The sequence below is a fragment of the Orbicella franksi genome, chromosome 3, assembly GCF_964199315.1.
Source record: "Orbicella franksi chromosome 3, jaOrbFran1.1, whole genome shotgun sequence".
Lineage (NCBI taxonomy): Eukaryota > Metazoa > Cnidaria > Anthozoa > Scleractinia > Merulinidae > Orbicella > Orbicella franksi.
Genome location: NC_138147.1, coordinates 18,528,935 through 18,601,023, shown reverse-complemented (window position 1 = coordinate 18,601,023; position 72,089 = coordinate 18,528,935). Strand labels below are relative to the sequence as shown.

The window sequence follows — 72,089 nt, the reverse complement described above, 5'->3', positions numbered from 1 at the left end:
TGTCAAAAGATATAATAAATATATTTTGATGAAATCGATTTGCGAAAATCGATTTGTTAATTATCGTCATGCCATCTCACCGCTATCACACCCGGTGTAACGCTGCTGAGCAAATCAAGCCATACATGGGGATGGTAAGTCAAAAACTATATGTTGTTTTAAAATCTGAGAAGAAAACCTTCTACTTGACAATACCATTTTGTTTTAATGAGAACACGAAACGCCTTGCAGCACACGAAATAGAACTTAGATGGAACAAATTTAATATTCACAAATTTCCGCTTCAGTAAACAAATACGCACGTACTCATACACAAGTTAGCACTCCTTTTCAGCGTAAAAAATATTACTTTCGATAAAATTGCCCACACAAGATAAAGAATGACTACAAATCATTTAAATGGGGGAAAGAGTCGCATTCAGGCTAAACTTTCAACTGTTGTTTAGGTTATCTCTTATATTCATGAAGACAACTTTAAGTTCAAAGGTCATAAACTTCAAGCGAGTGCCGTAAATATTTTCGGTCGTCTAAATTCGCAGTTTCAGTTGCCCCAAAATTTTATTTCACAGAACGATAGAGGAAGCCTTATTCTTTCTATAGAATACCATCTTTACAGCGGAATCCATGTACCAGGTAGGGAGTTTTGCCGTTGAAATTTGCCAAAATCAAGCTTTCTGATAATGCTGTTTAGGAGGGTAAATTTGAAAATGTTTTCAAAATTCAGGTTTGAATCTTTTCTAATTCTAATAACGGTACTTTGTAAAGGAGGGGTCACTGAATTGTGTAATATCGAAATAGTTTTGATATTTGTTTTAGTTTACTTACACAAGTCACAAATACGAAGCACATTTTTCAGTGGTTCAAGGGCTTCTCCAAGGGTGAAAATCAAAAAATCGCTTTACTTGAAAAATATAAATCCAAACAAACTAAAACTTGTATTTTCTTAAGTAGTTTCCAGACGGCTTTCTTGTGAAAAAGTTTGAGGGAATTCGATTTTTGCATTTTGCACACCTATCCGTAGTATTTACAGGAAGTCACTCTTAAGGGCATTAATACAAAATCAGCCCTCGCTGAAAACCATCCTCAGAAATCTAGTCTGCACTACAGGCGGATTAACGGGCTCTAGCGCGATACAAGAGCGCGCGCGAGGCGCGAGAACGAGCGCGAAGCGTGAGGCGAGAAAAAGCGCTCGTGTATCGCGCTAGAGCCCGCTTTTGCTTCGCGGACATTAATTTTCTTGACCAAAAAAAGAAAAATCGACCAAGTAGCCCCGCGAAGGTATGAAGTAACCTTAAGAACATCTTACGAACGTTTTCAGCCTCAAATCGCAAAAAAAAAAATATAAGAACGTTCATCCTCAGCTTTAAATTAGACGTTCTGATAAAAGCAAGTAGTCGTTAGTGAAAGAAAAGCAAGATACTAGCACTGTAGAGTACATTTAACACACCTGGCAGCTAAATGAAGGGGTGTCCACTGGTGTTCACTTGTGCCAATGTTAATGTGTGCTCCATGTTCCAACAGCAAGGGCACGATTCTGTGTAAGTTGTATCGAGCTGCGACATGAATAAGTGCGAAGCCATGTCTGTCGGTCTTATTGACATCTTGCATTTTCATGTTGCTGAGTTCTTCTTCGACGAATTCCAATTTGTCTTCGCGGATTGCTTCCAGTAGCTTCAGAGTATGAGTCGACACGGGGGTTACTATTTCGCTCGTTTCCTGAGAATAGACAAAAGTAGGAGGAGGTTTTGTTTCGGGCTCGAAATCGACCCGTAAAGCCTGTAACTCGCATTCCCCAGGTTCTTTTTGGTTCTTCTTAAACCTAAGGGGATTCCAACTTGAATTGCGTCCTTTTGGCTCCCGATGCGCTGTGTTTTCGTGCGACATTATGCTATCTTGCTTCACTTTTTTTGTGCGTGACAACAACAGTTCTAGCACAATATGTAAACGTGGATGATTTGCATAGATTAACACAGGTATCGTATGATCGACCAAGCGATCACATCAAATGTCTGTTATTGGCCCATTCAGTTCGATGAACGACAGGTTAGGGCGCTAATCTAACAGCCGATCTTGTTTTGTTTGTTTGTTTGTTTGTTTGTTTGTTTTCGTCTTACTGTTTGGAAATTATTCGTGTATTCAAGACCACAAGGCAATGTTCAAGCCACTAAAAGAGAATTATTTATCACAATCTAATTAGCTTTGTGGTCGATTCAGTTAGGCATACTTTATTTCGTGGACTGGACTGGACTGGATTGGACTGGACTTGTAAACCGCGGACTAGTAAGACGTGGACTTGTGAAGCGGGGACTTGTAAAACGAGGACTAGTAAAAAAACTTGTGATAAACTTGACTCGTACTAGAATAATTGTCTTTATTTGAACGATCATCTCTCATCCAAAGAGCTTCAAATACTAATCAACTGTATACTTCTAGCGTACTTAGAGCCACCAAGTAACATGACATCCATTCCAAGCAAACAATTGCAAATCTTGTATTCTATTAAATAAATGATAATTAATTTAGGCCAAACTTCGGAATAAATTTTCATTTGTAATTATCGCGCGAAGAGGGCGGCTTGTTTCAAGCTACCATCTCTCGCTAAAAGGCTAACACCTCCATCTCAATAGTAGGCAGGAGGCACAAGGTACATGGACTGTAACAGTGGAGTCTTGGACCTGGACTGTTGGACTATATTTTTGGACACTTTTTGGACCTTTTTTTGACCTTTTTCTGATTATATTACAAGATTCCTCCGCAACCAGGATCGGGAGATGGTATTGAGAACCTCAGTTTCATCTTCGAGACCCCGAGAATAATATATTAAGCTACCCGCTTTCCGACTATTTTTGTTATGACTTGATATTGATTTGGCTGGCTTAACCTGAATTGCAGTCAACGGTTAACAAGTTGTGGAGCTCCGAGTGTTAGATTGAGTCTACTTTGTTCCATCCTACATTCTTAGAGGTGGATTGTGTGTTTATTTAATTTGTTTGTATGTGTTTCTTCGCTAAATATTAGTAAGTTTTAGTTCAGTGGGAAGTTTGTTTGTAGTGTTCACACTATTGAACCTCAAGCGAAGAAATTTTTCTTTTGTATTTAACTCAAAACAATCAAGAACAAACATATGTATAATGGATGTTACTAATATCTTCAATATTAACTTTCAGTAGTTTATTGTGAATCTTAGATTTTAGATTTGGAATTTATTGTTTATTTGTGTTACAATCATGCCAGCTACTTTACAAATAATTTCTTTGAGCATAAGGGGAAATAGCAAAACATTGCACTTGGTGTCGCGGAAAGAAGGCAGATGTGAATTTTTTTTTTTTTACAAATAAAGCAACAGAGATACAATGGAAACATGAACGGTGAGGAAAAATGATCTTTTTACTGGTACTCCAAATTCATTTGGGACCACAATACCGATAAATAATATGAAGAACGCTGAGTTTTGTTTCGCCGAGACCCTCAAAGTTCCCCCGAGACGAAGCCGAGAGGAACATTGAGGTCGAAGGGAAACAAAACTCACTGTTTCCCGAGGAGCCAGTCATTAAGAATGGCTGACTGTTAGGATCGAGAACCGCCGGTCAACGACCCATTTGGCAAATCGCTCATATTTTGCCCAAAGATACCCTTACGTGACCTAATTCTAAAAATCATATTTCAAGGTTCCAGCGAATTTTTATTTTTCAGAAATTCGCGAAAATTTGAAAGCGCGGTCAAAGTGCGGTTTTTCGTGTAATAAAATGACCGAAATAAGGTGCGAGGACGAAGCGCTGGTAAAGTCTTAAAATAAATTCAATTGACTTCAAACTTCACAGAAATGTGGAACAACCACTCTAATTTATTCCTCGTTTTAAACTAATCTCAGAGATGTTGATATAGTGGTTTTCCGAACCATTTTAAAAACACCTATGAAGCGTGTGAAAAATAACGGCAAAATATAGGTCATGTTTAACAGCATAAAAATGCATCTGGTACCTCACTTTCCGATTATTTTACTTTACAGCCTAGAAATATCATTATTAAACATATATCATGCCAAGTTTCATGCTCGAACTCGCAGTATTTCCCTTTGAGAAAAACGAAAATCTATGTCAATGTGTTGGGCGCAAATAACACAATAATTATACACGAACAAGAGACAAATCAGTTTCAACGGCGAAAGTAAAAGGCCATCATTCATTAAAATCCCGTCAATTCACTGCTATCAGTAGAAACATAATGTCCACTACATAGAAACTGTTTTTAGACGTTTTCGAAACATTGCGCGTTAACTTTGTTTAATTTCCTGTCCGCCGTCATGTCTAGTCTGTCATCGCGTGTATTTCATTAATGTAAACAACACTCTGAATGGTTTTCACGACAAACGCAAGAGATTTCCTGTAACCTTAATGTTTTCGGTTCACCAAAACGCTTTAAGTTCGTTAAGACACAATAATGGGTCAACTTGGAATGCTGTTTAGCATTAAGGACGTTAAAGGACTGTAAATTAATCGAGTTGAAATATCTTGAAGCAAATCAAAATCGCGCCCTTATTCTAATTTGGCAAACAGCCGACCTCCGTTCAAGTTCAAGAAGTCGAGAGGTTAATTCGGCAATGTATTACCGGTACAACAACAAAATCAAACCGCGGTCATCAAAAGTGTAAGTTTAAAAGTGTAGTGGCAAGTCCCAAATAAATTTCGCCTATATAAAATGGAAACAAGAAGTGAAACGTTCTGACCCGAAACAAATAAACAAAATATTAATACGACTACTTTAATCCGAAAATGTTACAGAAAACATACCTAAAAGCCGTCGATTCCCCTCAACACCACTCCACATTGCCTTAAAGAGCCCAAGCTTTCTGCTGTAAGAATCAGGGGCCTCAGGAATCTGTTTTTATCATATTGGCAACCATGCTGCGTGGCTGATATTCGAGACTCAGTAAAAGTTGTCACACAACCGTACGAGCAGCCCAGTCACGCTTTCACTGCTCTTGCGCAAATGTTCAACATTTCGCAATTTACCTAAACCGATTACAGGTTTAAAGTAGTGACAGTAGATTGAAATGCGCTTCTTAAAGCTGACCTATCCAGGAGCAATTATTTCTTGTTCTTGAATGGCTCTTAGTTGTAGCTACAGTCGGGAAGGGGGAGGGGGTACTCCTGGAAATTTCGGATATCTGTATGCCGTGGAAGATTAAGTGGTCTCCAGCTCTTAACGCCAACACTGACACACCAGATGATTCTCGAAGTATCACAGGGATCACTAAGCTAAATAATTTCGAGTTTAGCTCCGCTGAGTCAATTACCTGTTGGCGCGCATATTGCATTGACCGTGGACAGGTGGAAAAACAGTTAAACGGGAAAAGCCTGGTGCACATTGTAATTTAGCGTTGTCCAACACGCAATCGGTCAGGTTGTAATGCTAATTGTATTTGACAGAATCTCAAGTTTTCTTTGCACACATACTGGGGTGACATACTCCTAGATGGGCGTGGCCGGGAGTCATGAGTCAAGTCCGTCAACTCGCAAAGCTTACTACGGTTATCAGTTGAGTAAGGCGGGACGAAAGTTTGGTCACCAAGTTTTAACGTAAAATCGTGTTGTTGTCACGGGCAACTTACCTCGTTTCCGTTGGTAACAATATCAACAGCCGTTGGTCGGCTGTCGCGTCGCCTACAATTTCGCGCGCTTTGCTGTCAATTGACGTCAAAGGCCGACAAGTTGCCAATGGATACGGAGCCAGTTGCTCGTGACAACAACACGATTTTTACGTTAAAACTTGGTGACTAAACTTTCGTCCGCCTTACTCAACTGATAATCGTAGTAACAGAAGAGTGATAGTGAACCACTGATGGAAGGACTGCAGATTGTCCCTACGCTTTACCCTGATAGGCCTCTGTTTTATTCTAATGAACTGATGCTGTGACAATAATACTATTTAGCTTTACGAACATGCTAATTGTCAAGGGTTTCTTTTGCAGTTTAGTCAGACATCGCTCTTTCTTTATTTCTGCTGGAAACATCGTTCTCTAAAGGAGACTTCAGGTCATTTTCTAAAAAGGCACGAACACTGCGACCCCAACATCGTTGCCATTATCAACGGGTGTGACCGAGAAAGCGTCTGGTGATGCTTCCAAGGATAGTAACCATGCATGGCAGGGGTGTATTAATGTCTTCAAGGCAGCTGCATTCGTGTCTTTCATAGCCCGTCCACTTTAGAGAGGCACTTGTCTCTGGAGAAATATACTCAGACACTGGAGAGACATTCCCTTATGGACTTAGCCAAAATGTGCTACAAACCCTGCTTGGAGCAAACGTTGGCGCGTTACTCAAAGCCACAATACGTCACCAAGAAGCCCTTGTTGTTTCAAAAGAGGGTTGGGCTCTCAGGGCAGTCAGTGACCAGCAGCACTCGTATCTTATGGCAAAATTCCGCACTGGTCAAACGACAGGCCGAAAGCTTGACGCCGAAATGGTGGCGCGGGAAATGCGCAGAGCCCAGGATCCTTATAATGTTCGTCTTTTTCAGGTCCTAGTTTTTCGGGGCGGGGAGGATCGTTAAATTTTTGTAGAGAGGGAGAGAGAGTAGAGGAGGAAGACCCTTTAGAGGAAAAACTCATGACCGAATCGTCTCAACCTCCTTCCTAGGGTCTCTCACCTTACCGCACCCTGGAGCGTACTCCAGTCGGGCGGAAAGATGAGAGACTCTAGGAACGAGGTTTGAATCACCCTTTTGATTTGAGTCACCCTTTCCAAATTCGCTGCAACGATTAATTTACCTTTATCGACTTAAAATTAGATGATCTAATGCATTTTGTTTCCGACACTGCGCGTAGACGCAGCGCAACAGTGCCTTAACAAACTAATCACTCTAGAACATCTGAAAACATAGATCTCCCAAACAGCTTACTTCCCTGAAAATAGTTTTTCACAAAGAACTACTTATTTATGATTTTTTTTATACTGCAAAAGAAACCCTTCACCATTAGCATGTTCATAAAGCTAAATGGCATCATTGTCACAGCATCAGTTCATTAGAATAAAACAGAGGCCTATCAGGGTAAAGCGTAGGGACAATCTGCAGTCCTTCTATCAGTGGTTCACTATCACTCTTCTGTTAAGCTTTGCGAGTTGACTGATTTGACTCATGGCTCCCGGCCACGCCCATCTAGGAGTATGTCACCCCAGTATGTGTGCAAAGAAAACTTGAGATTCTGTCAAATACAATTAGCATTACAACCTGACCGATTGCGTGTTGGACAACGCTAAATTACAATGTGCACCAGGCTTTTCCCGTTTAACTGTTTTTCCACCTGTCCACGGTCAATGCAATATGCGCGCCAACAGGTAATTGACTCAGCGGAGCTAAACTCGAAATTATTTAGCTTAGTGATCCCTGTGATACTTCGAGAATCATCTGGTGTGTCAGTGTTGGCGTTAAGAGCTGGAGACCACTTAATCTTCCACGGCATACAGATATCCGAAATTTCCAGGAGTACCCCCTCCCCCTTCCCGACTGTAGCTACAACTAAGAGCCATTCAAGAACAAGAAATAATTGCTCCTGGATAGGTCAGCTTTAAGAAGCGCATTTCAATCTACTGTCACTACTTTAAACCTGTAATCGGTTTAGGTAAATTGCGAAATGTTGAACATTTGCGCAAGAGCAGTGAAAGCGTGACTGGGCTGCTCGTACGGTTGTGTGACAACTTTTACTGAGTCTCGAATATCAGCCACGCAGCATGGTTGCCAATATGATAAAAACAGATTCCTGAGGCCCCTGATTCTTACAGCAGAAAGCTTGGGCTCTTTAAGGCAATGTGGAGTGGTGTTGAGGGGAATCGACGGCTTTTAGGTATGTTTTCTGTAACATTTTCGGATTAAAGTAGTCGTATTAATATTTTGTTTATTTGTTTCGGGTCAGAACGTTTCACTTCTTGTTTCCATTTTATATAGGCGAAATTTATTTGGGACTTGCCACTACACTTTTAAACTTACACTTTTGATGACCGCGGTTTGATTTTGTTGTTGTACCGGTAATACATTGCCGAATTAACCTCTCGACTTCTTGAACTTGAACGGAGGTCGGCTGTTTGCCAAATTAGAATAAGGGCGCGATTTTGATTTGCTTCAAGATATTTCAACTCGATTAATTTACAGTCCTTTAACGTCCTTAATGCTAAACAGCATTCCAAGTTGACCCATTATTGTGTCTTAACGAACTTAAAGCGTTTTGGTGAACCGAAAACATTAAGGTTACAGGAAATCTCTTGCGTTTGTCGTGAAAACCATTCAGAGTGTTGTTTACATTAATGAAATACACGCGATGACAGACTAGACATGACGGCGGACAGGAAATTAAACAAAGTTAACGCGCAATGTTTCGAAAACGTCTAAAAACAGTTTCTATGTAGTGGACATTATGTTTCTACTGATAGCAGTGAATTGACGAGATTTTAATGAATGATGGCCTTTTACTTTCGCCGTTGAAACTGATTTGTCTCTTGTTCGTGTATAATTATTGTGTTATTTGCGCCCAACACATTGACATAGATTTTCGTTTTTCTCAAAGGGAAATACTGCGAGTTCGAGCATGAAACTTGGCATGATATATGTTTAATAATGATATTTCTAGGCTGTAAAGTAAAATAATCGGAAAGTGAGGTACCAGATGCATTTTTATGCTGTTAAACATGACCTATATTTTGCCGTTATTTTTCACACGCGTCATAGGTGTTTTTAAAATGGTTCGGAAAACCACTATATCAACATCTCTGAGATTAGTTTAAAACGAGGAATAAATTAGAGTGGTTGTTCCACATTTCTGTGAAGTTTGAAGTCAATTGAATTTATTTTAAGACTTTACCAGCGCTTCGTCCTCGCACCTTATTTCGGTCATTTTATTACACGAAAAACCGCACTTTGACCGCGCTTTCAAATTTTCGCGAATTTCTGAAAAATAAAAATTCGCTGGAACCTTGAAATATGATTTTTAGAATTAGGTCACGTAAGGGTATCTTTGGGCAAAATATGAGCGATTTGCCAAATGGGTCGTTGACCGGCGGTTCTCGATCCTAACAGTCAGCCATTCTTAAGTGTTTTGTTATACCTCCCAACTCAAAAATAGAAAAAATAAAACAACGGCGAAAAATCGTTTGCATGACGCAAATTTGCCGCGGTTTCAAGGAGCACGACCTGATCACGTGTGAGTCGAAAGCTCAAGTTGTTGTTTCCCTAGGGAGTTCGTGAGTTTTGTTCGCTCTAGGGAGTGAGTTTTGACCAACGGCACGTGACACGTACGTTCTCCCGCAATCGGAAAAAGTATACAAATAAGAAGGATTATTTTGAAAAAATGGATATTTAGCCCTGGCCAGAGATCAAATCAATATGTAGATAGAGTAAATACGTAAGTAAAGGGAAACAAAACTCACTGTTTCCCGAGGAGCCAGTCATTAAGTGTTTTGTTATACCTCCCAACTCAAAAATAGAAAAAATAAAACAACGGCGAAAAATCGTTTGCATGACGCAAATTTGCCGCGGTTTCAAGGAGCACGACCTGATCACGTGGGAGTCGAAAGCTCAAGTTGTTGTTTCCCTAGGGAGTTAGTGAGCTTTGTTCGCTCTAGGGAGTGAGTTTTGACCAACGGCACGTGACACGTACGTTCTCCTGCAATCGGAAAAAGTATACAAATAAGAAGGATTATTTTGAAAAAATGGATATTTAGCCCTGGCCAGAGATCAAATCAATATGTAGATAGAGTAAATACGTAAGTAAACAAAGAAATAATTTAGATTGATTCGCTCTTTGTAAGGGACAGGTCATTATTTATCGCCTGGGGGGGGGGGGGGGCGGAGGATTTTGGGGGATCACATGGCTTTCTGAGAAACGGAAGGGGGGTTCAGGCGTAATTGACAGGCACAAAGAGGGGGGGGGGGGGACCAGAATAAAAAAAATGGAATTTCTGGTGGCGGTGGGATCTCCATGAATATTTAGCATACAAAATCATGTCAAATGATCGCCTCCTTTTTACGAAAATATGCTATTTAATTATATAATAAAATAATCAGTTGTTGTGCATGTAGTATCAGTGACAATGGATTGAAACTGTTTAATTTTTAATATTTCAAATATCAAAGTTCCATGTTTCAAATTCTTTTATAGAGAATCGTATAGAGTCAATGGAAAAGAGTCAATAGAAAAGTTCATTGAACGCGGCCGAACGACGCGGAATTATTAAAAACAACAACAGCAACAAGAAAAAATATACATATATCGTAAAATGTGTGTGACCTCTCTTGAGGTAAGTTTTTCTAGAAGCATATATGCCGTATGCTGTAATCTCTTCTCCTTCGTTTTTTGCTTTGTTTTTTTGTTTTTTTACCTTTCTTTTGTTTTCTTTTTTTCTTTGCGATTGCTTATCTCTTCCGAAGCGAGAAGGAAACTTCCTCTTCAGGTTTATATGAGTAGTCGTCAGCATATTGGAGGCTTTCTGGAGTTCTTCGTACAGCACCTTCACTCGCTCTTGAGCTTCTTGAAAATATTTAAGCTCGTCGCTTGCAAACGTCTTCGGGGTATGGTCTTCGTGAAAGAGCCCCTTTCGCTTGCTGTCAATAAATGATGATAGGTCAGCCGCGGAATTAAAGGCTTCATTTACTGTGACCAAGCAGGACTCGCACTTCGCTACATCATCAAGGCTTTTACAGCCATCCGATCCTGCCATAAACGTTTTGATGTTTTGACAGACTCCCCACTTCTCATTTCTCAGCAGGTTGTTTCCTTTATCTGACAGGGCTTGTATCTTTGTATTCAACTGCCAACGCATTTGTTGTTGGTCAAGCAGATACTGCTTGAAACCGGCTTGTTTACTAGCAAAGGAAGATTCATAAATCTGTTTAACAACGCTGTTATAAAACTTCAGCCATTCTGTATGTGAGCAGTGGGAAGAAGATATTTTTCCCTCGGCTCCTTTTCTGGTGATGCTGTGTTCCTCGGGACTTGTAACTGCCCAGAGCGTCCAAATGGCAAAATCGCCTGCTTGCGCTTCTTAGGAGCACTGGCGGACGTTACACCTATCAATCACATTAGAAATGTTTGCCGTAAGCATGAAAAGCACTGTCGTGGTATGAAGTATTGCGTTACGATGCACCACGTTGCGTTACGTTTAAATAGTTCATGGCTATTTATTTAGGGACCTTCAAAATGACCAGCTAATAAATTATGACTTTATAATACCTTCACTGCTCGAATCTCTTTGCTTTGATTCAGCATGTATCTGAACGAAGAAACGTCTGAGACGGCGAATTTGTATCTTGTTTAGTCCAATGTCTTGCTCAAGAGTTTCGTGATCAACGTCCAGAAAATGCCCCAACATTTGCAACACCTATTTGTTTGAAATTGTCTGTGAAATTGTCCAAGACAGCTATTTTTAAAAGGTAGTCATTTCCCTATGCATTGAGAAGGCTAACAAGACGAATTCTGTGCCCACGTTTGATAGTATCGGCTTGCATGTTAAAGTTTAAAATATGACACAACAATCAAGTTAATATATCACAACAATAAAGCATGAATATACATAAAATAGAGCGCTGAGAAGACTTCGGACGTTGGAAAGCAAAGGATGGAAGGTATGGCAGAAAAGCTTAGCAATCCGGAGGACAAAGGTGATCGCTATGTACAGCATTCGAACTTAAGTATTAAAGGTACCCGAAGACGATGCAATAACGAGAAGCACAGTGAGCGAAGGGCGAGGACTGAGCGTCTTGTATCAGCCATCGACAACGATCAGGTAAATCAAAGAAAATCATTTAGAAAAATATAAACTATTGAATGTTGTCTGACACTTGATGTTGCTAATGCATCATTATCTAGGAAACAAGTGTCATTTTCTTCGCAGTTTGAATATGAAATTATGAGTGAAAACAGTATAATATACATTTTGATCAACATCAAAAGGTCGAAATGTCGGACATTAATTCGCGGCCGTTGTTTAGGCTCGTCACGCAACGCTCCCATAGGAGACTAGATATTGGAAGAATGCAAATACTGGCATTTTAATCACTTCAATTAGGGTCTTTGCTTCCGATTGACCTCGTTATCATTTGCAGCTTAGGGGTATAAATACTTTTACTATTTGTAACAATATTTACATTGAAATTTACTGAAAGCGACAGCGTGACACTACCAAAAATGAAACCAGCGGGTTGTTGTTTACTTCTTGACCCCGTTGTTTGATAACGCTATCCACCTATAAATCACCATCACCATCGTATCTGGGTAAATCGTTGACATCCATTTTTCAATCCCATAGCTTCAATATAAAAAGGTGTTCGTGATGTTGTATAAAGTTATTTGTAAATTTCTTGATTTAAGACGGAGTCCCCTTAACATTTTTCAGGGGGAAAAGGAGATGGTGATCGTTATATCTCAACAAAGTTGCACTCTAGAGCAAAATAGAGTTATTATGGAAGAAGAATTATCGAGAGTAATTTCAGAGGAAAGAAGGCACAAGTTTCAAGGTCTGCTCTATGTCTTAGATCAACTCTTACTTCCGGTGCAAGATGCCAATGCTAAAACACGAATTAAGTCTTCGATGCCCTTTCAAGAAGCATTGGAGTACTTCCTCGCGTTTCAACCTCATCACTCTGGGGCACCGACAAAATATCAGAGAGATGTCTTTCGCGAGCAGGAGGGAGAGGTCAACTTCGCTTGCGTAGCCATGCGATTGCGCGCCCGATGATCTTGGCCATTATGACGTCACTCGTAAGCCGGCCCGTGAAGTTTCAATGGCCGCTAAAATAATGACACCAGAAAAGTTTTTCATCCGATGATTGCTCAAAGAATTTGAAGGAAAGCGATCAACAGACCACAGGAATAAGATAACCTGTTAATATTTTGTCCAAAAGTACTTTGGTTTTCAAAAACTAGATGTCAAAAGGATCAAAAACACGCAAAATTTCAAGATCGCTTAATTGAAAAGGTGATTTAAAAGTGAAACTTTGTGCTCGTTTCATGGGCGATATCTGGAGAACCCAACAATGAACAACACAAACACAAAAATATGATCTTGATATGGTTTAAAACGTTTGAATGGTGATGAAAACGAATCATTTAAACTATGCATAAAAATGATCAGTGGGTTTAAATCCATTATTTTGTAGACGATAGCATGGAGGACCTGCTGATCAATAATCGAAAACCTCGAAATATGAGAAAGTATTCGATGGAAAATGCTCCCTTACAAAGAAATTTAAGCTATCAAGTCATATGCTGAGTTGGAAAGTAAATAGTGCACCAAAGAATTATTTTTCTGCCCCAAATTATCGGCAAAACCGTCGAAGATAACATTTTCTTCTGCGAGGCCAACCAACTGACGCAAGTTTCCGAGCAGACGTGTGGATATTTTAGATGGTAAAATGATACAAAATCATTGTATGGGAGACCTAGATGAAACAGATGATATTCAGAATAACATGGACGAGACCTTAACGGAAAGGTGCTTCATTTCATGTGAAAATGTTCGTCAAATATGAGATCGGAGCAGGATCTCTTTCCTCAGGCGTCCGCATGCAATGCAAAGCTGTTTCTTGTCTCGCAGCTTCTTCTGAACTTCTGGCAAGAAAGGCATCCTAAACTGTTGCTTTGGGTTCTAACTTTTTTTGTTAATTTCTCAGTGAGTTCACTTAAACCTGTATAGACTGTAAAAGAAAACTGTGTAGCATGTTACATGGAAAGAACTAAAAAATAGAGAATCTGGTTCCAAGCAGCAAGTGAATTGAAGAGGAGAGAAAATATGAACTGGGACACTTCTTATGCTAAGCCATTGGCAATAAGAGTTAACTTATCCAGGGGAAACCTGTTGAGCCAAAATGACTTATCGCCAAAACAAAGAGTTCAGTACACTAAGGAAGGTTGGGACAAAGGTGATCTCTTATTGTAACCAAACCCCTTGTTTTCTTATAGTATCTGTCTTGAAACACCGTGAAAGCTTTACTGCCTGTAAGTTTGAAATGATAATCAATTCTTTTCTTTATACTTTATGCTTTTAATTTTCATCACAGTAAATCGTATGTAAATAAAGATAGCTTCAACAGTTATTTTATATTAAGTTTAAACTGACCTACAAAGAAATATTGTAGAGAAGAGTGTCACAGAGGTTGTACTTTTAAACATGAATCCCAAGCCTGATTTCCCCCCAGCTCCATCCATCCCAGGTTCCCTGTTGCTTTTTGCATTGATGACTTTATTTTTGGCTTCAAGAGAATGCATCATGCAAGTGATAAGCATACATTTTCCACAAATAACAAAAAAAAAAAAAAACCACACAAGATTGGGTTTTAAATGTTTAATTGACAGTACATTGACAATAAATAGATAGCTTTATACGGTCAGAAAACGGGCCTGCTTGGATGGTCTTGCAAAGGTAGTGGAGGATGGTAACCTACGATCAAATAAAACTCCCCTTAATATTCACCAGTTGAAAATTGAAGTAAATGTTGACGTGACCTCCCTTCCCTCTTTGGTTTTTATTTCGCCCCTAACTCTTTTCAACACAAAATGTAAACTAAAAGATAGATTTCCTAATGAGATCTAGCACCAAGAACTCAATATGTATTTACCATTAAAAAAACGAATTCTCACAATTAAATGATCCAACCCCATCCACCTTTTAAGTCACGTCCAAGCAGATACAATGCGGTAATATACATGGAGCTAATATCATAATTTATAAAACATTATATAGCTCATTTCCAGTATCAATGTATTGAATTGACGTCTTCAGATTTTCCCATAAAGAATTTTTTTCAGCACCCTCACCTGCACAAAGGACAAATAAAATTTCTGAAGCATGTCAAACAAACTACAACAAACACTCTACATAAAGCATTTTTGGATCCTGACATAAACAAAAGTTACAATATTGTTTTGGAATTAAAATAAATCAAACTTCAAATTCCTAAATTGTTGATCCAGTTGTGCCAATTTTGTAAACATCATAAGATCAGCAACAGGAACTCAAGGTGACCAGTGTTTGGAACTCAAGTTTTGTTATATAAGCATACATGAACGTCTGCATCCACTTGTAATTTTAGAAAAGATGACTTTGGATATACTTAAAAACCTATGCTAACAATCTCTTATTGTATATATCGCTGACTTAAGTTCAAACGTTTGTTTTTTTGTAAATACCCCTAGTATTTAGTTTTTAGTTACTTAGCGTTTAGTTAATTACAAACGACCCCACAAGCTCATGTAGCTTTAATACTCATCGTTTTAAAATAAAGGTTATCTATCTATCTATCTATCTATCTATCTATTACAGCCGACAGTGAGGCCCCTTATTTGGTCATAGGTAACAAAGAAAGCCCTCCCCCCAGTGACCCTAGATGAGTTAACTTTCACACCATTTTGTTGAGAAAGCGAAACACAAGTCACCCTTAGCAACATAACCAGGGTAACCCTGGTAGGCCTGATAACCTGTTTTTGTCAAAATACTGACCTACCTGGGACAACTCATGGTATGAAGAAATCAAAATTAACTCACAAAACCCCACAGTGATCAAATGACTGAAAGGAAGCCAAAGGAAGAAGGACAACTGGGCATTAGAATATGAAAAAAGGCTTAAGTAATCCTGGAGGGACAACTTCATTTCATATAAACACTTGATAAAGTTGCCTCAGAAGGGTCTGATAGTGTTGTCTCCAGTACCCAAGACCATATAAATGGGGCCTTGTACTCTCTCCTCCGTAGAGGCTCCCTAAGGGAAATTGAATATACTCTGAACTACCAGCCTAAGGTCAAAGCAGCACAAGAGAGGCCTATGCAGAGGAGAGAGGGCCTTGTATGTCATTATGTTTAAAGAAAAGTCTTACAAGACTAGACTGCAAACCATGGGTAAAATGTAGACTGCAGGCTTTTTAAGAATATCATATTCCCATTTTCATTTATAGAGAGATCGAGCTAACCATACACTGGCTAATCTGAGCCGTATACTTCAGGCTAACGGGAGAACTAAACTCTCTATAAAGGAAATGAGAATACAATATTCTAAAAAAGTCTGCAGTCTTCATTTTTATCCTCTGTCTGCATTTTAACCACCGTTGTGCAGTAGGTAGGCTTTAAGTCTTATTTAAATAATTAAAGTTAAGTTCTTGTTTGTGAAAATTCTCATTTCCGTCATTGTGGATAATATTTCTGTTTGCTAGGCCTGTTGTAGAAAATGTGGAGAGGTTTTAGTTTTCTGAAAGAACACTCCGAGCTCGAGATCGCAGATATTTCATACTCAAATGGACTGATCATTTTTACTGCACATTCTTCAAAATCATCTTTAATTACAATGTTTTCCTATACATATAAACTTTTCTGTGACCAAGTTACACGTTTCCTTAGGCTACCGATCACGTAAAAAACGCAATTTTACAGGGCGAACAGTCAAAATTTTGCCCCACATATTTCCACCGCAGAGCGATGACTGTAACTCTTTAAATGCACTTCATGCGAGATTTTTCGGTCATAATTAAAATCTACTTACCTCTCAAGAAAGAAAAATGATAGTTACTCCTTGAGATCCAAACACAATACCATTTGAAGCTGGAATGATCGGAGAAATCTGCCTCAAAAGGTTGTATCAGCGAGAGGCGACGACGCCATTTTTGAAAAGTGTGTGCATTTGAGCGCTTCTTTCGCCGTGACGTCATAATGGCCATGATCATAGGGTCGGCCAAATCTGACGTGTTCACCTCTCACTCCTGTTCGCGAGGCTTTACTTCATGAAAACTATGGTCTCAGGGTCAGTCTCATTCGCATACGTGAGGGTTTCGAGTATGTCACGCTCCGTCCTGACAATGTCGATTTAGAGTCATTGGTCGTGGATATTTTTAGTGCTTGTGGTACTAAAAGTGGAAATAGTTCTCTTGTCCTTGACAAGGAAACTATGCAAGGTATTGTTTCTAGTATGGACTCAGAATGGGATAAAATTTGTCTTAGAGTTGTATTGCGATCCTTATGTTCTAGAGAAGAAATGCTAGGCCCAGGCTTTGATCCTGACAATCTTCCGTCTATGACGGAGAGAGTTAAATTCGTAGTTGCAGAGGTAAAAAATGCTAAAGAGGCAGCAGCCGACCTCGTAAGGTTGCGCTTAAATTCCAAGAAGGATAAGCTAGAGAAGGAGATAACAGAGAAAGAAAAACTCTATCGAAAGAAAACAAGTATTTGGTCATCCAAAACGTTACAAGAAATCCAAAACGACGAACAAAATCTCAAGGAAAAAGTTAAAGCCACGGAGGAGCTTCTTCACTGCGAACCCACCGATAATAATTATCGGAGAAAACGTCAAATGCTTAAACGCCAAGCTTACGCAACAGGCTTAAGAGACGAAAACTGTCTAGCCAAGGCCCTAAGTCGAGGCTAGATGGTGATGATGAAGATTTTATAGCAAAGGCAATAGTAGACAAAGCAAGCTATCACGGCAGACGGCACGATACGGTTCTGTACACCGGTCAGAGAGTAAAGAAGAAAAACCTGCTTACCATAGCCAACTCCCGGCTTGAACAGCGTGGGAAGAAGTTAATTATAATACGTTCAGCTACAACAGTTTACAACAGGGCGAGACCTCGAAACAAAAGAAGCCTGCATGCGAAGCGACATACTGGCAAGGGTCTTTTTTGCAGGAAAAAACCACCCAAAGGCGAGGAAAAGAGTAATGAAAACACCCATTACCAAAGAGCCCACGTAAAGAACATCAAGAAGCGATTTTGGGGTGCACGAAATGCTGAGAATAGAAAGTTTTGCTTCATGCGAAGCATGGATGACAAGGCTTACCTCCGACCTGGGACTTCGGCGGGTTTTGAGAAAGCACGTAATCTAAGGATCTTGACCCTTTCAGATAACGAGGGAGCGAGAAAGTTGCCAAAGTATGATTGGCCGGAAAAGATGGTCTATGTGACTCCCGGATCACATCGCATCTTCACTAAGTCTAGCATCATGGCCGACAATGATGAGAAGCTTATAACTAATGATGATCGGCACCACGTGATCGTTCGGCCGAAGGCAATAATTGGATCCTCAGGGAGTGTCTGGGCAAGCGAAACAATTCGCTTGCGACACGAGGATCCAACAGCCTTTGAAGTTGAAAAGACAGGAACAAACGCTGAATATTCTCTTGGATTTCGCAAATGCTGTGCTAGATTGCACGATGACTTATTCTTGTACTACGATATGACAGAGGCGGAAGACTTAGAGCAAAACTGTAAGTTTTTCACCTATGAAAAGCAAAGAGCAGATCATCTAAAACTAAGGCTGGAAAAAATGCTTCACTTGTCGGAGGTAACGGAAATGTCTGAGCACAATAAGTCTTTGCTTGCCTGTCGTATGATTCCGACCATCAAAGGCATTTTAAATGTTATTGACGAAGTAGCAAACAGTGATGGCTCAGTTGACACTGGAGATTCCAGAGTTGAATCTATTTTGAAAGTAAGCAATGCTTGCAAACAGGGCCTTGAAATAATTAGCGATCTAAGCTTGCCACCCGTGAAGCCAAGATGGGCAGATCTGACAGATGCCGGACCTGGTGTTGGCGTTTCTAATTATGAAGTTCGCTTTCGCGATGCTGAGCTGGCTCGAATTCACAACTCGGATTACCGAGTACGATGCCACCGCTCGAGAGGTGACAGCGGGCAAGGCGAGGCCGAACGAACAAACTCGGTCATTTCAGACGCTCTTGTTGACGGTGCAACGCTGGAATGGGAGAAGTACCGTCGATTCGAAGATCTCTCTGAAGACGAAATCAAGGCCATGTCTCTCCATTCCTACGAAAAGTACGAAAAAGAGCGCATGGAAAAAAACGCTTGGCATGTTTGCAAGCAGGTTGCCGAAAGGATAGATGACGCCTCTGTCCTGAAGAATTACATCAGTAGTAGGCTGAGTGAGTCTTTCGAAGAGTTGTTCTTTTTTATTGCTTCTGAGCTTAATGCGTACCGAAATGCTTCAGAAAACAGTAAGGCCGAAATACCTGGTGTGGCCTATTTTAAAAAGATAGAGAGCTTTATTGAGGACCACTATGTCCGAGAAGAGCTCTTTTTTTAATTTGGTCGGGATGCCTGTAATAGCCAAAGAGATGCAAGCTCCACACTCTGTTCCTGGTGTACCAACAACAGATGGGTGGGACCGGTAACAGAGAGAATCCCCCAGCCTGTGCCAGACAAAGAAAATCCAGGACATTTTATGGATTTGTACGAAACGCGAACAACAGATCGTACTCCAGACGATTATCAACCGAGGAAATGTCTGAAGGACTTGTACGAACAAAACGCTATCTCTGCGGACAATCCAAACACCGTCGCTGCTTTATGTGCTACCAGCAATGTCGAGGAAAAGCATGTCATTGAATACCTTGGTCATCTAAATGATATAAACATCAGGAAGGATATTAGAACAAGGGAGGCTAACGAGAAAAGGAGATTAGAAGAGGAGCTAATATACAAGGATTACAAGTGGGGCACACTCATTGAGAATGGAAGAGTTGAGAAGTTGAAGGTGAGACAGCTTGACCTTTACCTTAAAGAACAGGGCCTGACCACTGTTGGTCTAAAGCTGGACAAGATAAAGGCAATTCGCTGTCATTACTTTGGACAAAAAAGTACAGGAAATGGAAATGAGTTGTCCAACAGTGAAGAAAAGAGTGAAGAATCAGAGGCGGAGTCTGATGACGAGTCAGATGACGACGAGAATACCGAACACGATCTTGTCATTGCTGACCTCGATGAACAGTCAACTGTTCCTATACCAGATCTAACTTTTGTACCAGATGAGCAAATAGCTGAAGTCACGGTACAAGCACACACTGAATGAAAAGCCAAAAAAGCAAAAAGAAAACAGGAAAACAAGAAAAAGTGGGAAAAAAAAAACAAAAACAAAGGCTGATCTAACACTACAGATCAACAGAATAGTCGTCTCATTTCACTCATTTTGTCCTTCCAGATGGCCGAATTACTGCTGAATATGACATGCTCATAGGTACTTGGTGGACTCTTATTAAATTTGCACTCTATTAAAAAAGTAACTTTGCACTGTTCAACCATTTGAGATTGTTATATTGCTGCATGTCAGCTGACATCAGATAATGGGATCCAGACTAAAAAAAGACGCGGATCAAGAGACACTTTTGCGACTGCGGGATAAGGACCTCATTATACTGTAAGTACATCATAGATTGAAATTCTACCTGAATGTTAAAAAACACTGAATATACACCTCAAAAGTTGAATACGGGTGCGAAGATATGGGGGGAGGGATCACGACAGCTGTCAACAGTGTTGAGGGGGGATCACTTCGGTGATATAACATTTAAAGGGGGGATCGGCTAAATTTCGCCGTCTTCAGCCCAAAATACTGCCCCCCTCCCCCACCCCCCCCCCCCCCCACAGGCGATAAATAATGACCGGTCACTAATCACGAAGTTTTTCATTCATTTATTTTTGTGTGTGTGTGTGTCTGTGTGTGTGTCCTTTGCTCTTGTTGTCTTTTTTCTTGCGTAGTTTTCTTTTTTCTCACTTGTAGTATAACGTAAGCTACTGATGTAAACTTAATAGCCATTCATTAATTTTTAGCCTATTTTTTTTTACAAATTGATGTAAGTCGTTGAATGAAAATAAAAATGTGAAAAAAAAAGAAAAAGATTAAGACTCGATCTAATTTTTTAGAAAGTTGCAAACTGAAAATTTAGATTCTGAGGAGAAAATTCTTTTATGTGGAGATTTCAATTGTCCTTAAACTCAAACTTAGACAAACGAGTTGGAATGTAATGTCATTATATGACTCTGTCTCACAAGGACTGGGAACTACCAAATTCACGCATTTGATTGGCTGAAATCGATATTGAAAGCGGTTTGGATTTTCCCATCTAGACCGGCATCTAGACCGGTAATGTTTTACAGTGAAAGAGTTGCAAACTAAAATGCAAAATCATTGAATATTTTCTACTAACAATATTTATTTATAGAAGTGCCAAAGAGTCCTGATGAGAAAAAAAGGTAAAGAGGACGAGCAAACTTTGGCAGAATTAAATTCAGCTCATCACCGTTCGCAAGCAAAATGTCAGTTAGTACAAACCAGAGGGTCCACAATAGGAGTCTCAGATCCCGCTTTCCCGCCCATTTCTTCCTATTAATCCCGCCATCTCGCCCTTTTTTGCCTGGAAATCCCGATCCCGCCCACTTTTCAAAGACGTTTCTGCGTTAATTATTAATTTGTTAAATTAATAATTGATTTAATTATTAACACAGAAACTTTTTCAAAATAGATATCGCATAAAAGATCAAAAAAGAATTCAATGGTCAGCAGATAAGCAAGCACAAATGATTATTAATAACGTTTCTTTCTGTAAACAGTTTACTGTTTTGCTTTGTTTGTTTGTTGTTTTTTTTGTCCTAGTATCAGTAACAGAAAATGACTGCTCAGTCCCATATTCAAGAGAAGGCCCGTAAACACACTTGGCAATTTCTTTCAAAGCTTTCAGTGTCTTCACTTTCTTTGAAATCTAGCCTAAGAACTTTTCTTTTTGAACGAAGGCATTCCTGCTCGCTCATCCTTTTCGTAATATATTGTGACGCAATTTATAATGTCGCATACTTCGCTCGGTAATGACTATTAGACCTATTATCACCATTCGGTCTGTCCAAAACAAGCCAGGCACTCTGGAGAAGGTCGAAAGATGGTCGAAACTGAAATGGATTGAGGGGGCCAAGATTACAAACGCAAGCGTCAAAAATGTTCGAAATGGACAGATGTCATTGATGTCAGAGGTCAACACAAATGATTGCAATAGGACTCAGAGACCTCATACAGTAACATGATACTAACGTAGTCAAGCGATAATGGATAGATACGTTTGACAGAACCTGACAGGGTACAGAGCCGTTGCCATTCATTACTTGAAACCTGACACAGCTTACCCTGGGTGCCTGAGGTTTTTCTTCCGCCGCGCACGAGAAAAAACTTCTGGTACCCAGGGTAGACACAGCTATATGCACCAAAGGTTCGTTTATGCCAGACTTGTGGTTTTTGCGCTGGTCAATAACAGTTTATGTGGTCATGTAAGAATTGAAATCCTGTATCCCGCTCTGTTCCCCTTACGAATCGCACATCCCAACCCCATAAAAATACTAAATCCCACTCCCGCTCGTAATTGTAATTCCTGCTTCCTGTCCCTGTTTTCACCTCAAATCCCAAATAATACAGCGAAAAAAAAGCCCGAATCCCGCATCCCGCCAAACTTATTGGGGACCCTCAAACCAGTTACATTAAGGTGGTACATACCAAAAAATATGGCGATGTTCATAAAAAATTCCATTTTTGAAAAATATAGGAACACTTGTTAAAAAATATTTTGAAGCGATCTTGCCCAATTCACCGCTAAGTAAGTGTGAAATTTAAGGATGGTACACAGTGATATTTTACGTAGCAACGGCCAAAGCAGAATTAAAAATTAAAATGACCAAAACTATAGATTAATTTTAACATATATAAACGATACTTTGTAGTAAAGTTGTAAAGAGATGCACGATTCGATTGGTATAATTACTTGGGAAAAGCTTTGCCTAATTTACCATCACAGGCTCATTCATTTCCCTTATGAAAAGGAGCATTTCCTACGACTGCGGAAACTTTTTACAAAATGGAACAACCATTACACCCCCCTGGAGACCCACCCTTACCCCTCCTCCCTCCCCCCCCCCCCCCTCACCCTTAATGCCTGGCATTTTAAAAGCTTAATCCATCAGGTAAGATATTTAAAGTGCATTTTTCTCAAAAGTCTATTTTTGTAGTAACTGACTTCACGCCAACATTTCTACTTTGGAAGGTATTTAAGAGAAATTCTTCAATAAGCGACATGGACTAAGGGACTCATTGGACAGTTCACGAGTTATGTCATGCCTGATTACCAACTTTTTCTCTGTGAAATACAGGGAAAATTCAAAGTATTCTACATCACGCGACGTCATCAATAATAATAATAATAATAATAATAATAAAATATTTATATAGCGCCAATATCCTAAAAGTTCAAAAGCGCTTTACAGTTAGAAATATTAAAAACACTTAAAGTAAAAATAAAAAAAATGTCGCTAAAAAGTTATAAAAATGCTTTCTTAAAAAGGAACGTTTTTAGTTTATGTTTAAAAAGGGACACTGAGGAGCTGTTCTTGATGTCAGACGGAAGAGTGTTCCAAAGTGTAGGAGCTGCTACAGGGAAAGATCTTGCGCCATATGTTTTCAAATTGAAGTGCGGAATGGAAAGAAGTTCTTTAGAAGATGAACGTAACTGACGAGACGGAGTGTAAGGAGTGAGAAGATCACGAACGTATGAAGGTGCCAGATCGTTTAGGGCCTTGTACGTGATGAGTAGAATTTTAAAGATGATACGATAGTTAACAGGAAGCCAGTGGAGATTAAAACGAAAGGGATGGGACACAAGAAACACGATTGGACACTAGCATTGAGGAGTATATATGTTGAATTCAGATAACTCCTCTTGACTTATTGTGTTGTTTTGTTTTCAGCCATTTTGAAAACAGAGCTATCAATAAGTTATTATTTTAAGGTGCCATCTACCAGTGTCTCGTAGAGATCTTTTCTGATTTTGAAACATTTTTTTCCACTGAGTTTCATTTCCAATTTTAGCCCCCACAATGCAGTGCAATCTATAAATATACTTAAATATATAATTACCTGTACCCGATTCGTGGTGAAGGGAACATGTCTAGTAAGCTTCTATCGTTTAGACTGACTAGCCCCGGCAACAGAAAATACACGCGCTGACTCGGCGGTTAAAAATCGTGTTTTCTATAACTCGAAAAAGCTGTGGAAACACTCGGCTGTTGGCTCTTGTTCCCACAGCATTTCTCGTCCTCCCAATCTTCTACTCCTGTTTCTATAACTCGATAGAAACACAGAACATGTTTTCTATTTCTTAAATAACATTGACATCCTAAAGCGAAAAAACGTTAACTCATCGTCTGCGATTCATATGATTCACTGAAACCTCCGAACATTTGTGACCTAACTTATTTGAAACTTTCGGGAAAAGAAAGGCTGCATAAGATTTATATCTTGCATTTTGAGAGATACGAACAAACTAAATATTAGATATTATCCAAAAAAAGATCTTCCACAGTTTAATTAGATTTTTTCCCTCTTAGTAATTAAAAAATAAAACAACAGAAAATAAACAGAACTAAAAGGGCCGGCATCTAGGCGCCTAGCAAATGATCAGTTCAATACTCGATATATTTCGCGTACTTGTGTAAACTTTAATTATCTTTCTAACCGCTATGCAAAAAAAAAAAAAATCAAATATTATACCGGGTTTGCCCCTTATCTTCTTTGTGCCATTGTATAGTTTACGACTACAAACAGGATTTAAAAAACAAAACAAAACAAAACAAAAAAGTTACACGACGTTCATTTCTTTTGCGCGTGTTGTGTGCTGTTTCTTCAGAGGGCCGAAATAAGTTGCCTGCAGGTGGTTTACGGATGAGCACAATTTTCAAACTGATGTTCGACTGTAGAAGAGATACGTCAGAAGATCTCAGAGGTCTTTATTTGTCAGTATGTTTCCAGGATCCGAGTCGTCCCGACTTTAAAGGTTGACGCTTGGTACGAAAAAGTAGTTTCTGTAAAACGAGGAATCTCCAACGATATAAACAGCTTTCCACGTGTATTGCAAGTAACAAATTGCAGGGCTTACGCATTTTCCTTTAGACCAGTTGGATTCGAAATTAGATTGACAGCCGATGCTAATTATCTAAGGCTTGTAAGGTTTGAAGTTGGAAAATAGAAGCTTAGCTTATCTATGTTAATTGCAAATTTCCTGTCTACAGAGACGAATTCGAAATCGTAGCACGTTCCTAAACAAGAACCAACGCTTTGTGTTATGACGGACACCTTTAAATCTAATTTACGACAAGCAAACCGCAGTTGCTGTAACAAGATGTAACAAGATTTTATATGAGTCAATGAAGTGCACCTTAACAAGAATTGGCATTATACTGTGAACCAGCGCCAGAAATTCACGAAAAAAGAAATAATGGGAATTAAAGTGACGATCTTGAGACTGCGGGATTAAGACCTCAGGGAAGTCGTTTCTTCCGAAGCGTCCAGTTCATCTGAAACAAATCGAGATCTTTGCACCTGCTGTATGGCTTGCTGAATTACAACGCGTCGGCGCCAGAGCCGCGCGCCGGCGAATCACGCTGAGGTTATACCACTTTCCAACAAAAACACAACGGAAGAGTATCGGATACATTACAGCCGTATTATACCACATACAGGTGTAGGGGACAGAAATCATCATAACAGTCAAAATGGAAGACAGAAACATCGATTATTCCCTTTAACGAGCATCGTTTATGCAAAAAGCAATTTTCCAGCCCCGGCAATCTCTTCAGTCAGTAAGATTCAGAAGCACAAAAGTCCATGAATGTCGTGTAATTTTCTGGTAAGATTTGAACGAGTCGTGCAGAACGTAACACTATAGCTTTTCGCAATGTTTATATGTGTTGGTGGTTTTAAAATGGTTACCCTCATGGTTAATTCGATACCTTCACTCGACTATCATAAATGTCCTTCCGTACAACAATAAATACGTGTTTGTATTTATTTCTCTTTGAGATCACCTCAGTATACTCTGATCCATCTCCATGACCGTTCAGGCATTACAATGAAATGAGCTCAAAATTCGACCACATTCGTTTCACGTTACCCTCACCCTTTCACTGTCAAAGAAATATATTTTAGATAGGGACTAAAAATGCACTTTTCGATGAATAAGGTTACAATATAAACGTTTTATTACTTATTTAAAAGCTTTTAACTCATTAGCGTCTACTAACTTATCAAAAACAAATTTGGAGATTTTCGTGTACATACATATAAATGTTTTTGTTTCTCTTTTTCTCGGAGACAGCTTGGAAGTAGCTGAACTTAATGTTTCGGGACATAGATGAAAACACCACTAAAGTATATGGAAGCAATTTGTTTTTGGTGGGGATTTATTCAGCAGCAATGGATATCTCGATGGAACTAGCGTCTCAACGACCATCAGTTAAGAAATTGCTTGCAATTCTGATGGTAGATTGCGGGTCGGAAATCACAACGCTTGTGAAATGAAATTTGGCGGCCGGCGAATCCACGAAGTATACGGTAGTGAATAGCTATTTTATCAATAAACTAAAGCGATGCACCAATATTGCGCCGCGTTAACAGCAGGAGAGGCGCCAGTCAAGTCAAATAGTGGCGGGAAAAAAATTAAACAAAATTGAAATGAGCGTGTGTGTAGTAAAAAGACCGCAGGAAGCCTCTTCAGAGCGTGAATTTTCTTCAAGTGATAGTTTAGCTTCTCTTCGTGCTGCAGGAAGACAATGCAGGGAATTTTAATTTCATCTGAGAGTGGCTTTGCCGATTGTCGATCAACAGGATTATCTTTTTCGAGATGTTTTGGAAGTCATTACGACGTTGGGAATAAAGAAGAGGAAAAAGCAATACAGCGTCACTATTCTTTTGTGTCATTTATAAGTGAGCCGGCGGAAAGGAAGTCGGTAAAAAATGACACAACGCCGTAATATCAAACGTATATAGAATAAAAAAGAAAATAATTTTCAACAGTTAAGTTTGAGTCCGTTATAATTCATATGCCATATCTTGCTTATGAGACTTGATTGTCCCTTAAGAACTTTTTTTGGAGCTAGCTGGCAAAATCAAAACTTTCGGTCATTAAAATTTCATGTTCATTATTTCGCGTGTAATTAAAACACGAGGTGAGAAAATAACCTCAGCCAATGGGAAGCGAACGCTTTGTCCATTACTTTACTCTTTTTGAATTAAACGCAAATACTATCATTGTCACATCGACAATACGAAAACATCAAGAAGTTTACTTTCTGCTTCCCCATCGGGACAGTCATCTTTAAACGTAGCTCACAACCAAAGGACAACTCGCTCGCCCACACGCAATTGATCTCCGCACATCGAGTGAATGGACACTGGTCCCCGCGGACAGATTTGACATGGCTGCAATCGTAGCGGACGTAGCTCGCGTTGATAACTTGACCGAACAATTCGGGCGACAGAGGCTCGAAGAAGGCTTAGCTTACAGAGATGAAAGTCTCGCAACAAACAATAACGCAAGGGATGTTAACGTTAGGCTTGGTTCTCATCACAGCGCCTGGCTCATCTGCCAAAGGCCACCCGCAAAAGGCACGCTTGAGAGACTGACGAGCCAAGCGAGCAAGACGCACGGTGTAAGCAGTAATTTGCTGTATCTCAATGGCAGGGAATCGCCACCGGTTGTCAGCGAGGTACGCATCGTTAAATTTGGCAGCAGTAAAAGGCCGAATTTAAAACGAAACCAGGCTGCAAAACCCTCCAAGGAGGAGAATGGATATGGAGTCGATGGGGGCAAGTTAAACGCTGGACTCAGGGAAGATCACGGAGGACTTGATTTATCCAGCTCTAGCGATGATGAACTACGAGAGCTTACTTCTTGCAAAATTAAAGCGCTTCAAACGAACTTTGAAGGGAAAGCAGAAAGTGCAGAGGTTCTTTCGACTCGACTGCCACCAGCCTTGGCTAAAGATCAAAGTGAAAAGGACACTAGAAGAAAAAGAAATAAAGTTTGCCGAGGAAGTTTAAAGAAAAAATTCAAAATTTCGAGACCTTGCCTTGACTTAGAGAAAATGTTAGCAAGGAGAGTGAAAGATGCGGAGAACGATAAAACACTGGAAAGCGTATTTCATCCAATTCATCAGATGTAGACCCAAAAAATTCCGGGAAACAATAAAGATCAATTGCGATTCATTGGCGGGCGTTAAGGTTACCGACAGCGGCTCTTTCTTTTTGTAAAAATGGAAAAATACTTTTGAAGGAAAACAAGCTAGCGTAGAACGAAGATCTTTAAAGTGCAGAGCAGAGAAGACATGTCAGTATTGTTCAGCTACAACCCAAAAGACACAAGTACTTGTCAGTTTTATGTACAGTACCTAATGTGATGCTTTTCAGCATTGGCTCTAAAGTGACAAGCTGTTTTGCAGAAAGGGAGTCAAAAGGTACGGGATTGTACGCTTAGCTAATACTGTGATATATTTGGTGCTGGAAACCCATGTCGGAACAAATCCATAAATCGTTCAGAATGTAAGATTAAGGTGTCCCCTGAAACAATGCGAAGATGTAAATGTTATACTGTCAGCTCAATAACAAATATTACACGGGCTCATTTGAATTTCAAATTTACAATGAATTTAATCTCTAGCTGTTTGCCGAAAGAGTATAATATAAGATAACATAAAGAAGATGCGTTGGTTTGCGAACGTTCTGAAGAAGCCAAGAAAACTGAGTTTACTGTTATACTCAAAAGTACTATATGGACCCGGCAAGGAGAGCACTCTCTGTAAATGTTTTTCGAGTACCATATACGGTTTAATGTCATCTTGTCTCCAGAAAATTAATAAAATAAAACTAACAGTGAATCCGTGGAGACTTTGTATTGTTTATATTCTAATATAACAGATAAGACAAAGCCTTTTCAAATCGTTGACATTTACGATCCTATTTTTCGTTGCCTAATCTCGACACTACACTCTTTTTGTGACGGTTTTAGTCATATCCGTTTTTTTTCACACTTAAGAAATTCCGGCCTTTAAATCTCCATGTATGTCAGTCTTCAAATAGCGAAAGCGAACTGAACGTGGATGTCGTTATTGCCTAGCTTGATAAAATAACCCAACTTGATTTCTATGGCTATTTTGTAAAAGAATAATTATATGAGCACTTGTTGGCACAAAACATGTCAAATCGGTGGATTGAAATGAATTTATCGATGGTAAATTTGCCTCTATGAGTTTTTCATCTAGAACGGAGGCTTGTGTGATTATATCTGACACCAGAGTAGCACTGACATCAAAAGGCAGCGCTAGTGTTTATAAAAGTTCAATTGTGTACAGCTAAATAATTACAACTTTCTTTCAGTGGTTTCTTAGCTAAGTCTGCTTAAACTGGAGTAAAATCAGTTACAACTGACATACGACAGAATTTTGCACGGTTAACTTCCAAATGGCCGAGAATTTTCAAATTGAAGTATTGGTGGTCAGTCCTGCCTCCAAACTGACAGCCGACTAACTGTACAAATTTTAATAACAAATGGCGTCACCATGCAAACGGACAAACGGTAACTGCATTGAACAATTACTTGAATTTTCAGAATACAACCTCCCGTCTGGCCCTGTTACATGACGTACACTGAAGCTAACCCGGTTTAGGTTTAAAAATTATACTATGAAGCTATATTTGGAGCGATGTCAGACAAGGAGGCCCTTTTGGCAAACGATGCAGTAGTTATCACATAGATCAGACACTGCTTTAATCCTAATGCTAAGTCAGACGAGACTGTCTGGACAAGCATCGTCCATTGGCGATTTTCAAGGTTTCTTTTTTTTAAAGGAATCTCAGGGAATGTCCCTCGTCTTTTTCCATCACTTGAAGACCTTTAAATTTGTATACAATTATACTTTTTGCAACGGTAACTCCGTTATTTTGAAGTCGAATTCCTTGGTTGCTTTCAAGTCTTTCACTGCCGTAAGGTTCAGAAATTTTTCTTCCTTAGCTTATTTCCATGGTAACTTTTTGATGTAATACTTGTAAATGCAAATTTATGCTGTTTTAACACCAATCCCCTTTAATTTTTTCTGGAAGAAAATGCAACTGGTCTTTAACACCTCGTTTCTTGGTGACTCTTTTAGTAGGCAAATCATTCCTGTTCAAGAACTGTGTTGTTATGTATATTTAATTAGTTACGTCTATTCATGGCATATTGCAGTCTGTTAAAAAGACTTCTTTGAGTCGATTTGGAAAGAAAACTTGCCTATCGATGGTGTCTGACGGAGTTATAAAGGTATTCCCCAGTCTTCACCGCGGCAAGGCGTTTGCCTGACGTCCTTAAACTAGGATGAACATATTTGTTGTTATCTGGGGCGGCGATTTTCTTTAGAAGAGTTCAGCCAGTCTGGAACAGTTTTGAGGTACACTTTTTTGGTTGGACTGTTTCCTTAATATTACGGAATCAATCTTCTTCGACTGACCACCTTGGAGAATTCTATGTGGCTAAAGAAAATTAGCGGCACTAGGTTGGTGTCAGTAGAATCCGATCCTCCAGCAACGTTATCTTAAACTCAAATTGTCTTAGTTAGGAATACGCTCAGCTTACGATATAAATACGCTCAGCTTACGATACATCTTGAAAAATATTTACTGAAGTGAGTAACGTTGTATTGAGGTCGACGTTCTTGGTACTTACGGTTAGATTTCTGCGTTGTAAGCAACCGAGTTATAAAAATTCACAAAAAAAATTCTGTCTAAGGACTGGACACAAACAAAGGATAAAGAATCGGCCGAGTTACAGCGACCCAATGCTCCACCTGCTAAAGAAAAGAAGACTTAAAAGATGGTCTATAAAGGAAAGAGCTTACTATGTTTATTACTATGCATGCACCCTGACCGAAATGGCCTGATCTTATCATTGCGCGTCAGCCTAGTCAACATCGTTCATGCCAGATGTCAAAAAAATTTTTTTTTACTAAGTTTAAGAAATGTATAGGCCTTTAATGAAACCGTGTTAAAAATATAAGAAGGTGACAGGGTGAAAATTAAAAATATTCTTAGAGGAAATTGCCGGTACGGCTCACCACTATACAAAACTAATGGCAACCCTATCCGGTATTTCAGTTGAAAGTCAAATGGAACAGTAATTTTCTTCTTTTTCTGCTCAGAAAGAGCTGGCCGAAATTTCCTTTCAATTTCCTGAATTCTCCAGTTTCCAGTCTCTATGATCAGCTGAAAACAATAATGGTAAGCGGAATTGCAAATAGTAAGCGCTATCTAATTCGGTTGTCTTGCTGATTTTGGAAAAACCCTCAGTGGTCGTCCTAACAGGTTTATTCCGACAAATTGTAGGCATGACCCTACTAGTCTATTTCTCAAGCACCATTTTGGTCTCGCGGTACATAATGTAGCATTAATGTAGCATTCCTTTCTTTGTTGTGATTAAGAACCATCTTCGGCAACACTTACAGAAGACAAGCCTGGAAAAATATATATTTTTTGTTGAAAGATATGGCAATTTTGCATTTATGAATAGTATCACGTTAAAATTGTTTGTTGTGAAAGGCTTGAACGAGACCAGTGACGTCATGCATTGCATATTTCATGTTAATGAACCATTTTATCTCGACTTGAGATTCTACTAGTAATTTTCTCGTTGCTTTACCTCTCGCAACAAACTACAAGTATTATTTTAACTGTTATTTTAATAAAACAAGCTGTAGCTAAGTGTAACATATGTAATGTTATTTAATCTTTTCTCCTGATCGAATTACAAGATGTCTTCTTGAAACAACTTCCTTTTTAATTTCTTCAATGTCTTCTTCGACTCAGCGATAGTTTCTTAAGTTATAACCTGTATAAGGATGAAAAAATACACAACAACAAAAACAAAAACAAACCAACGCTTAGAAAGACTCGAAAAATGGAATAATATTGGAGGGAGATGTTACTACACCATGGTAACGTCAGCATATGTTACATAAAAATACCAATGTCCAATTCACTGTGGCATTGCATATCGATGAGCTGATTAAATGTTATATTCCAATGCTTTATGCATAAACAATTTATTTTCAAAATCTTTCATATAATAAATCTTGATATCACGGCCTAATTTTATCCAGTGAACTGTGTACTCAGTTCCCTCACTGACTTCGTTACTCAAAGGCCTTTGTTACACAGAGTCAGTTCTCCATGGCCACCTATAACAATTTAGCCTTCTCCCATGTCCAGCTTCTATCTTGGCCAACATTCTCCAGCGAACTAAAGTTAAGATTTCTACCGTCCATGTGCACAACACTTTTCCCTGAATAACATTCTGGTTAGCCTCCCAAATGATCTGGAGTCACAGATGATCTTGAAGCAGGCATGATAAACCGTAATATAATCGAAATATCAAACGAATCAGCTATTACTTGCAAGGATCCGGACGAAATATCGCATTGCGATGTTTGTGACAATCCCCAGCAATGTAAAACCGATAACAATCTTCCCACGACTGCTAAAGGCAGTCCCTTGACAGTAACTGGTTTCTAAAGTGTCTCCCACGAACCGCAGCTCAGCAGCGACCTGCTGGCATTTAGCCTGCATTTCTTGTGTTAATAATCCAGCGCCATTTTCGTTGCTTGTGGCTTGTAGTCTTTGGACCTCTTGATGACCCATTTTACTTCCCTTGTCTTCAAATACTGGAAAAACAGAAACAAATTAAAGAAACATGTTTGCAACAATCCAGAAATAATCTAGGTAAAATACTGCCCCAGAATATCTCGAACGTAAATGAAAATAAAATGGCTCTCTGCTTGGTCTGGCATACATGTAAGTACAAATTCTCCAAAGAGGGTCTTAAACTAAGCTCTCTACATTTTGGTCTAGACTTTGAAAATTTTCTTATCATCAGCAAGCATTCAGATATGTGTAAGGTGCAAAAGGTACATGTAGTACTTAAAATGAATATGCGATGTCGAAGATGATTTTCCTTCACCATCGTTCCACTGTCGCTCCCGTTGTAGCGGCTTTTAACTGAATCGTTCTTCTTTTGAAAATTTTTTCATTAGTTCAAGGGTTTCACTTGAAATCAAACTAAAATAAAGATAATGGGTAAGCTCCAGCCTATGAGATAAGCAGTTCGCAGTGTCTTATATAGTACGGAAATAAAACACAAAACTGGATCGACGGCCGGAATTGAGAAAAAAATATGATCAACTGTTTACCTTTGGCGAAAATGTAACTTTTGACGATAAATGCCCTGTACACCTTGATGGGAAAAATCGTTGCGATCGTCTAATCGAAATATCTCAATCTCAGAGACTCAAACGAGGGCCTCAAATCAGTTTCACAACTTCGAACTATAAACCAAATAAACAATTACGGTATATATTTTACGGTTCTTCACGTATTGGAGGTCAGCGGTTTGCTTGTGGACTGATCTAACACCTCTTAACACGCCTTTATCACGCTTTTAACGAGTTTCTCACGCAACCGTAATCTCATTTCCGTGCATTGTTCAGCGTCTTCTTTAGTTACCAGAAATCCTTACGTACACGCTTAGTGTCAACACTGTGTAGTACTTGTGGTTAAAACAAACAAAACTAAAAACGTTTGTTAATGTCTATTCCCTCAGTTGTTCTTGTGTAAAATTGTTTTAGATTTTAATTTTCGTCAATAGATCTGCCAAGATAGGCAATAAAATAATTCATGATAATTGCTTCAATTATTGTACACGAAGCAACTTGAAAACTGTTGAAAACAGCTGAAAACATTTGAATGTCCCTGTGGTTAGAGTGACGCAGTTTGAAGTACACATTGCATTAATCTGTTAATTTCGCAGATCGCGCAAGGCAACCCATACATCACGCCAAATTATTCTATCGCTTGTAAGTTGTTAACAATGTGATAACAACGCCGGTTTCCAAGGAAACTTATCATTCGTGATCTGTGCAAGTAAACACGCTGTAGCATATCACGAACGCGAACATACCTTTCAGTCATGATTTAGTACAGAGCTATATGTGATATTTTTATAGACGTCAATTACGTAGGTGAACAAACCGTTATTTCCTTGTCAAAACTCAGTTCTTGAAATAGATCTGTTATTTTTATTGACTTCATAAAAGCCATTGACAACCCATTGTGTATACACCGGTAGAAACAGAAATTTAAACAAGTGTATTGTCGTCTCGGAGTTTGCTTTATCTTGCATATTTGGAATAGGCCAGCTGAGTGTCTTGCAGTTGAAGTAGAGCATTCTTTAGCTAAAAAACATTACAGTAGATCTTGTTTCCATCCGTGCACAAAGCTGAGAGTTTTACCTGCTGGTACCTGCACGGGCCCTTGGTTCATTTATTCGTTGTTTGTTTAACATGCTTGTTAAACCTGTTCCAAGGCACGAAAGCCACAAGGTGCTTTGTGCGTTGGATATGAATGCGGTGCAAACTTGTCACATAGTGTTTCTCACTCAATTTCTTAATTTCGTTTGGAGTGGGGTGTTAGCTCAGCATTTACGTTCACTTGCAAGTCTTCGTGGATGGTTCAGTTTGAGATGAACTGATTTTTAGGGCATAGGTGTCTAGTTTTGTGACTACAAGCAGCGGGCGGTCACAAGCTTAGTGTTATAGGAATTGGTTTTGCATAACGGTTTACTGAAAAACGCTTCCTCACTCCATTTTTAATTCAGACCGTCTACTTAACGTTTCAACTGTGCTGAAAACCGAGTATAGCAAATAAATACTAGGGGTATGAACTGTTTCGTACTAGCATACCTTCCTTATGTTCGAGGACACCAGGGCAAGTTCCTTTAGTGTTGATCGCAGACCGTTTATTACCCAGGGGATTACTCCCCAAAATGGTGAGGTCCTGCTTCCTAAAACCTTTAGCTTATTTCAAACCAGAATATGTGATTCTCGACATCCTATTTTAGACATCTAAACTAAGTACACGATTCTAATACACCATAGCTTAGCAGGTATACCTTGCATCTCAGTCAGTAAACATTTGAGGAGGCTATCAATTTCCGGATGTTAGTCGAGAAATATTAGTTTCTTCAAAGAACATACCCAGTTCCAGGCCACAGTGAAAAACATATTACACAATTTCAGATCAAAAAGGTTGGAAATCTGTCTATTTCGGACCAAAAGCGACTTGAGACCTTACTCTTTGCCGGGTGTACACATTCCTGTATAGCTTATACAGTGGAGTTCCCCCGACTTCGTCATCCTCATTATAGACAATATGGTCACACTAATCTTATTTTTGTTTTTTTGTTTTGTTTTTGTTTTTGTTTTTGTTTTTGTTTTTGTTTTTGTTTTTGTTTTTGTTTTTGTTTTTGTTTTTGTTTTTGCTTTTGTTTTTGCTTTTGTATTTTTTTGTCCTTGGTCCCATTTTAAGGCAATCGTGATTTCACAAAAACAAAATACAAAAAAGATACAGAGAACATCATTAAAATGTCGACTTTTTCATTGTCTGTTGTATAATGAGATATTTATTTGCATAAAGTTCTTTCGTGAATAACACAAAAGGTGAAATAATAGAAAAAAGCATCCCTTAGTCAAAACATGTTAATCTTCTCAGCTCCTAAATTTCTTAGAACCGTAAATGGTTTAATATCTTGTTATGTTTCCTTTTGATACTTGGCAGAAAGGTACTAAACTTTGAAGCAAAAACATGTTTCTTAAATTTTCTTATCTATGATAAAGTTTAACAGTGGTTACCGGAAAGTGGTGTTTAAAAGCCACATTAATTTGCTCAGCTACTCGATCATCCGTTTGACATCGCGTGGTTCTGTCGATGTAGGCTTCTAAATCAGTCTACTTTTAAATCTACTCAACTTGTCTGGTGAGTTAAAAACGTTTTAAAAGTCTATCTGTACGCCAATTTATATGGGGGCATGACAAAAACCACTAGAAAGTACTCCGCATATTTTAAACGGGGTGAAACATGAACTCCAAACACTGTTACGTTGGCCAGTAATTTTTAATAAGACTGATCATAGTCTCTTGTTTTGCGTTTTTTCGCTTCAAGTGAAAACATAATAAAATAACTAGCGCACAGAAATATGCAATTAAATAGAAATACTTTGTATTGACCGGAACTTTTTTTTTCCAGTCATGTAGTTCCTGACCGACATGGCGCTTTCAATTGTGAGTTGCTTTGAAAACGTTTTCCTGTTTTGGGGGCCCCTGTATACAAATTATATTCCTTCGTGTCAAGAAGCGCAGGCCATCAGCCTGGAATCTTTGGTGGCCCAAGGAAAGTGAAAGAAAAACATACTAAGATTTAACTTACCTATCAGTCGGATACCTCGTCTGTTAGATTCGAGTCACTTTACTACTTCTATTACTACTTTTGCGAGATGGCCCATTAAGGTACATTGAGTTATCGACCTGATTTGTTCTTATTTAACTCAAATTTCCAACACACACTGAGAATTAAAGCAATTACTTGATAAACTTTCCGTGATTCAATTTTTGTTTTCGCTTTTAATACCACCTTTTTTATCTCAAATAGATTGCTTTCTTGACAAAGGAGTTTATGAAATCAGATTGAAATCCTAGAGTGTATCTCCGCATTTGAGCCGGGTTGACCACAAAAAGCTTTTAAGTCATCAAGACATTCTCGACAAAAACTGTTAATGCAAGTGTAATGGCACCATTGGGGAGGAGTGGTTCGATTTATACCAACGCCTAGATTACTTTATCGTTACAAAAATGTATATGTTCTTGAATTGATGACATTTTAAACAACCAAGTGTCCAGTGATTAAGAAATAAATAAGTGACTAAATGATTCTTTTCAAAACTGTTTCACAGCTCATCTGCCGATGTGTATTTTATGGCACGGTTATGTTGCCATACAATTTTTATGGTTGCAATTAACTAGGGTTTGAAAGATTTGCAAAGAATTCCGAGGCAAACAGCGCATGCGTGATTTAGATACCTATATTCTTGATTCTTATGTTAATTCAGTGTCATGTTTTGCTATAATGTTCTTACTACGGCGTCGCCGTTTTAATATGACTCTTTCAGAAGCATTCTGGTAATTGGCCTACTTTTTTTAACGAATCTTTTAGGTTTTCTGGTAAAAAAACAAGTAAATTTTATAGAAAACTACCTTATATTAAAGGTTTCAACGCCCGTTTACTCATTGCACAAAGTTGTATTATACTCGCCTTCAACCCGTAACAATTCTGATCCGAATGGTAAAACGGTCTAATCAAGTTTCTTAAAAGCGAAATTCATTTAATTTATACGTAACTACATGTTTCTGTTTCGCTAACCTGGTTTTTCCGTGTCACATAAGATTTGAATTTGTATGTGTGATATAAATAAGGGTTCCGGAGCCTTCCGTCTGACAGGGTGATTGTATCTCAGTTTAACTTACAAAGAGATAAATTTAGCTTTCTTTGTTAGCTCAGTAGTAAACACACTTAGACTACATAAATAGTCCTCCAACGCCGGGTCAATACAGTGACATGTCTTTTACAAGCAAATAGATAGAAGCAACGATGTTATGTTATTTTCGGTTAACTTGTAGATGTTTTTGACGTAACTTGACCGACACGATTTAATGTTTCAAAAGCCTTTACGAAAAAAAATATATAGATTATTGTTTTCCTCTGTCATTTACAACGCATTGCTGCCTTTCGTGACCAGCAGGGTACGAATTGTTTATTGCCCTTGAATTGTAATTTAGTGTTTCCTTTTTAAGAAGACAAAAACATTAAAAAAAGCTCTCAGCATTATTAAAATATCACAACAGAGTCAAAGCCAAGCACGCAATTTTACTCTATTTTCCTCCTGCTTAAAAGAAGCAAAGTGTTGAATTTTGTCAAATGAATGATCAAATGCGTTACAATGAATTACACACACCGGCTGGCTTTCTCCTTCTTTCGGTAAGTTTGGTTGTTTCAGTTTGTCATTTTCTTCATGTTTCCGAAGGTAATTTCAATGTCATATGATACCGTGAAGTTAAGATATTAAAGGCAATAATTTGGCGTGAGCATCGCATAGTACTTAAGAAAGTCACGGCACGAGAGCGTAACAATCAGTATGTAAAGCTTTCTAATGTACCATTTCGACCAGTTACGACTAAGTGATTTTTTTCTTGCACTTTTCGCATCATTCTACAAGTTAACTAAGCATTTCTAAGTTTTGTAATTCGCACTACCATTCATATCATGCAGTAACCGGTCGGTAGATATACTAAATATAAACTCACTGACAAGTGCTATAACTGAACCGTCTTGCATCTAGATTGTCAGGGACGAGCACATCGGCGATCATTCCCTGATGGTCTCCGTATCAGATTTCATTTTCATATGTTCTATGGAAAGTTTTGCAACCCTGCAAGTTCCTATGCCAGCGGGCAAACTCTATAGCAATTCATAATGCGGTCTCCGTTTCGTATTGCTTTGTCAACGCTGATCAGTTTGTTAATTCTTGCCGCTTCCATTGCTAATTTATAGTAAAACCTTGATGAGAATTTATACTTTGACCATCATCCGAATAATTTGATTATGACAGCAAACAATTTCAACGGACTGAGCACGCACCAAATCTTGACGGGAAAGCTAAGAGGGATGTCACGATCTAAATTATCCTCTCTCTCAGTGCGGATGTTTCGACTGTACAGCACAGTAAAAGCTATTTTACAATATCATTTCCTCTATCTTCAAGTGCAGTCGTGATTATTACCCTCAGAAGTACTTTGACAACACTTCTTGGGAAAAGACTGAAGTGTCAACTCAATTTTTCAGAATGTCAATCATGCTAATTGGAGGCACGCAAATGTGATGCTTAGTTTTTTTTTTTGTTTTTTTTTAGCGAAAACGACTGTGATTAAAAGGTGATTTTGTGTTACTTTTTGGATTTTTTTTTTCCACCAACTTATTCTTATTCACCGTTTACGCCAGCTTTTATTCCTTTCCTTTTTGTCTTAATTTCATGACCATAATAAAACTTGCCGTGATAATTTGTGCTCAGAAAATGTTAGAGGCATCCGTAACTTCGATCCAGGTGTATACATTTTATTCAATAACTTTTCATATAATTTCCATTTTACGGTCAATTTAGTTTTAAGGTAATAGCTTTATGTTTATTTCGTTTAACGTTGTGGGTTAATCAAATGCGATGGGAAATGATAAGTACAATTTCAGCCCAAGTGTAGAAAAAATTGTCAGTGGAGTTCATGTGAAAATCATGTGACGGCAGACGCACTGAAACCACTTGTATATGTTTTACATTAGTCATGATTTTTGGATTTTGCGTTTGAGGTGAATCGTTTTTCACGATATCGCTTTTGAAATGAGACAAGTTTTGCATGTATAACAAGCTGAGAAAAGTCAGCAGCTTGCTATGTTTATTGTCATGTCAGAAACTACAATGCCTTAAAATTGCTTTGACAAACAGCTAGTATAATTGAAACTTGATAATATGTTAAACGTTACAAATTCGCATTTAGTTGGATTTATTATTTTTCAAAAAAATTCTGACACTACTTACATTTATACCATTGGTTGCAATAAATATTCGCGGAAATGTAAATGAAAATGGTTTACTTAGCGGGTGGTTATTTTATGACCAGTTCTGTGGTTATTGGTCATCGCACGTGAAAGAAACCACAGGTACTATTTTCGAAACATCAGTCATACACTAAGTACGACGTATGGATCTTTCAACTCAAGATATTCGTAATTTTCTAGCGTGTTTGGCTTTCAGGATCTTTATGTTATCGTCTTCACTTCGTGGTAAGGACCTGCACGCCTTTATACTTCTATCTTTGACAGTTTTTCCCTTGGTGCGTGATGTCTTATTATTGTCGTGACTAAAATTGCCTAGTCAGCTTGTCACAAGTTAATTGAAAATATTGCACAGCTACTCGTCCGATGATAAAGTTGTCACGAATTTCGCAGCAGAGGGCGGAGAACATCGTTATCAAATCTGTAGTCAGTTGTTGCGACCGAGAAGTTCTGTAACATACCGCAGGAAAATCGCTCTAGCAACTTCCATCACGTTGAATCCAAGTCTATCATGATTTTGTCCAGCATCTTGAAGTGGACGAAAATATCGGTTTTCGAGTTTATCTCCTATGTTCTGCAACTCTCTCGCAACTTGTCGAATTCGTGTCCTCATTTGTTCGCTTAGTTCAACACTAGTCATAAGACCGTTTGCTTCTCCGCAAGGAGTGTCTTGTGTGATCATGATGTAAAGTCAAGAACCCCAAGTGCAGCTGCGACTGTTTGTGTATCTCGAGTCGCTCGGTCGATAACGTCTGTTGTAGAAATACTGAAACAAAAACAGAGAAAAAAATAAAATCAACCACTTATTTCCTTTTACAATATCAGCACACTGAATCAATGATTTATCTTGGAAGGGGTATATAAGTCTGAGAGGTTATTATACTTCGAGATAATAGGGACAATATTGAGACAGAAGTATTATTCTTCGGAGATAAATCCAGTCAATTATCAATAGAACTCGATTATTGGTACACGCACAGTGAAATTGCACTCAACCACAAGCTCAAAGAGACTAGGAAAATGCCTGACAGTCACAGAGCTTTCTAATAAGTTGGAATCTACCTAGAAATTTGGGTTTCAAAATGACTACGTTAATCTCAGCACCATCATAAGTACTTTAGTTCGATTCATTCATTCCTGGTTTTACACCAGCAGTGTTTGTAAGAACTGATGATAGTCGCTAACTTTAAATAACTACATGTTGATACACGTGTTTGTTGAAGAAACTGTGTAAACAATATTCCTTTCAGTCAAGCTTAGTTTGTAGCTATCTCTAGGATAACTTGGAAAAACAACAACCTCAGTGATTTTAGGCTTTAGCTACAGAAATATTGTGTGTTTCATGTCATGGTGTGCAAAAAGAACAATTTGTTTGTAAATATAATTGTAGAATTGAAGTAAAACGAACCCTGTAACAGAGATGTTATGTTAAACAAAAAGAAAAATCGCTGGAATGTATCTTACCGTGGAATGAAGGTCGATTTTCTGATCAATCAATTTTTGAAATTAAGCTCGACACATAGATATGGTCTAATTTGAACTGTTATTCTTTCAAGACGTTATCCCTCGTGTTTCTCTGTACTGTGCTATGTTAAACTGTTTATCGTGTTGAAATCATCTGATTATAACAGCACCTGCGGACTGGTTTATAACTTGATATTAAATGGGTAGACAAACTGACCGGCGCCTTTGTTCTGTCAGTATCTCCGAAGTATATCTCATATTAATTTCTGTATTTACGTCGACTTTTCATCGTACATGGCCACCTCGAAGTCCACGGAACAGAACTACATTTATTTTATCTTCACTCCTATCTTCGCCTTAAGTGACCGATAAAAAGATCTGTTATTGAAAAATATGAATTTGTCAATTCAATCAATTCACCTGGCCTTACGTGACTATCAACAAACCTTTTAAGGATGACCTGACCTTGGTGAACGGCCGGTTTTGCTTTTTTACCCAATCACAGCTCATTGCGTCGATGTTCATTTTTTTTTCTTTCGAAGGGTTCAACTCGTTGTTTTGGCTAGTTCTCAAACTTCTTAGTGATACAAACTTCTTTGGTGATACAAAACGAAAACTTAACTTCTTTGTCAAATAGATTAGAATTTTCAAAGAAAAAGGAAATGAAATTATCAACGGAGACATATCTATCGAATTTAGAACCCGTGTACCTGTCTTCTTAAGGTTGAAAATTAAGTTGCAGTTGAATCTGTCAATTTTGGTGTCGTTTAGAAGTTCACACTTTACAACTTTAGAATATTTCTGTAATTTGATGTCCTATACAAGCATGCAGCATTGACGGGAAATTGTAACAAAGATAATTGAATATGTACGTGTAAATTACAGCAATTAAAATTCTTACGTGTCTTTAAACGTCTATTTCCAAATGAATGTGCTAGCTACTCAAGGATACCACTTTTACCATTCTCAGGTTGACAACAATTACCATAGTCTCCATCAGGAGCCAGTAATGGCGCCTGTCTTCACTATATATTCGCAATAGAGCCGTAGAAGAATTTGGCAATTAATCAGTACAGCTTTCATGGGTTTTTTTTTTTTTAATTGATTGTTTGTTTGTTTTTTCGGTTGAGTTTATCTTTATCCTAGCGATGCCTCGTGCTTGGCATTGGCCTTGACATTAAAGGAGTTCAATCCCGTTATTTTGATTTATTTTGGCCACGTACAAATTTGCCGTTCAAGCTGAAGGAAACCCGGAAATATTAGTTTACTAAGATAGAAAAACACCAAAGAAACAATGATAGGAACAAGGATGGAGAGGATTGACACGGATTACAAACTTGAAAAGTTTAGGTTAAACTTTTCAAGATGTGCAAATCAAGACGTAGCTTCTTTAAGGTGAAGGTAGAAGTTAAATAGACCCATTGGCGTGCACTGTCTATTAGGCGCAATAGTGGAGTCCGGTCTTGGTTTCTCCCCGAAAGGTCTGAAGGATGAAGAAAGCGCGCAATCATTTCCCGAACAGCGACCGGTGTTCGAGTTTCGTTGTCTATGCAGTCAGCTTAATGGAGAAAGAAGAGGATTCGAAAGACGTAAAACTTCCCAACAAGCAAAAGCATTTCGAACTGAATCCTAATTCCAAGGCCTGAGGGCATTTGAAACTGTATGCCGTTGTCTTGTCATTTGACTGTCAATGCACCTGAATATATAAGATTTACAAAGAAAAATAATGACAATTCGTGTGTCCGGAATTTTACAATTGATAATAACTTGAATTACCTGAATTGAATTGTAGTGTTCCTTTGGCGTAAGCGTAACGATTGAAAGTCTGTTCGCTCAGGACACCACTGCACTTGATATGGACAGTATCCCGACAAGTACTGTCTAGTTTTGGCCTTGGGCGACAATTAAAAATTGCTCATGAGTCCCCCGCAAAGCCTGCTTTAACAATAGTGCGGTAAATGGACTTGCGTGATCTGTTACCGGTGGCCACTCGCAATCGTTCATGTGACGAATATCACGATGCTGCTAAATTTATTTATAAACCATTTCATCAGAAGCGTGGTAAAAGCTGACGTTTCGACTTGTCCCGTGAACATCGAGATTCCTCGTGTTTTTATTTCCAGTCACAATTTTTCTTTGTTAAGCAAAGTTAAGTTTTGTGCTAGTTACACTTTTGGTAATCAGTGCTGTAAGCTTGATTCGTAAAATGATACGGGAACTGTACACTGTACACTGCAATTTATTGAATTCATCTGTACATGTCCACATTTAATTTAATACAGGAAATATAAAAACATTTCAGATGGACTTTGAGTTCGAACTCGATTTGGACTCTTTAGTCGAGTGGCCTAAGTACTTAATACTCCTCTTTAGCCAGTTTAACGCTGAGTTAGCCTGAACAGCTCAGAAGTTCAGTTACTCTGAATAGCATTTTGGTTAACCTATACCTCACTAACAATGCTAATAGTAACACGGTATATTCATAAAGTTAAAGTGAAGTACATACAACGTATAAATCATGACTTATTTCGAAATAGTCCGACAGTGATGCATCCCAGCGCCACGCTGAGTAGGAGTGGATTAAGGTTGCACGCGCTAGTGTGGTGACCATTTTTGGTACTCAGGCTACACGCAATGTGTAGGGCCAGGGCTTTGTATACGATCTACGTGACATTAGTCTGTTTTCGACGGCGTTTTCAACCTTTTAGACGTGCGTAGTTCGATCGATTGACGTTATTCGCAAATAAGACTGAATTCCAGTCCAGCGTGATGCTTTCGGCTGACCATATTCCGGGATACGGAATATATATTCCGGCTTATATCAGAATAGCCATTTCTAACGTACGTCAAAAGACCGGCATCTGTTCCGTTACTAGAATGATCCAAGCCCTGCACTCTTGCCAAGCACTATTTTCTTTTGACATCATCTCAGATCTGACTTCTCAAGAGGTTCAGGATGCCTCGTTCAGTCCCCAAAGCCGTAATGAACATCCGTTCTCCCTTCCTGGCAGCAATTGCAATCTAAAGCACAAACGCCTCTATTTCGCTTCCGGCCAGTTTAGGTCGTTAGCCATAAGATCGGTTACAATCATTTCCAAACATTTCTTTTTCTTTCGTTTTCTCTTTTCACCATTTTAAATTTGAAACTTTGCGGAACAACTCCAGCACTTGGTTGCCGATGTAAATGAAAAAGGAGCGGGCGAGAAAAGCTAGACGGTGATTAATACCTGTTTGCAGGCTTTTATGGAGAACCCTAAAAAAAAATAAACATGTTCATGCCGGAATCATTTGTAAGCATCAATGTAATTTTTGTTGATGTAGTTATAGATTTATCGTCAGATAAGGTTTGACAACGGCTCATTTAACGGTTTTCCAATACGGTTTCCAACCCCAGGGTGCCGATTGATTTTCTTGGCGCCGTTTTTTTTTTTTTTTTTTTTTTTAATTCACTCTAGAAAGCAGTCTCGAAAAGAGATGTTCATTTTGTTTTGACGTTTTAGGTGACTATTCACCGGATTTGTATGGATGAAAGGCCAAGCTGAAAGAAAAAAAAAAGTTCGTTTTCGACTAGAAGAAAATGGATACGTGTGGATGGAGCACAAAGCTTGTTATTAGTCCTGCGGCCGCTAGACTATTCTTAGAATTTCGTAATTAATTCTACTTCCAGGCCCAGAGAATGCGAGGAATGCATGCTCGCCGCATATTTTTAATACCAATAAGGACAAACGGATGAGGTGGTATCCCATTTTTTCCTGTTCCAGAGTAAGCCAATGAAACGCCCCCTAACAGATTTATAATTGAGAATGCAAACTGAAAGTTGCTCTAAATACTATGTGTCGAAAATAATTTCGATAAGAGTGACTTAGCAGCTCTGTTTGCAGCTCTGATATTTTTTATCGCTGGGGTCCTAGAGCGAAATTAATATCATTTTTTTAAACTGAACTGAATCGAAAGACTGGTAGTTACGCAACCTTCATTTGCGCAGTGATTGTCACGTAGATTGTATACAAAGCCCGGGCGGGAAGTCGTTAAGCGCGTCCTGAAGCATGTGTTTACGTAGGAGGCCTGGGCCGCATGTGATCGAACCACAAATATTACAGCAACTCTGGATGTTGAAAGAGCATTGTTATCGGAAGAACTCTTTCCAGTAATTTCCATATTGTATTGCGAAATGCCAGAAAATGTTACTGATAAATTGGAGATTATTGTAGAACAAAATATAACGATTATTTTAGGAAAGATGTGCTGGACAAACACGATGAAAGTGGATTATAGCTCATCAACTTTGATTTTGTGGCAGGTTGTCAAGGTTTCAAAAATGATACTGGTATTTTCCCCATTTAATTGATACTTTTTTAACTTCTGTGGCAAGGTAATAAACTATGTATAGTAAGCTATTAGCCATTTTTATACTAAAACACGATTTTTTACGGTCACTAGAAATTTGTGCTCGGTGATGAAAGTGTTAAAAAAATGCCATTTGTGATGACGGTCTAAATCGCAACATTTTGCCGTAAAGAAGGAAAAGAGCTAATGCCTACCTCAGTATTACTCCCAAAGAGTTAAAAGACAATTCGTCTCTGACGCAAAGTACAAGGTATTAAATATTAAACCAATATTAAACCAATTGTATACAAAGCTATCAGCCATTTGTATTAAAATACGATATATTAACGGTCACTAGTAATTTGTGCTCGGGTTTTTAAACTCAAAATTTTAGAAAGCAAATGCCTCCCTCCTTATTGTTCCCAAAGAGTTAAACTATACGTTTAGCAAGTTCTTTCAACGTTTGGAGTCAATTCAATTCGTATGTCATTATAACGGATGGTGAGGGAATGGTACCTTGAAAAGTTTTTGATCCGGTCTCAAAATCTCTGAATTTTTCAGTGATGAGTCACTAAGTCTCGTTTTTTTCTGTGCCTCTTCCTGTCTCGGAGTCTAACAACAACTCACTCTCAGTCTTGGATTTTCAAACAAGGAACTCTGCGTCATAGCTAGTCTCCTATGTTTTTTTGGATTTCTCGGTTTTTCCCGGAGTCTCACTTTCGTCAAGATGCCTTCTCTTTGCAAAGTTTATACTGCATGTTACTGAATAATTTCAAAAATAATATGCAACTTTAACCTGCCGCGGCAGCAAAGATTCGCCCAGATATATAGTTGGCGAAAAAAAAAAATGCAATTCCTATACAAGAGATGAGAAATTCTTAAGGTTGAAAATTACTTGCACCTCAGTCTTCTTTTCTTTGTCGTTCGTCGATGATATCCTTTTTATCCCGATTTGTGTGATTCGCACGTTACAGCATTATAATCCCCGTGTCGCATTTATGTCAGTTCAGCCGGTTCGCCACATTAAATGCGTGTTTCGGTACCAAATGCACGTGGGCGAAAAAATGACTCTAACTTCCTCGGATCTCATTAAAAATGTTTTTGTAAACTATATGTAGAGGACAGGTGACTGGAATGCACGACTCCACTTGTTCCAGGCCAACGCGAGGATGCCACTTTTTCCTTTATATTTAGTGACAAGCATATGGAAAATGTCATTAATAGTTTTCTCATATTTATTACGGCAGAGTAGAAGAATTTGAGACTTAAGTACATTATAGTACGGTTTAATTTTTGTTCATTCTCCCGACGCTGCGTGTCTGGCAATGCATTGGTCATAGGAACGAAAAACGAAAAGAAATCGAATGTTTAAAATTTATATCAAACAAAGCATTTCGAAGTGATTCCTTGTTTCGAATCCACAGAATACATTCAGTAAAACTATTTGTTGTTGTCTAGTCAGTTTACTTTGTCCGTGTATATATTAAAGTTTTACAATCGAACAGTTGATAATCATTTACCTGAATCAGTCGAACTGTCGAATTATCTTTTTCTTTGGTGTGGGCGTCAGTACTGGATCATACAAGAGCACCGTAAATAATTCCGAGTAGACCAGACTTGCAAGTGCTATTTTGTTCTTGCGTTGGACGATAATTAGTAAATACCCGTATTTTGTAGTCCAACACTTAGCCCCGTGAATGGATAGTATGATCTGTTACTGGTGGCCGCGCTCATGTGATAACTTGACAGTTGTGTGACAGACACTCTCGATTATTTATTTATGAACCATCCACCAGAAGCGTGCTAAAAGCTGGCATATTATAGAGATCAGTGGTTCATTAACTTCGTTTCTATACTTGCCAACAGTTTTTTTGCCGGTGCAACGTTAAATTTGTACTTGCTAAATGGAAGCTAATAAATTCCCGCCCCCAATTGGCCCGGCCTGTTCCTCTTTGGAACCTCTATTTTGACTCGTTCTTGTTAATCTGCACCTCTTTTGTCCTTAACACTAGGGGCATTGTTTGAGTTGTTTACCTCTTGTTTCGTTTGTCCAGTTACAGAGAACCTTAAAACGATGTAGGTAGCCTAAAACACTCAGTTTTGTTATTTAAACGATACGAAAACTGTGCATGCCCTGTGCTGTCCAGCTATTTGTTTCATGAATTTACAACAGGCCTAGGCTAAATAAATATTCTTGTAATTGTTTTCTTTATGTCTAATGCCAATATTTACATACATAAGTTAAAGTAAACAGTCTAAAAGATGAATCTTTTCGGTTTTTTTTTTTTTTTTTTTTATGTCTCAAAGTCCCTCTGGTAAAAAATTGCTTCAAAGGATCCTCATTTACTAACAGCAAAACAAAAACGTGTGTCTGTGAAGCAGCGTGGAATTCTTCGAGAGAGAGAAAGCGTGAGGCGCGTGACGTCACTGAAGCACCACGTTGGGATATTTCGATAAATACGCCTTTTCAATAATAACTTTCACACCGCGTGTCTACCATGAGGCGCCCCGTGACCAGCCCATGGGGAAACTTTGAAGACCTTGTGGAGTTTGGTCGATTTGATGTCACGCCACAGAAAATTTTTTTGAGAAAGGTTTGAGTAGAAATAATCTTTCAATTCCCTTTTGCCTTTTTTTTTTAGCCACAAAAGTAAATACAAGTTCGGTGTGACCGTGGAAACTCAAACTGTCTAATTTTCTTCTACAGAGAAAAGCCGCATATCATAAAATGTTAACAAGTCGAGTGTTAATTGTCATAAACTTGCAATTTCAGGTATCACATTACTTGCACGCTGTAGTTTCAATGATACGGGGTATTTGTTTTTGTGTTGTTTTTTGTTAGGTTTTTTTTTTTTTTTTTTTTTTTTGACTGCAATATACACTTAGAGCACCTGGATAATGTAATCATTAGTCTCGCCTAGTACATGCACGCTCCCAAGAAAATGATAATTTAAAGTGTTTTGAATAGACATCCCCAACTTATTGGCGAGATTTACCACTCTTTACATACATACATGCATACGTTAAACTTTATTTTATCTCAGGTTTTCAGTAGCCAAAAATAGGCAAGTATCTCTGAGAAAATTAAAATCAAAATAAAGTAACACCACGTAAATGGAATAAAATATTAACTTAGAAGAAATTACAATCAAGAGGCGTACCTCTCAGTGATTAGGCATTATTAGACCCAGGATTATTAGTCGCCCCTCCTAAAACATTTTACGTCATTGTATTTATTATGCATACACGGCGCCTGTTTAAATACGGCTCGGGCTATACATTCAACAAAAAGTGCTAACAACAAACAAAGAAAGAAAATAGTGTTTAATTTCCAGGAGTGAAGATCTCGCATTCGTATCTATTCATTAAATATATTATACATCAAGTGATAAGTACGATCATAAATAAACTTCGTATTTCTATGATAAAATAACGGGTGCTGTTTATTGTTGTTGATGGTTTGTTCCTTTTTTTAATACCTCTTAAAATTTAAAACTGTGATGCCTTGCACGGCATTTACAGCCGGCGGTGGTTTCGGCTGCATTGAAGCCGATGATAATCGTAAAACAATTAGCAGCATTTTCTCTCCTTTTCATTTTTCCGATTCAACTGACCATCGCTGCGTTGTTTCAAAATCATTCTGTTTTAACATATTTCCAATTTGGCTCTTTCCTGCTGTTGATCTTTCTTTTTTGTTTTTGTTCAGCCACCGTGTATAACATAAGTTTTATTTTAAAGTCAAGTGGAAATCGCGAAGCTCTTTTAAAATCGTGGGAGATATACTTAAAGGAGGTAAAATTTGGCATTATTAAGTGAGTATGGTTATGTGCAACTAATGACACTGATATGGTGTGATATCATGGTAATATTTTTCAAATAAATTTGCACCTCTAAATGGCCACTTTAAATGGTAACGAATGTTTCAGGCAATTACTACGGCGAAGCTTGATCAAGTGACTTTTCATGTCTTATGCTCCAACTACAACTTTTTTTTTTTTTTACTTTCTCTGCTCACACCAAATATCTCCTTACATCTGGATGCTCCAGACTTCTCGACTGTGCTCCAGAATTTTTGAGTCCAGCATTCAGTACAATCCCAAGATAATTATTCTCCTCACTAAGTACCATATATTTATTCAAATGTTCGACCTGAGAATTTTCTGGTTAATCGTCCCTGAGCAGTATTTGATTAATATATAATGCATTCCCTTCACCTATCTCCTTAACAGTTCATTGATATTATTTTTGGGAATTTTAAGCCAATGACATTTTTTTTTTCTCATGATGGTTGTTGCTAAGGTGCGAGCTTTGGCATTTGTCTATAAATGAATAAAAGTGTTTTACGATTGTACGAAAGTGAAGATCCAGAAAGCTCCTCAAACAGATAACCGTTCTATCATTCAGACGTACTCATACTCTACGGATAGGCTGATCAGCTGGAAACGTAAAAGTCAGATATGATTTTCTGTGTGCGGCTGCGAGTTTTCAAGTGCAATTAGAAAAAAGAAAGAAAGAGTTACCTCGAGAAGTTTTGTGGAAAGTTAGACACTTTCCACCCCTGCCTCGGTTACCTGTGAGAAACACCGGTCGGAAGCACACTTATATTGTTCGTAACAAGACGACAAACTAATATTGAACAAATGCGTCAAAACTGCTAAGTTTTACGCCGCTTAATTTCTTGATAAGAGGTGATTATTTTAATCTTCTTTTCCTCTCCTACTGAGCGTATGCTTAGCCAAAGGAACAAATATTGGTTTAAGAATTGGCCACACGCGGAGATCTGCAAGATAATCACAAAAACAACGGAGGGGACGATTACCATGAGAAAGAAACAAATGGTGCTAAGTCCCCCAAAAGTTGCTAATTTGCCAAAAATTTCGTTTGTATTGCACTACACACCGCAAACCAAAACAAATTTCAAGCCAATTAATAATCCTGCTACTATGCTTGCCGTTAAATAGAAGGTGATGTTGTGTAGCTCCACTATGTTTTATGCTTCCCAAGTGAAAATGTTAAATTTGTAGCTTAGGTTAATCCACACGAGCAAATAGTACATATTTTCTAAGCGTTATCTTGATTTCATCTTGGCAAACTTATTTTCGAAAATTAATGGTCGGTTAGTTGTCCAAAGAAATGCAAATTTTAAAATTTTGCTTTTTTAAATAGATTTGTATACGTTTTCGAATTTTGTTTTTCTTAGCACAACACAAACAATGATAATGAGTACACAAACTCGGCCTGTATAAAGAAGATTCTGGAACTATATAAAGCTAGACAGAAAAAATGTTGCAGTTGCCGAGACGGCCAATTTGATTAGTAGCGATGTTCGTTGAGCTAAAAGAAATTAATTTCCTTTTCTGCTTGTTTTGAAAAAAGAGATAACAACAGTATAATAATTTGTATACATAATAGATCAGCAAAATTGTTTCGCTTTTACAAAATTGACGTGAGCGGTAAGTACAAAGGATTTTAGGTCTTAACAACTCTGGATTAAAATAAAATTGCCTAAAAGTGAAATGCTATCGCCACTGAAGGCGGGAAAATATTTTTCTCCCTGCAGGAGAGTTTTAATCAAAAGATAGTAAACTTTAATTCGAACTAAACATTCTTTTAGCTCTGAGTGTATACAGACATCAGTGATAAGGAGTTTCGAGAACACTTATCGAACTTTTCAAACATCACCGTCTTGAAGATACTGACGTATTTGGCTCACATCTATCAGCGGGAAACTACAATAACAAACATGAACGTGGTCCCCGGCTTTAAAAGTTAGCTTGATTTGACTGCAAAAGTAGTGTAATTATTTTTCCCGCCATTATAATTCCATGACTACATACAGCAGAGGCGCACAGAACAAATAGAATTCATCAACGATGGAAAATATGCTGATTTATTATCCAACTGTAGCGAATACTGTCCAAATAACAGTACAAATATACAGAGATATTGTACAGTAGAAAACCTGTTTGCCGTACAGGTCGGTGCGCGCACCCAAAACTGTCACACTCTACCTCTTTCATTGATAAATTTATTGACTACAGCAGTTGGATAATAAATCTCTTATTAGATGTTTTGGTGTGTAGTATCGCTGTATATTTTCACTCGTTGTTTGTATTTTGACGAGCCCTACGGGCTCGTCAAAATACGGCACAACCCGTAAAAGTATACAGCGATACTACACACCAAAACATCTAATAAGATATATTTACCCCAAAATTCTCACATCGGAAAAAAAGATGAAATGCGTGGCTTTACAAAATAAATGAAATGGATTGAAAGTAAGCGACAATTTATTGTTACAGTCGAACTTCCAGTAACCAGGAGTGTCGACCCTGTTATAGAGGTGGCGCTGTGGCCTCATGGTTAGTGCGCTCGACTCCAGATCGAGCGGCCCGGGTTCGAGCACTGCATGGCCGGGGATATTGTGTTGTGTTCTTGGGCAGCACACTTTACTCTCACAGTGCGTCTCTCCACCCAGGTGTACTGAATGGTTACCAGCGAATTTAATGTTGGGGGTAGCCCGGCGATGGATTAGCATCCCATCCAGGGAGGGAGTAGAAATATCTGCTTCATGTGACAGAAAACGGATAAGCTCCGGCCTGATGAGCCACTTGGCTCTTATGTAGACTGTTCTGGTTACGCTGGGACTTAGAGAACATTAACTGTCTTTATTCAAGAGGTGTGCGTATTATGGAAATGTCCGTCAGGAGAGGTTTGACTGTATTTTAATGAAATTAAGCCGAAACTAACAAAAAGTTGACAAACTGAACCAGGAGTGTACCAGCTGTTGACTTAAACTGTTTTTGATATTTCGTCGTTCAACAGAAACCGTTTCTTAAATGAAGGGATGAAACAGAGTAGAATTTCAGAATGATAGTACTCACGAAAAAGACTGAGACGAAGAGAAGCTAAAATTGCGAGAATCGATAACAAATAATAACTCTAAAGGAGAGGTTTTAAGTGTTCAGTATCAAGAATTCTACCTGTTGATTGTGCGGCAAATTTAAGAAGGCGAAAGAAGAATTTAAAGCAAACACAAGAAACTTAAACTTAAGAAATTTACGAAAGCGTACCACATTCATTTATCCTTGTATTAGTTATCGAATAAAAATTCATAACCTGTTTCCAGTACATTGAATGAGAACGGTTTAATGAAAGCTAAAACAATAACGATTACGCGTAATTAAGCGAGGTTTTATTTTTCTGGGTAAAACTAATCGAAAAATGACCTTGACTACCGTTTCTGACGCCATAGCCGCGACCATTTCTTTTATAAAACGCAAAAGGCTTAAAGCTGTTGTCAAAACAACCTTAGGGTGCGTTTCTTTAAGAAAATCCAAGATTGGATTCTTAAATCCAGAAAACGGATTTTGCGTTTCTTTTCTAAACAGATTAATCCAAGATCTCTCGGTTCATGGTACGTCAAAGGAACCGAAGAATCTACTCTGGGTAAGGATTCTTCGGTTCCTTTGATGTACCACGATCCGAGTGATCTTGGATTGATCTGTCTAGTAAAGAAACGCAAAATCCGTTTTCGGATTTAAGAATCCAATCTTTCTTAAGAAACGCACCCTTAGTGAAGGAGGCAAGGAGGCATCTTTCCTTGCAGATCTTAGGCATTGATAATAAAATCTAATATTATTACCAGTTATTGCTATCTTATCTTTTTTTTTCTGTCTATACAGGTGGCTTGTGCTGCTAAAAGAACACACCAATCGCTACATGAGACACTGCATTTCACCGCTCCATTGTTATTGCCCCTCTGTGGAGCTCCTTTATTTCGAGGACTTAATTGACGCAGCGTTCTTTGCTTGGATAAACCAGTTTTCTGGGATTTCAGCATGCGCATGAACTCGTAGTTGATCAAAGAAATCAAAGTATTGCGGAGGCCAGCTCCTGATCATACCTGTAACACCTCGCTCATGAATAAGCTTAAACTCGTGGGTCTTTTTCCCTTTCATAGGTTAACTAGATTTGTCTAAATAATTGCAACTAAAGGATGATGTCCTTTTGTTATCGTTTGTGATGATTTAGTTATATTGAGTCAAGAGGGTTTTTTTTTTGTTTGTTTGTTTGTTTTACAGAAGAACCCTAACTGATACCCAATCACTGCTATTTGAAATTTGAGCCAGCGATACTGAAAAGTCAGATCGAAGAAAGATGAAAATAATTCTATAAGCGTTCAGAGCGAAACATTTTTTCAAGATTTCCTTTTGAAACTATTCTATTTTTAATTTTGGTGTGCCAATAGAAGAGGAAAGAAAATTAAAATTAAAGAAACATACATAAGATTGTCTATAAATCCTATTTAAATCATCTTTTTTCTACTTATATTTGTGTTTACCCAAGCAATCCTTAAGATGTCAGAGTGTATTACATAAACGTTGCAAAGAAACTTGCTTAGAGAGTCGGATAAAGATAAACGTGAGACAAAAGCCTGAAAAATGAATCTATACTACACTATATAAATAAATAGATATTATAATGCATTCAGTTGCTGTTTGATTCAGGGTTCACGAACACGCCATCAGGACCGAGTCAATATTTCGAAATTAGTTCATTTGTTACTTGTTACCTCAGAGCCTTGCGTCGTGCTCGTATCCTCGCGATTGAAAACCTCGTTCATGCAGTTTTATTATCCACCAGCAACTCATCACTCACCTGTTCAAATGTATCTCTTTTGTCTTTGAGAATCGCCTCAACTCAAGATCTGTCCTTAATATCGAAACAGTAAGGTTTCTGGGCCCCATAGAGTTAACGTGTACCTTGCGTGGAAATCCCACTGTAAGAAGGATGTTTCAGAAGCCATGTGTAATATGATAAAATACATGCAAGTACTTCATGGCCATTGAATGGTGGTTACTTCACCACCAATATTAAGATCAGAAATATCCAAAGGAGTCCAAAAGAGAACTTGATTACCTATTGTACATTGTACTTTTACAAGCAACTGCTCAAAAATTCTTATCGCGTGCTAGCTTAATTTTATGCAAAAATAAATTCACAGCTGTTTACATCTTGGCCTCTGGCTGCGTCAAAAAGTGATTTCCCGCTGTTTGGCGATAACCAAACACTTGCGCGTGCCCTCCTCGATCAGTCCGATCACGCATTGTTAAGAAATTCTCATATATAGTGTAACTTCACTCATATTTTTCCTGTACTCCTATCTAAATTGAACCGGCCATTGAAATAAGCGAGGAAGTTAGTACAAAGCTATTTGTAAGTCACTTAGCATAGATTGGGAATGAGAAATTAGTGCTATTTTTCTACAAGTTCGACCCCAGCACAGAAAAATCTGATAAGGATAATGACAAGATATTAGTTGCGGTCTATACTGGTAAATTCGTGCTATGCGTTAAGTTACATTTTTAACCTCCCCGGGTTTTCGTTTTCTAAGGTTATACCGCATTTCGCATTAATCGCGTGGTTTTAACGCCGATAGCAGCAATAGCTTGCTTGACATCGTTCGCTTTAAAGCACTGTCGCGTACTTACTTTGCATTTATGGCACTAGGCCCAGCTTTTGGGTGTGTGTTCCAAACTTCTTTTAAAACATTTATAATCACTGGAATTGTACTTGAAGCCCAGGTATGACGTGACGAGATACAACAGAAAAAAAAAAAATCAACAGTTTGGAAAAAGAAGCTGTTAAGGCTAAGTTAAGGGAGAGCTAATGATATGAGGAAAAATAAATAAAGAAGGACAAAACAATGGAAAACGAAAGAATATTTACATGCAAAATTTCGCATGATGTCGCATGCATTTGAACTGATGGGTTTAGCGGGTTTTTCTCACTTTGTGGGATCAGCATTTCAGTAAGCAAAAATAAACAAAAAAGAGCCCCTTTGTTTTATTTTTAAAAGCAGCTATGGATTATTATCAACTAGGAGCGAGCAAGTGCACGTTTATTTATCGGAATAAGAACATTCAGGCACCGAGTGTTGTTAATGGTCTTAATGTGTCATTTTGGTATTATTTTGTTATCAAAGCGTTCTCTTGTAGGCTATTATGCGGATGTTCAAGCCACAAGGAGTCACCATTAGAAATAGAAACACTATAAAATTTCAAAAGAAATTAATAACACTGCTGGTTTACTCTTATTATTAGCTAATGTTCAATTTCGTTGTTACTTCGAATGGAAACTTTCCTCATGTCAGTTCCTTCGCTCAACCAACTGATCGATCATGACTTTCTATCACCGTTGATAGTAAACATTCTAAGTGGTGATTGACAGATGAATTTTATGGAAGGTACTAGACCCAGGGGAATAAAGTTGTTTTTATTCTCCTTGTTGTGAAAAAAAAATCGATAAATAAATTAAAGATACTACTTGACTGTGGACCATAACATGACCAATTTTTCTCTACAAGCATAAATCATTTGACTTCATAGGAACTTTTCCTTATCATGTTTTATCATTATCGTTTGTAGAATTTTCTTAACGAGTAAAGAAAGGTACGTTATCCGTGAAGTTGGCTTTTGTATGTTACTTTTTGCGTACTAGATTAAAAAATATTCCTACCTTTTGTCTCTAAGAGCAGGTTATATCTCTTTTGTCCTCCGATAATGTTGCTTTCGCTAGTTAAACAGCTTACTTTAGGCTTTGTAGCTGTTGAGAAGATCTACACAACTTGATTTATGAGCACTCTATCTTGTGCTCGTGTGATCACACTCTCTCGTATTGAATTTGCAATCTTTCTAATTGCTTTAAAAGCTTGTCATTTATTAAAGTTCTTAAACTGAAAGATAAAAACCTGTTACGTTAATTATCGTGGCATTTCATTAAAAAAAAAAAAGGATAACAACCGTTGTTTCATTTGAAACTTACAGTGATCAAGCAGTATAAAACAAAAATTACGATTTAGCCAACGCATGTTTCGACATCAATCACGATCATACCTTAGCCATTTTAGCTATTAAACCTTCCTGGATGATTTAGAAATAAGCAAAGTCCAGCTAAAGTAGTTAACGACCTTGCGTGAGCGGGCACACATTGATGTTCCATGGTAGCGTGCTGTTCATGTGTTCCCGGGTTACTTGTCGCTTCTAACAATAACATTTTAAGTGGCGTATTATACTAAGAAATTTTTGGACGAGTTTAAAAGCGCTAGCTTACTCTTCAAATCCGGTGCTTAGTCTGTATTTAGGCTGGCCTTCCACTCCAATCTATATCATGTGTTGACATTCAAATTTCGAGTTCAAATTTTTTAATTTGACCGCACTATGTGAAATGACCATCTCAAGTTCGTTTGCTGAATTTGTTTTTATTACCGTTTGTTTGAATATTGGCCGTGAAAACCTAATAACATAAAAGGGCGTTATTACGTGCACGTGAGTCTTGCTTCTGATCACGGAGCTTCAGCGAGTAATAAATTCTGGCTGGCCGCTTTATAGGGGCAAAGACAATAGAAAACCCTCATCGGGACCACTAAAAGGTGGCGCAATATTCAAAGACAACTAAAGTCTTAGCGCTAAAAAGGCGTCACGGTTACCGTATGCCTTGAAAGGTGTCTCATGTCCAAGCGATGTGGCGCGTTTAAACTGTAGATACCTAAACCCCTACATCAAATTAAAGCTTATAGAGCTGGCTCTCAAACTACATGTATACAAATTATACAAATAATTTTGAAATAAAAGCTAAATTGTCAAGTTTTTCACGACATCTAAATGCGAGCGTCCGAATCACCTTTTGAAAGTTGCAAGTCATAGTTAATTTTGTTTTCTGGTAAATTAATTTTTTCCTCAGTTTCCGGACCCAAAAAGCTGAAAAATCCTGTCTGCGTTTTGCCATGTTCAATTCCAGTGAAAAGTTATAGAACAGTTTTGAAATAGGATAAAAAATCGCACAAAAATTGTTCTCGGAGAAACAATATTTCGAAATAAAAAAATTCGCAGGCAAGTTTTTGTTGTTTCTGATATGTCAAACTAACTACTGTTCAAATTTGAAGGCAAACCAACAAATTACCTTTGACTTGTAACTTTCAAAAGGTGATTCGGACGCTCAAGTTCAGAAGGTAGTGAAAAATTCCGCCATTCGTTTTATTTCAAAATTCTTGGTATTGTTTGATAGCCCGCTCTAAAAGCTTTCATTTGATATAGGGGCTTTTAAAGTATCTACAGTTTAAACCGGACGCGCTATATCGCTTGGACGCAAAAAACCTCTAAAGGTATACGGTAACCTTAATTAGGAGAGCTGTTTTACTGTACACTTATACTCGGTAGTGCTCTTAAAGTTCGTCCAAGGCATAGGATGCTTAAAACTAACCCCCATATTACTCAAAACAGATATCAGAAATGCTGGACTTTGACGGTTACATTTCATTTACTTTCCAACCACAGAATTGAACCAAGAAGAATATCATCAGACACGATTTTGCATTCTCCTGTAAACTGGCAGCACTAGTACAGGGCTATAACAATCATCCGCATCTGCCTACCCAACAAACAAATGTGGTTAAACGTCCTACAGAAAACCCACCAGCTATGACACAATATCAAATCCAATGTTTTTATTAAACAAACACTGCTAGATACACTTTGTTTTGATTCTCGGTTTTTGTGCTCGCCGCGACACGCAAACCCTTTCACATGTGTAATACTGACGATAAAGAGGGAAAGAGTCACGTGATAGCACGACATGAAGTTTTATCTTTCGGATTAAACCAAGACAAATTACGTCTACGAATGAATCTTTCTGTTTAAGTCGATATAAATCAAGTTGCGCACGTCATCTTGAATAATTGATTTATGGTTTCTGGTGCCCCTCTGTTTGAGTGCTTGTGGAATACCTGTCACTAATATGTCTTTAATTGGCTTTGTTCAAATTTAATTGACTGGCTTTGCAAATCACAGCAAGTGATTTAATGTTATTTAAACGCCTTGTGCGACAAAGCATTGAGGATACCACTTTGCAACAAATCACCCAACCTTGCGCTAAGCTCTTCGGTATGAACTCTGAGGAAGGGCACGTGAAACGGCCCATGAATTGTTTCATGGTCTGGAGTCGAGAAAAGCGCTACCATATCCTGAAAGAACATCCGGGGATTAACAACGCTGAAGTTAGCAAAGCACTAGGTGCAGCATGGCGAAAACTCTCTGAGCAAGACAAAGAACCGTATGTAGAGGAAGCGCGAAGACTCACAGAACAACACAAGATGGAGAACCCAGGGTACAAGTACCAACCAAAACGACGCAAGTCTAAAAGGAAGAGAAAACCAGACAAGAAAACAAGTGCATCAACAACGCCTTATAAGAAAAGCGAAACCCGAAAATCATCTGGTGAAAAGATATACTTGCCGTTTAAAATCATGTCCGGGCCAAGCATATTGCAACTCGATGAATTGAGTGGAAGGCCTTCAGTTTGCTTTCCACCACAGCTTGGTTTGCCTTGCTTCTCGCCAGCCTTTCATGCAGGCACACACGGATTGTGTTCGTGTCATCATTTCTACCCTTCGTCTCATTATTACCCCTCTTGGGCTGGTGGACCGCATGAGCAACTCTACAATGTCGGCTGTGCTTCTTATTTTAGACCTTTCAACGTTCAGGAAAAGCCACAACCAGATCGCAAAGGGGAAACCATCTTCCGTCATTACGAGATGTGATTCAAATCGTGATTCAATCTTTAAGTTTTTTTATTATCATTATTATTTTGTATATAGTAACTTAGCAGAAAAGTGTCTTGCTGATATGGAAAACGGTGCCAAATTTGAGATCAGAGAACTATGACTGTCTCATAGTACCCGCCACTAATAACATGCCATGAACCAATATCTTTAATAAGAGCCTCTTCCAAGCTTTGACACCTACAAAATCTTTTTTTCAAACTCATGTTTTCCTATATTTAACAATGGCCAGGAGACTATGATTGAAATTAACGTGGACCTCGGTCGTAATTCACTATATATGCATTGTAGACTATTGCCAAACTACCTTTAATACACTGACAGTTAGCAGGCAACTTTAGTCACTTTAGTGGTTTGCATGTTTATCTTTTTGCTAAGAAGAGGCACTTGTTTTCACGCAGAGATGCTAATAACTTAATCGAAAGCCACGCTTCAAACGAAAACATGTCACAGCATATTTGACCACAATACGTTGTTTACTATGAATTTGAAGTGATACAATATAGTTTATGAATTCAGTCGTTCGAGCTGTGATTTGAAAAGATGAGAGGCCCCACGGCGAGTGGCTGGGCCCGTTTTGATTCATACCTACAACTCCCTCCCCAAATCCTGGCGCAACGAGTACTTCACTTGAACACTTACCTCAAGATTATTATAGTGCAATTACAAACCGAAATGCAACATGGTCATGATGCAACATATTGCACTTTTCAATACTGTCTTTAAGTGTTTGAATTCAGAATAATAAAATAAAAATAAAATAAATAACTTTATTTAAGTGTCACATTTATTTTGCACGGTTGTGCTAATTGGGAACACTGTAAATAAATTAATAAACAGATATTGGAAGTGGAACATAAACTATTGAGACTCCCAACTAGAGGGAGACTGACCAGTTGGCTATTTACACGACGCGGTCGAGGAGTTGAAATCGGGACTATCAAAAACAAATCCAGATAGCGGTAAGGTGGAGAATTATAAACAATTTACTTATTTTGAATTAAATCTTCCTCAACATGCTGCTACCGTCTTTCAAAACTTCCACGTTGTCCATGGCCAACTGCGTGTCAAGCGGTCTCAACGGATCGAATGGTGTTGGATGAACATTTTGGTACTGTTTGACCATGCTTTCAGTAGAGTTTCGTTCATCTCCCAAGGAATAATTAGTGCATATTCTTAATTTCTCTTCACCAGTTCATCTATCCACCCGTCGGCCCGTCCATCCGTCCGTCCGCCCGTCCGTCCGTTCGTCCATGCTTCCAATGATCCATTCATCCATCTGTTCGTTTGCCTTTGTTTGTTCGTTTGTTTGTTCATTTCGAACCAATTTCTGGTGGATTGTTAAGGCCTGCCATTTAAGTGTAGCTGAACTGATAAAAATAGATATCTGTTCAATGTGTTAAAAGAAAATAGCTTGCAAAATCGTCTGGTGATCATGAAATGCAGGTAAAAAAGATTCCAGTCCGAGAACTTAAGATTCAGGTGAGATCATGACATCTTTCAGCAGATTAATCTTCATGGTACGCGGTCTAAATACAGGCAAAGTTTTAACCATGTGCTAAAAATTTTAAGGCTCACAAAAAAAAGTAAACGTTATTAGGTTACCGGTAGTGATCGGAAAGGTGATTTGATCCGAAAGATGCTTGGGGGGAAAACTTAACACAGTTTTGTAAGGGGAAGTTTCGCCTCAATGTCTAAACACTTACCCTGAAATATATACCATTTTTTGACAGAAAAGGTAATCCTTTCATATATCTTCCATAGTAAATGGTACTATTTTCACATACTAGCAATACACCTTAATTTAGAGACTCTAAAATACGTCCTGCAAAATCCCCACCTTTTATCACACCCAGCCTGAAAACAGAATCCCTGTCGGCCGGGGCCTCCCCTTATAGTCCATTATAGGAATTCAGTGACCCTCGACCCGGGGAAACTTGATCAGCCAAGGCGATTCAGGGTACTACAATGTAAAATCCAAACTCAGAACTATAGTATTCGTTAAGCTGTGATTGGTTCCTTTTACTAGTTTAACAGTTTTTACGGCTACAAAGTGCTTGACAAAAAGTCCCTTCTCTTCGTTGCAAATTACCATCCAAGCACTGGCTGGGCAAAAAAAAAAAAAAACACAATCATCGAAGAAAAGCGTCGAAGAATTGTGGCAATATTTTCATGTGGAGCAACGATGCCACAGATACGTTAATCGACCTGTGGTCGGAGGAAACTGTCCAGTTCGCGTTGGCAAAACCTCAAAGGAAACTGGAAAGGTAAACAACACGCTAAAGGTAAGTAACACATTCTACTGGAGGCTAAGTAGTACAAAGTTATTGCTAGCCTTCGATTTGGCGTAACAGCTTTTCACATTAGAGTGTCCTGTCGAGATATCGCATCACCAATCTCGTGGAGAATGTATGTAAATGTTCCACGAGTTACCCTAAAGTTGGAATACCACAGCTCGTCAGGAAAGGATACTTCCACCATGTCAAAGGACGCAAAAGAATGGGGATGCATCCATACCTCTCTTAAACGTGGAGGATTTAGACAACTCAAAATAGCTTGCAGCAGGCCGTATTGTCGCCGCTTTAATGCATGTAAGAGTGGTCCAAGGGACGACCTTGTTTTATCCCTCATTTACGACAGGCGTTTCCGCTTTTTCAAAACAATAAGACATACAATTGCTTTTTGTACTCGAGAAACTGCCATTTTCTTTTTTGATTAGCCGGCGAAAGCGCGCCTAAAATCATATATGAACCGCTGTCATATAAACGCAGGGACTCAGAAATTTAAGAGTGCCGTTCTTGTTTCAGGGGTGCCGTTCAGAAATCAACATTGAAAAAACTTGAACATCTTTTATCGCGTAAATCAAACGGGCCGTTCCCAAAACTATCGGCCCGTGTACCAAAATTTCGGAGTGCCCAAAATGAATGTCGTGTAAATGCGCCTCAGGCTTAGCTAATCAAAAGTACTTATTTTGGAGAACAATGATATCTGGAAACCCTTTTTAGATGCTCTTAAACGTTTTCAGTTGAACAATAATGCGGTTCCAAAATTAGACAAACGTCTATCCGCAACACACAAAGTTCATTTGCAGATGGATCCGGGCAAAAAAATGGCCTTTCTGATGATAAGGTTAACGCCTGCAGCTGTAACAGGATGCCATGGATGTTCGTCTCATCTTATGTTGTCATCGTCATGAAAGCCTGTTGGCAGTCTATTTCCTTGAGATAAGGCAGCGAGTATGAGGCGAGACGTTTTAGAGTACAAAGGGTTGGGACAATACATGAGCGCGGTACTCTCGTCCCTACCCCTATCGTCCATACCGACCCTGGCTTTGCGTTCACGTTCACGGATAAATATTCGCCTGACCCTGAAAGAATAGGCTGGCGCCAGCAGTTTACGTCATGACGATGTTGCTGACGCGCTACTCTACAAAAGACAATTTCAAATGGAGATGATGCATATGGTGGATAAAACTACTAAGAGAACTTCCAAACATCATACGGTACCTAAGCGTCTTAAGCTCTCTTATGAGCATTTCGAAAGGGCCGGTCGTTTTCACTCAACCATTCATATGTAAAGCAGCCATAGAGTTCGCGTGCAGCACTCAAAATAACAAACTCCGTTGATATGGAAACGTATACTTTTAGTCTGTCACTAGAGACCGACGAAACCCTCAAAGTAGTGACTTAGCAAATAAACAAGTCATCCTTCAGTACAACTGAAAAGCAGTTTGTAGTAACTGTTACCCAGAAACGAAGGACAAGAGCAGGACTTTTTTCTCTGACATTGAAGCAAGAGCACGTACGTTGTTGTGAAAAGAAAAAAAAAACGAACCCATCTGTATTTATTGTTGACGGCTGATCTCACGCTACTGAGAGGTTTGTAAAATACTTTACATTTCAAACTGGCAAAACGTTCAGGAAACATTTGTAAATGATGCGACCCGTAAAGGGATGTTGGTCGGCACCATCTAAGAATAGCTTTCTTATGCAGGAAGAATTTTAGAATTTCAGTGTATTGACGCGGGCGCCACCACGTGCGTCTCGTGGAATTCGATTCATCTCCAGGAAATGCCCCCATGCTGTTCAAATCCCCTCAAAGAGAGAAATTGCTTTTAATGTATGGGTTCTGGCTAAAAAGCATTTGTCATTTTAATTTTAAGAGAACAAACAGTACATGGTGAATATTTTCCCATTTAAGAAAAGCATTTCCTTACTTTTCGTGCAAAGCTGGAGTTTGCTAAATAGCATGGCTACGGTTCAAGACAGGCGTCCTTTTTCACAGTTTTTGCAAATCTAGCAATGATAGCATTTTTGTGGTAAAGAAAAGAAAATCAAAATTGCGTAATGGTGGATAAAGAAGAACATCTCTGTCATAATAACCGTTTTCCGTTTGTTTTCGTTTTGCAGAGGCCAATTTCAACGGCCCGCATTCATTTGAATTTATTCAGTAACATTGACCCCCTCGAAGTAGAGAGTAATGAGTTGGCGGCCAAATGCATGCAAAGTTTTTGGCCTAGTTTTCGCTCAATTTGTGAGAATTGCAGTGGTGTAATTCGATGTTCTATTGATAGCAGAAGCTTAGGATGTGTCTTTCGACGGTTACTGGCCGTCAGTGGAGAAAAATACCGTTAGAATTTCAGAAGAGGCAACTGATATTTGCCTTTGACGGACTCGCCGTGTGTGTCCTTGAAGAGGAAATGTCGTGCTTTATGCGAGTGATTCCACCGTTTTGGCCGAGGGCAATTTCGTCATTTCAAAAGAAGATGATTTGAATTGTTTCTTGACCCCCTGGAAGAGGAGAGGAAATAATCGATGGCCTGTTTCAAAGATCATGCCCTTGTTGATTGTTTTGAATTTACGGAGCATTCGGAGCAGCACGCAATGGCACAAGTGATGATGGGTTGGAGTTTGCCAAGGCAGAAGTTTGATCTTTTTACTCATTGCCACGACATAGATTGACAGCAGGATGAGCTAAGGAAAGGTTCAATCTAACGCACATTTTCAGAAGAAGAACACCAGACCAATTGACGTTTCCACGTTTTCCAATTCAAATCGCATAAATGTCAGTGAAATGGAATATAAACAGTGACTGTTGATAACAAAGAAACACGCAAGGTAATATATAAATACAAAAAGCGATCGTTTTTATCAGATTATTTATCGACTAGAAGCGACCGTCATGGCAAGAGGAAGTGCAACATAATAATTTAAAATCCCAGAAGTGTTCTTGCTAGCTGGCAGAGGAAAGTTAAAGCTCTCTGAAACTATTATTCCTGCTAAATATTCATACAAACATTTTGATTGACGGTTTTTGTTTGATTTACAAGGCCTCGTTGTTTTCCAAATTCAAAGGCAACTACAGTGGAATCCCGATTTTTCGAACCTCCAAGGGAAAGAAAAATTTGGTTCGAAAAATCGCAAAGTTCGAGAAATCGGGAGTAAAATTACAGTGTTCGACTGGGGTGAGGGAACAACTTTTGGTTCGAGTTATCGGGAGGTTCGAAAAAATGAGGGTTCGAGGAGTCGAGATTCACTGTATTCGAATAGAAAACATATTCTTTTGGCAATCATTACCTTACAGGAATAGAAAATGGTAAATAAAGTCCCGATAATCACGTGATCGATGCCTGCTAACGTACTTTTTCGTATGTCACAGCTGAGAAGATATTTCCTGATATCCTGTGCATGTAACTGAGAATTAACAGCAGATATCTTTGCTTGGTCCTTTTCTAGATCAGTAGGAAATCAAGCACTCGCTGGACTTGCCAAGGAGTTGTCGTCAAGAGAGATGACATTCTCGACTCAGCATGTAGATTTTTCTCCTTTTCTTTCAGTGCACGAACAACTTGAAAAGCTTTGAGAGTTTTGTCAATAATGGTTAGAGTTATTTCTAAAACACTAAGCGATTTGATTGGGAAGTGAGCCTCTTTATTAAACAGAATGGATCTTTACAAAAGCACAGCCATCCCAGCGTATCAGGTTCGTTTCCATGGAGCTGCCAAATTCCATACCCTATCGCAGAAGGATTTTGGCGGGAAAACAGTGTGACGTTGAAGAGCAGTTGACGGGTGGCTGCGGTGGACGTGACCAAAACATTTTATTAACTTTTTGTTTTAAAACAGGATAAAGATTTCCTTGAATACGTCGCCTGAATTGTACTAGAAACTTGAGAAGCCGAAAATTAATAGCTAACGAAAACGTTTAGTTCAATAGTCGATAGTGGTAACAACTTTTTCACAAACGATAGCAGTGAATGAAAGAATCTAATCATCTTATCGCTCTCGCTTTATCTAGAATAAGCTTATAATAAGTTTTGGGCACATGGAAACATGTTGTGGTTTTACAGCACTGTCGCTTATTTAGAGATAAGCCAAAAATTAAATGTGAGATAAATGGGATCATAAAAGTTTTAATATTTTTAGCAGAAAAAAACTGAGCGAGTGGTTGTATATCAGCTTATCTCATGTAATGTTGGGTCGTATTTACTTCATGATGACACATGACCATGCATTTACATACGGATCCAGTTAATCTTGTACTTTGCCTGATGTTTTCCATTCATGCATATATTTTTGTGTTTGTACGAATGGTTTCGTGTAATGAAAAAATATGGCGAACGTGTTTCTTGACGTCAACTGTCAATTTTTATGGCACGTACAGTATACAAAGAAAACTCCAAAAATATATTATATATATACAAACCTTTAAGATTATTTTAATACACTTGGCCTTCTGGAAGCAGATGGCCGATTTCACAATGCAATAAACTTTTCTCTGAAGGTTTTCAAAACATGCATAATTTTTAATTTATGTTCGCAGAAAGAGTACTACAGCTGTAATTACTATTCGGCGTGCAGCCTCTCGCTTAAAATTCATTGTTTATCTAACTCTCACTCGGTCAATGTTAATTATATTCAGGAAACGTAACTGATACCTCATGGTGTTACACATATTTAAAAAGCCCCCATTCAGTTCAAAGCCCTACAAGGTGCCTGGCTAGGAGAGAAATTATCGAAGCTAGTTTCTCGACAAATTCAATCCAAGAAACTCTAGATGATAAACGGTAAGATCATGTTTCTTTCAGTTAATACAAGCATTTTTTAACGGCCAAGATTTGCTTTGTTCATGCAAGTTTTGGAAAAAAATAAATTCAAATATATTACGCTTAGTCTATACATCCGGCATGTAGGCCAAAATTTCGAAGATAGCTGTTACATGCACCGGTGTAATATATTTGACCGCAAAATATTGTGCGGGATTCAGCCGCTCCAACACAAACCGCTTCAATTTGTACAAAGAAATATTTCAATCAGAAAGAAAATGTCATCTATTAAGTTTTCGTATGATATCGAAGTTGCTTGCGTCTGCGATTTTATATCCCAAATTCTAAATTACAAGTGTATCTACAAATTTGGACAATTGGTTCTCAAAGAATTCTGAAAATATATAAGCTGGGAAATGCGATCTTGATTAAAAACATGCCCATCTCCAGCTCACCAATTCAGCCGTTTTGTTTATTCAACTTGCCGGCCTTTGAAAAGTTTGGTAACTGAACTGGTTTCCGTATTTAAAAAATTGTTGCGTCGTTCATTCATCGGACTTACTTAGGCGGTATAAGGTTATCATACTCAAGAAAAAAAAAATGGAAAAACAAACTCATTGAGAATTTTACAACCAAACCATGAATAGATATTTTGTGCCGTTTATGAAATTTTAAAATTCGAACGAATTGGTAAACTGACGAAAATTCGAAACTTGGCAGTAAATTTTACACTCCACTATTGGGAACCCATTGATTATCTACCAACCGTTTCTCATCGACTTTCAGTCACTACAACATATAGTATTTATGCGTGGGTGGAATGACGATTAATTTACATGCGTGCTCCATGTTTGTTTACAACGGTTGGCGAGTCTTCCAGCCAGTAGCTCCCCAGCTGAAGCCTTGACCAATCTCGATTCGTTAGACTCCTACCCCATTCGACGGTTAATAATTCTACTAAAAAAAAAAAGTGGGTTATCAAAGGAAACTTAAATTTCCGCTATACAGCGAAAGTGGGGATAAACATAGTGAGTCGGCAATCGTGGAGAAATGTATAATTTCTGAAGCATCACGGTACGACATGAATAAACAGTATTATTCGTATCTTTGTTCAAAAAAAATTACATCAGGTTAACTGACTACCTGTCCGAAAGGCAATCAATCACCCTTCAACTGAGCGCGACAAGATGCCGTTCTCCGAAAAAATACTTGCCGTCCGTGTCTTTCAGTTATTTTCGATTTGCAGTCCATTTGTTCTACTGAGACTCAGCGAGACACCAAGAAGGGCGTTTTCTCACTTTTTGAGACTTGTCAATCCCGCTTTTACGATAAACGCGAGACGGGCGGCCAAGTAAGTCCATAGGGCAAGCAAGCTTAGGAACTTAAGATAATGTGAAACAAAAAATTATCGGGTTTTGATCAGACGTTACTGCATCACAGCAGCACCCTGCTGGTGGTCTCTGATCTACGACGTTTTAGCTAGCGCTCGCGTAGTAACTGGAACTCTAAAATTTCGATGAAAAGAAAACAAACTGGATTTGTAGACTCAACGTGAAGCCTCATTGACAACAATATGAAAATAAAGCGGTTTGGTGGTGCACAGATTGGACCAGAGAGTCAACTGGTTAAAAACTTTAAAGGTAAAGAAGTATCGAGTTTAACTATGGTTGTTATACTTGACAGAATAAACTGGGAAGTACCTGAAAGGTTCCATGGCTGTTACCCAACATAATCCTCGCTCTAATTTAAACGCAGCTTAACCCGGTACGGAAGATATTGATCAATATTTTTACATAAATGTCTGAATGTTGAACAATTCAAATTTTATTTCAAATTTTAATTTAAATTTATGAGTTAGTACTGATGTGAGAGGATACCTACAGCAGTAAAACACATACAACGAGAACACGAGTGGGGCGACAAATATATTTTTTTTGCGATGAAAACAAATAGTAAAATTGAACGGCAGATTTGATTTGGTTGCATGCGCTTCTAACTAGCTTCACAATATTTACATAAAAAGGCGAACAAGATTTAAATAAACATAATGATACAGAGCCGTTCGTCATTTCAGTGAAGGTTACATCCATTCCCAACCATAATTTTACGTATTCTAAACAAGTAAAAAAAAAATCAAATCAAATCAAATAAACATAAACACGACTAAGATCGAAGAGTTAAACAGATCAAATATTTGATTTCCTGTAGTTTTGGACTCCTTCAAGTAGCATTTTCATTGTAGGTATACTACTCTTGTAGATGCATCCTCGCTCATCAGTAAGAACTCCTAAAATACAAAATACAAAATAGAATTGAAATTATTTAGATCGAATATTTTCTGTAGTTTGGCACTCCTTTTTCTTTCAACTTTACCGATGTCAGTCAACTAAACGACACCGAGCTGAGGCAGCGAGGGTGCCCACTACTGACTGTGAGGGAGAGGCAAGGAGAGCACAAAAACAGGCATAACCTGGATGTACAACGCTGAAACGTAACTGGCAAAGCCTGAATTTAACATGGTGATTTCAGTAAATAAACAGCATGTTTAATACCCTTCAAAGATAAGTTTCTTTTAAAACCCTTAGCGACTTCTGATCTCAAGGTACGACGATAGGTGGGGCATCTCTCTGCTGAACTGAGTGCTATCATTAATTATCTGATCTTGCTGTATTGGGTCATCGGGACACCACAAAGATGGCGGCCTAATTTAGCCTACTTAACAAAATTGTTTTACTTTGAAAATTCACGAAGGGGAGTGACAAACGTGGATCTAGCAGACCACCTGATGGAAAATGATTGATAGATCGACAAGAGGCAGCATGAAATACATAGCGGGGACAACATGCAAGCACCCCAATAAACATGGATGAAGATGAAACTTGAGTAGCACGCGTACTTTCTCGATCAGTCATAATCATGTTATATACCTTTGCCCTTAAGATAGAAAAAAAAACTGATAAAAACTATGCATTGCTAAAGCCAATTCGTCGCATGTATTTCTATGGAATTTACACAACTAATAAATATTTCTTCCCGAACCAAAACAAAACAAAACAAAAAAAACTTGACATTTTACATTTTACACACCTTTTTGATACGCTTTTCCAGGCACCCGCTGAAAAGCTTTCCAATTGTAATCAAGGAATACAAAATAGTGCAGCCCGTGTTTTGACCTACTCAAACTATGACGTAGATGCTGGTCACCTGTTCAAACTTCTCGGGTTTAAAAATTTAACAAGCCAGCGGCAAATTCAAAGCGCTACGATGGTTTATAAGTTTTTGCAAGTGTTGGCTCCAGAAAATCTAAGTTGTAAATTCGAGAGGCGAGAAACCGCGCACAAACTATTATAAAAATAGCTTTAGCTATAGTGGCGCCATTCTTTGGAACAGTCTTCCTTGTGACTTAAGGGAAGTAGAGTCCCTGAGATTCCCCATTGACCTATTCGTCAGCTGTATTGTAGAACCATCAACTTGCTCAGCAACATCATGACTAGAAAGTGGATAAATTGGGCCAAAAGTCCTTGTGCCTTACAGAGTTAAACTGTTAACCGCTGATTGATTTTGTTTGGGCGCATTTGATTTGATATGATCAAATATTGACAGTTAACATCAGTTGATGATAGTCTGACATCCATCATACATCAAATTTCAGTCAAAGCTGAACCAGCGGCGAATCAACGCTTGCCGACGTTGCCTTCTCCTTGGCACCTCTCGGTTTGATAAAGAACGAAACGATGATAACTAAATTTAGTTCGCCAGCCAGGGCATTGTTCTGCATCCGAAAAATAACTTTATTTAAGTGTCAGATTAAAATAGCCGTCTCCCTCTAAGCAGGGACGTTATAAACAAAGTACAAACAGCAAGCGCAAGTGTTTCGGCTAATAATAAACTTCCGAGTCGCACCTGCAAACATGAGACTTCCAAAGACACTTTTCCATGACTGTTGTCTATTTATTGGTTCCGTATAAAAATACATACATGTATAATGAATTTTTTACGTACACTAAATAGCATGGGACTAGCACGAATAAGAGAAGAAGAGCCGTACAGGATTCTAATACTTTCAGCCAGATGACGATATACGTACTTACTTTAAGAGGGTTGCAATACGAATTGGACTTGTTAAATGCCTTCCTTTTTTCAAGAAGAGGCCAAGATCTCATTCCAAAGATTAATTATCAGGTATATTAGAAATTTAATCAATACAAAGGCTGACCAAAATTCGGTAGTTTTTACTGCAAACGGTAACTGGACTAGTAAGAATGGATCATGTGAGTTTTTCAAACCCATCTCGGCCTTCGCAAGGCCCACTAGCATCGAGTTGATAGAAATCACTGAGGCAATTGCCTCAGTTTGTCTGCTAATAGCTACGGCCCTGATTACCTACCTGACTATAGATAGTAGCGATAGTAACGAAGGGAAGCAACGCTTTTGTCATTGCTAATGTTACAAGGTGGACAATGTATATGAAATCCAAAACTAGAAGCAACTAGTTACAAGTATTCTTCCATGAAATCGCTCGAAGGACTGTTGAAATGTAAACCCAGTTTAGTTGATTTGGTATAACTGAAACGCCCAATCACTGGGAATACTTTTCACGACACTTTCCAGAAATGGCTGACCATATTGTTAGGACATGTTTCTATTCAGTGAGACTGATCAAGCCGGTTGGCTGGATTGCATGGTTCCATGAGAAGGCAGCGTGGCCGAGTGGTTAGGTCGCCAGACTTGAAATCCGGAGGTTGCGGGTTGAAGTCCCGCTCTGACCACTAAAATTGGAGTTGTTTCTCCGGTAGACCCTAGTTCAACTCCTCAGTCATGCTTGTAAATAGCCAACTGGCCTGCATCCCGCCAGTTGGGATTTTTAAGCCTATTATGTTTAGTTGATATGTTTGTTTCTTTCAGTTTAAGTGCATGGCACACCTGTGAACTGGCCAAGTGTAGCTAAGCGCATTGACCACTATAAACAACGACGTTTGAAAATATTTTTGGTTGTTTCGTAGTTGGCTTTATCGTAAGGAATCCGTACGTTTACCGTTCTCTGTCTGCGTTTTTGAAACCAGTGTTAAGCCGTTGTAGATCATTTCAACCAGAAACGGGCGCGAAAAATTGAGAATTATTTTTTATCGTGCTGCAATCAAGTCAGTTTTGCAAACGGAGCTCAATGTTGTTGGGAGACAAGTCGAACAAACGAAAGTGGTTGATCCCAATACGACCAGGTATATTTAAGGTAGAAAACATGTCATCCAGCTGGCGCACCAGGATTCTCATTTTCTTGATCAATACAGATCAAAGGGTTTACAAAAAGTAAGAAGGTCTCTTTGCAGGGAAAGAACCACTCAACCATTCTTCTCTGAGCAAAGCAGAAGCAAAGAGCAGGCATTAAGCCACGCACACCCTTGACCTATCCACACGTGCTGGGCAATATCGTGCTGTCGAATTTACATAGAAAACGCACTACCGTGATGTTGGCATGGCAACATTTATGTCGTCCGGAAAGCGACCAGTTGTTCTGCATTCAAACTCAAGACAGGCACAATGACCCTTAAAACAATGCAACTCAGTACAACGTAACACATTTATAGTAAAACGACTATGAGGCAGTTGCTCTAAACATGCTTTAAGCCAATTTAATTTCAGTCTTTGACGCTGTTTTAATCTGTCGGAGGGAACGCTTCATTGGCAAAAGTAAGTTATTCCGCGATCCATTTCATCAACGCACCCTCGCGTTTATCAGATATATTTTAGTTATTTCGACTAGACGTGGACGAATTCATCCTTTATGCATGGTTACGAGAAGGCGATGAAGTGACTGATCTACTTGGCAAATAATTAAGGCATCGCATGATCAAATGAGCGTAGAATCAATGTAAAATCAGGCGAGATATATCAGGATTCCGTTTTTGTCTTGACACTTGGATAATTCAAGCCGAACGTGTAAACAATTTCAAAGATTTTCATAAAATTGGCTTAATTATCGACTGGTTGGCGAGAAAAAATAAGTACTTTACCTACAGTTCTTATAGAGAATATGAAACCATTTTAAAGAAATCTGTGAAGAATGCCTATGAAAGGGTAGGTGTTCACGATCTATTCTCAATGCTGTCGCTTCGTTGACAAGAAAGGGCGATCATGCCTTTTTATTTATTTTCATTTGACTACAAGCGACTTTCGGGAATTTATTCATCTTCAAGATGTCTCAAGCGGGACCATTTGTATCTCAAATTTGTAAATCGATGTTTAAGCAGCTTTTTCGTTCATTTGTATTGTGGCTAAGTGATTTCTGACCGTACAAAATAGCAGCTGCGGCTTTCAAGCTAAAAGAAATTAGTTCATTGAAATTAATTCGACCTATTTTGCATTTCAAAACAAAAATTCGTGAATCCTTAATGACTGAAGTGCAAAGTAATTGTTGTGGTTACAACAAAGAATGACTGCTTAATGAGAAGACAAAATTGTATTAACTTTTTCAGAACTGCTCTGGCGAT

General features: G+C 38.5%; 5 protein-coding genes across 8 annotated transcripts in view; 4 read left to right on the top strand and 1 right to left on the bottom strand.

Moving 5' to 3' along the window:
- Window positions 1–8,433, bottom strand: part of LOC145482571 (uncharacterized) — a 39,793-nt gene extending 31,360 nt beyond the window's left edge. The window contains exon 1 of the mRNA XM_081461167.1: window positions 1,448–8,433. Within this exon, the coding sequence (XP_081317293.1) occupies window positions 1,448–1,884 (437 nt within the window). The 5' untranslated portion in view covers window positions 1,885–8,433. The remainder of the gene's footprint in view (window positions 1–1,447) is intronic.
- A 9,347-nt stretch (window positions 8,434–17,780) lies between these two features.
- LOC145482608 (uncharacterized) lies at window positions 17,781–20,390 on the top strand. The gene has a single exon (XM_081461212.1). The coding sequence runs from the start codon at window positions 17,781–17,783 to the stop codon at window positions 19,068–19,070; it is 1,290 nt and encodes a 429-aa protein (XP_081317338.1). The 3' UTR covers window positions 19,071–20,390.
- Window positions 20,391–26,562: 6,172 nt separating this feature from the next.
- LOC145482629 (uncharacterized) lies at window positions 26,563–28,828 on the top strand. Its single transcript, XM_081461236.1, has one exon. The coding sequence runs from the start codon at window positions 27,050–27,052 to the stop codon at window positions 27,794–27,796; it is 747 nt and encodes a 248-aa protein (XP_081317362.1). The 5' UTR covers window positions 26,563–27,049; the 3' UTR covers window positions 27,797–28,828.
- Window positions 28,829–57,535: 28,707 nt separating this feature from the next.
- Window positions 57,536–58,672, top strand: LOC145483095 (uncharacterized). Its single transcript, XM_081461706.1, has one exon. The coding sequence runs from the start codon at window positions 57,799–57,801 to the stop codon at window positions 58,534–58,536; it is 738 nt and encodes a 245-aa protein (XP_081317832.1). The 5' UTR covers window positions 57,536–57,798; the 3' UTR covers window positions 58,537–58,672.
- A 4,180-nt stretch (window positions 58,673–62,852) lies between these two features.
- Window positions 62,853–72,089, top strand: part of LOC145482630 (uncharacterized) — a 14,696-nt gene continuing 5,459 nt past the window's right edge. For 2 of the 4 annotated variants that reach the window (XM_081461238.1, XM_081461239.1), the window contains exons 1-2: window positions 62,853–63,674; window positions 64,293–71,289. The gene's annotated coding sequence lies outside the window, so the exon portion shown is untranslated. Of the gene's footprint in view, window positions 63,675–64,292 lie in introns of all 4 variants that reach the window. The other 2 variants (XM_081461237.1, XM_081461240.1) reach the window with 2 other exon arrangements.

Bases quoted from the DNA above. Each gene is read 5' to 3' on its own strand.
- LOC145482629 (XM_081461236.1), top strand. From the start codon at position 27,050: ATGGCTGCAATCGTAGCGGACGTAGCTCGCGTTGATAACTTGACCGAA.
- LOC145482608 (XM_081461212.1), top strand. From the start codon at position 17,781: ATGCGAAGCATGGATGACAAGGCTTACCTCCGACCTGGGACTTCGGCG.
- LOC145483095 (XM_081461706.1), top strand. From the start codon at position 57,799: ATGTTATTTAAACGCCTTGTGCGACAAAGCATTGAGGATACCACTTTG.